The 71448-nt window shown below is 50.6% G+C and overlaps 1 protein-coding gene across 1 annotated transcript; it reads left to right on the forward strand.

Annotated features, from left to right (window-relative positions):
* Positions 1 to 5351: 5351 nt before the first annotated feature.
* LOC132213915 (protein Daple-like) lies at positions 5352 to 41548 on the forward strand. The gene is given in 21 exon segments (XM_059660795.1): positions 5352 to 5435; positions 6452 to 6592; positions 7035 to 7153; positions 7851 to 7932; positions 8246 to 8282; positions 8285 to 8394; positions 10072 to 10125; positions 13477 to 13617; positions 14262 to 14380; positions 16706 to 16844; positions 21530 to 21667; positions 23425 to 23649; positions 23695 to 23886; positions 24378 to 24619; positions 27496 to 27639; positions 30985 to 31096; positions 32504 to 32578; positions 34214 to 34359; positions 39090 to 39179; positions 40881 to 41119; positions 41469 to 41548. Coding segments are annotated over 21 exon segments (2709 nt in total).
* The last annotated feature ends 29900 nt before the right edge of the window (positions 41549 to 71448 follow it).

Consider the following 71448-nt stretch of genomic DNA (forward strand, 5'->3'; position numbering starts at 1 on the left):
AGAGTAGAGGATTCTGAGAATCAAATAAATGATTTGGAACATGAGGAAGCAAAAGGCACCTAATAAGAAGAACAAAAGGGAAAAGAATAAAAAGGTATGGAGATAATGTAAGGAGCCTCTGGGACAACTTCCAGTGTACCAACATTCCCATTATGGGGGTTCTAGAAGGAGAAGAAAGAGAGAGCAAGATCTTGAAAAATTATTTGAATAAATAATGACAGAAAACTTCCCCCACATGGTAAAAGAAATCGTCTTACAAGTTCAGGAAACACAGTAAGTCCCAAACAAGATGAATCCAAAGAGGTCCACATCATAATTAAAGTGGCAACTGTTAAAGAAAAACAGAGGGTTTTAAAAGCAGCAAGAGAAAAGCAATTAGTTACCTACAAGGGAGCACTCATATGACTGTCAGCTGATTTCTCAACAGAAACTTTGCAGGCCAGAAGGGAGTGGCAAGAAATAATGAAAGAGATGAATAGCAAGAACCTATAACCAAGATTACTCTACCCAGCAAAGCTATCATTTAAAATTGAACATCAGATAAACAGCTTCACAGACAAGAAGAAGCTAAAGGTATTCATCCCCACCAAGCCAGTATTACATGAAATGTTGAAGGGTATTCTTAAAGAAGAAGAGGCAGAAGAAAAAAGAAAAAATATGAACAACAAAATGGCAATAAATACATATCTATCAGCAACTGAATTTAAAAATCAAAATAAATGAACAAGAAATCTTACGAACAAAATAAACTGATGAATAAAATAGAATCAGAAGCATGAAAACAGAACAGACTGACAAATCTCAGAGGAAAGGAGTGAGAGGGGTATGGGAAGATATTCAGGAAAAATCTTATATGCATATATGCATTACCTAAGGACACAGACAATAGGGTGGTGAAGGTCTGGCGTGGGGTGGGATCTGGGTGGATGGGGGCCCTGGAGAGCAAAGGGGGGCATCTGTAATGCTCTCAGCAATAAAGATTTTCCTAAAAAAAAAAAGGGATATTTAGATGTGCCCCGACTGTAATCAAACTGAGACCTCCTGGTGTCATAGGTAGATGCTAATAAGTATATTAAAACTACTTAATTATGATATATACATATATAAATAAAAATAAAATATGGTCTGTGTTTCATTTATTTCTTTTTAGGTGCTACAATAAACAGTAATCACAATAGAATTTAGCTATATTATCCTAGTCTATTATATCATCCTATCTAATAAAAGGCTAATATGCAAATCGACCTAATGGCAGAAAGACCAAGCTATGATGCTGTGTCCCGCACTGACCACCAGGGGGCAAATGCTCAACACAGGAGCTGCCCTCTGGTGGTCAGTGGGCTACCACAGGGGGAGCAGCTCAGCCAGAAGCCTGGCTCACAGCTGGCGAGTGCAGGGGCAGTGGCAGTGGCAGGAGCCTGCCTTTGCAGCAAAGCTAAGGCTGTCCAGCTGCCCACAGGGAGCCCCAGACTGTGAGAGGGTGCAGGCCTGGCTCAGGCCTCTAGTAGTTCATAAAATATGACCTACAAAATTTCCTGTCTCCCACCAGAAACTTGCCTGTCATACCTTTTCGATTTGTTGTGTTTGTTCTGTGGCACTATTGAACACATGGCACCAGATACTGTCAGAGGCGGAGATTCAGGACATGACAAGGTATGTTCTGTTTTTGACACATCTTTATATATCGCTATAAACTGTATAATAAGAATCGTAGCTAATAACTTAGGTAGAGTTTTTAACAGAGTCCTCTTTCTGGTGTTGCCTTATCTTTACTTTTTCTCTCCTTTGCTTTGTATACATGAACACATTATGGTATCTAGGGTTGTGAGGGAAAAGATAATAGAAAAGTTAGGACATTCTGGATTTCCCTTTTTTCAAGGGTTACTGCTGAGGATCATCTTTTGTTTTATAGAGTAACACTTTGTTAAAGGAAACTTCAAAAGCAACTAATTCTTCATATAATAATTTTTACGTTATCTCCATGAAAAGAATCTGTATCTTGAGCAAAGTACCAGTGGTAACTCTATATAAAACCAAAATCATTCATTTTCTGTTGCATGGGGCCTGCTCTTTTAGGACTCAGCTGAGCCACAGCACAGGGCAGAGGAGTCACTGAATGCGCAGACTGTCCACTGCTCCTGTCTGAGTCGCGCGTGATGATTTTGGACAGCGCTTTTTGGCATTATTGATTTTTGTTAGAAAAATACACGGGACATATCGTTGGCTGTGTCACCTTAGGTTGATATTTGCTTTGTAAGAGGGCATTGAAAAAGGAATCTTTCCTATTTTTCATTTCCAGTTGTGCTTTTAACTTTGTAGACATACTGGAGACTTTGTTGATTATCTCTCCCACAGAAATAATCATTGGAACACTCCTTGGAGAAAGAAAATCCAAGATAGTCTCTGTTCTCCTAAGCCCTCTAAAGCAACAGTCACCAACCAGTGGCCCGCAGACCACTGGTGGTCCGTGAGGTCCAAAAGGTTGGCGACCGCTGCTCTAAAGAGCTCAATTTTTTCCTTCCCACTTTCTTTGTATTTGCAAAATGAAGGCTGGGAAGAGGCTTTCTAAGTAATTATGTTATAAAATCTAGGTCACATATTTTTATTTCATGAATGAAAAGGTACACACCTGTCCAGTTCTTTATCTTTTTAAAAAAGTATATATTTTATGGATATTGCAAAGAGGAAGGGAAAGGGACAGAGAGTTAGAAACATCGACGAGAGAAAAACATCAACCAGCTGCCTCCTGCACATCACCTACTGGGGATCGAGCCTGCGACCAAGATATATGCCCTTGACTGGAAACTAACCAGAGAGGGATCCTTTAGTCCGCAGGCCGACTTCCATCCACTGAGCCAAACCAGTTAGGGCTGTCCAGTTGTTAACACTTTTGCTTTATTAATAACTTTCTCCAAGTAAGGGATTCTGACTTTTTTGTTTCTCACCTCCCCTCTTCCTCATTCCCTTGCAAAATCCCACATGTACAGTCCACATATCTTAAGTGTAGAGGTGTTTGCTAATGTCTCATCGTATGTTTAAAGACTATTATTCAACTTTTCCCAACTAGGAATCTGATTGTAGAGCTGTATCTATTGATTTCCAATCCAACGGCAGAACGTTCTGAGGGTCTGACTCAGATGGCAGTAAAACTGCTTGTATAATAAAATAATTGAATTGTTGGTTTAGTTCGAGTCAAGGCATTCTCTGTAACTATTGGAAATTTTGATAGGAATTTATAACTATTAAAATTTGAAAATTACTTTCTAAGTTTTCTAAGATTTAATAGAACCATTTTCTTTTCATCCTAACCCTAGGATATGCTTATTGATTTTAGAGGGGAGGGGGAAGAGATAGAGAGACAGAGATGGAGAGAGAGAGAGAGAGAGAGAGAGAGAGAGAGAGAGAGGAGAGGGAAGAGATAGAGAGACAGAGACAGAGATGGAGAGAGAGAGAGAGAGAGAGAGAGAGAGAGAGAGAGAGAGAGAAAGAGAGAGAGAGAATCATTTAAGTAAGAGAGCAACATTGATCGGTTGCCTCCCATATACACCCTGACTGGGGATTGAACCCACAACCTAGGTATATGGCCTGACTAGAATCAAACCCACAACCTTTCAGTGTATGGAATGCTGCTCCAGCCAACTGAGCCATAGCAGCCAGGGCATGGAACCGGTTTTCAGGAAAGAAAACCTTATATTACTCCTAGAATTTCTGCATACCTGAGGTCCAAAGTTCAGCTAAGTCAGTGGGAGTTGATGGAACACCTGGAGGCCTTTGAGTTGATTGAATGAGCTATAATGTGTGCAACGTGCTCATCACTGTGCCTGGCTTGCACTCACTCTTGTGGTTTCAGTCTGCCTGACCCTGTTTTCTATGTCACTGTTACGTGTTTTCTTTAAAACAGTTCTTGTCCCATAAATTGTGCTGCATTTCTCTGAAACCTTGGCCCTGAAATTTGGAAGCAGAGAGTTTAAAATTTTAGTATCCAGTTAATATCTCATTGGCATAAGCTCATATAATCAACCGTTATTCAAATCCTGATTTGCATAATCATTAAAGAAATTTATCAAGAATCTCTAAGTTATATGTAATGTGCTGTGTTCTCAGTTCAGGTAACTACATTTATAAATTTGTTTCCCATTTCGGTCACATTTTGTTTTGCATTATTTTAAATCTCATCATGCTTCTCACAAATGAAGGCTATTAGACTTTTGGTAGGTTTTATAAGAGGAATTGATTTAGGTGAGTATGAAAAAATAACACCTGTAGGTGGGCTTTTTTTTTCATTTTTGTTCTTTGACTTTAGGGAATTTGTAATATTTATTGGAGCTGGGTAGTTACTAAAAATGCTAACTGGTACTTTGTCCCCCCTCTATCATAAGTCCAAAGATTTCATTTACTTAAAAAATTAAATTTGTTTTAAATCAAAATAAAATTTTTAGTTAACCAAAATAAAACGATTACTAGTTTAGAAAGTAATTAAAACACTTCTAGTTTATTGATTGACAACCTAGATGTTTAAATTTGTTCTGACATACCTGCATATCTGTTCTCTAAATGTCTTTCTTGCATGTGCTAGTTTAATGCTCCTTGCACAGAAAGCTATGCACAGGCTCTTTTTGTTAAAATATTTCCCAAATACGCAGCTTTATTTTGTTCATTTTTCTTTCCTCTAAATTACTTACTAGTTAATATTCTATCAAATCGTTTTGTAGGCAGCTAATTGGTGGGTTTAGGTGTTGTAATGTATGAACTACCAACTGGAGGGTCTCCGTTCACTGTGATGGGAAAGAGAACTCCCAAGCTGAGCTACTAGGTCAGACTTAACAAAATAAAACGAATGGTTACTTCAAAGGAACTGATAAAATTTCTGCAATTTGGCTGATGGAAAAAATAATTAAAAATGGAGATTGGCAAAATTATGTTGAAGTGGTTAATTTACATTTATAAGTACATAGGATGTAGACATAGACCTTTTATATTTCCTCATATTTTATGTGCCCAGAATGATTTTAAATTTCACAGGGAGTGTGTCATAATTTTTGTGTATTCCAAAGCACTTAGCATTGGCCGGGAGCTGCCACAGCCTCTGACCCAGCTGTGTTCCCTGCTAGAGCCCTTTGGAATATGGGTCCTAGAGCTGTTAGGAATACACGCTCAAGAGCCATTTAGAACTTGGGGAAAAGAGCCTTTTTCGAATGTGGAGCAAATAGCAGTTTAGAATGTGGTGCAAACAGCAGTTTAGAATGTGGGGTGATGAGCCATTTGGAATGTGGGGCGAGTAGCCGTTGGCACTGCTTGGCGCAGAGCTGGTGGGCTCAGAGACGGTGGGCCCAGAGCCTGTGTGCATAGCGATGGACGGTGGACACAGCCTCAGGATGGACGTTACTGTACGAGAGCTCATGGAGCTCTTTCTGCAGAGCACGCTGGTGGCGGGGGTGAGTGCACCTGCCTCCCTTCCCATTGCGGGTGCCCTGGCTCCTCTCCCGCCCCCCTGGGGTCTCCACAGACCCCACCCTCCTGGACACTAGCAGTCCTGGGACTCAGGGGTCTTCACAGGTTTCCAAACTGGGGGCGGGGGTCCTGGCCTGGGAACCTGAGGGGTTTCCTACTCTGGAGCCCATGCACCAGGTGCAGGACCCCCTGGCGCTTCCAGCCCTGGACTGAGATGAGTTCACTGCTCCTGCCAGCGGGCTAGGCTGCGGGTCCAGGCTCTAGATGGTTTCGCTCAGTGGTTTAGAGTGTTGGACTGCCGACCAAAGGGTCACAGGTTTGATTCCCTGTCAAGGGCATGTCCCTGGGTTGAAGGAGGTGATGTCGGCAGGTGGAGGAGAGGCTGCCCAGTGAGGATGAGGCCATGGGCCTGCGCTCACACCCGGCAGAAAGGGGAACCAGGTGGTCCTGTGTGGCCAGTGGGGATGAGATACAGGCTCTCCTGAGAAGTATTTCAGGTTATGAATGGTTTCCTTAAAATATAAGATTGTCATGGACCCAACCTTCTGACATAATCGCTCTGATATTTTGCCATCTTCGCGTTAGATTTTATTTGCAGAATAAGATGCCATCCCTCCTGACCCTCCCCTCCCAGGCTTACCCTCTTTGTGTGACACATGGGTGGTGTGCGACTGAAATCCCTGGGACAGTTGAGGGAGCTCCCACACTGGGAGGAGTGCTGTCCGGTGGGAAGTCAGTGTCCTCCTCGAGCTAGTGTGACAGCAGCAGTGGTGTGTGAGGAAAGAGCTGGGCTGCAGAGTGTGGCTGCACTTGCTGAGGAGCCTGCCCGCCCCCACAGGAACTTGGTGGCTGAGGGTTAATAATGTCAGTGAGGTGGGTCAGCTGTGGGAGAGTGGGCCTAGGTCCCAGGGGGCGTGGCCTTGGGAGGTGGGTGCTCTCGGGGACCCCAGCGCTGCTCCCTGCCCGACCTCTGCAGCACCTTACCCTTGTGTGCCCTCAGGTGACCCGCCACCAGGAGACCCTGTTTAACTTGCAGAGGTTGGAGGCCCCAGACATGGCCCTGGAGGAGCTGGAGTTTCTCTCCAGCAACATGACCTGTCGCCTCAGGAGGCTCTTAATTGAGCAAGACAGTTACAGGGAGGTGTGTTTGCGTTTGCGGGTGGCTCAACAGCCTGGGGGACAGTGGGGAGGGGCCTGGGTCTGGGGCCCTAGTTATGGTCGCGCTCCTCATCCTGACTTCCCCTCAAGCTTGCGCACTGTCTGTCCTCCTGGCCCATTTCCAAGGGGGCAGGGTGTGGGCACTTTCCCTGCAGGGCACAGTCCCCTGAGACAACTGTGTGAGCTCAGAGGTTGAGTTTGGGGAGCCTGCTCCATTCCCTTGGCCCTTCTTTCTCACTAAATATATCCTCACTTCTTAAAAACTCCCCACTTTCTCCTGCCTCCCTCCTGGCTTTGCAGTCTCGGCTGCCATCTTCTCTTTTACTTTCTTCCGTCTTTTGGTCATTCTTCACCACGTTCTAGTGCGGGCACTGTGCCGGGCACAGGAGCACGCCGGTGAGACCCCTCTGTCTGCCCTGCTGTAGCTGGTCGTGACCCTGACCCAGGAGTGGAACACCAGCAGCCGCCCCAGCGAGGACACGCAGCCCCTGGCCGTGGAGCTGGCGGACACCAAGGCCACGCTGCGCGGCGTCAGGCAGGAGCTGTGAGTCCCCCAGTGACCCGGTCTTTCTGCTCTTGTGCCCTGTGTCACCCGCGTTGCTCACACATGTGGTTCACTGCCATGTGGTGCAGCAAAAGGGGCAGCTCTCACAGTGCCCTGGGGTGACGGGGCTCTGCTGTGAGCTGGGTCCCTGTTGGGCCCTGGGCTAGCCCGCTCCCTCCCCTCCCCGGGCCTGCACAGCAGGGTTCTGCGGGGCCTGTAGGGTTCCGGCCAGTCCAGACCTGTCAGACTCAGAGCAGCAGCCTGCCGCTCAGCCTCGGGCCCAGTGTGGGTGCTCTTGGCTGGAGGGAGGATGTGTCTCTCCCATCCCGTCCGGTGGGCCTGCTCCCCCTTTCCTGCAGCTGGTGATGGCACCATGCCCACTTCCTGGGAAGCTGCCCCCTTCACCTCCCTGCCAGGGGGCCTCCCTGCCTGCCTGACTGTGGAGGGAGCAGTGGCTCTGGGGGCTCCTTCCCTGTCTGCACCTCAGAGGAAAGCTCAGGTCTGTGGTGTAGTCTGAGCGCTGCAGTGACAACTTAAAGCTCACCTTGGACTCCAGAGCGTTATTGCAGCCCCACGTGCAGAAGCCCTCCTCACTCCTAGAAGCCAGGACCCCCTCTTTCACCGCTGTGGTCTCCCAGGTGGTGGGCTTTCCGGGTGCTTCTGAGGAGCCCTCACCACGTGTTCTCATCGCCCGCAGGGAGGAGAAGACGAAGCAGCTGGCGGACGCCAGGCATCAGTTGTACCAGCTGGTGCTGGAGCTGCAGGAGGCCCGGCGCAATGTGAGCAGGAGGCCTATCCTGTGGGCCGGGGGTGAGGGGCTGGGACGCCCCAGTCACCGGGGCCCCAGGTCCAGGAACGTGACCTGGGACACCTCTCCCTCCTGCTCAAAGCAGCGCTGCCTGAGAGCCAGCTGTCCTGGGAGCTTCTGGGGGGTGACATGGTGCAGTGACAGCATGTGGGGCCCCCACACAGGGGCCTGCACATGGACCAGCTTGGCCGACCCTGGCTTCTCCTGGGGCTGCAGGGACTTGGGCCTTTCCCCAGCCCCGAGGGTGCTCTGAGCCAGGTCCCCTGCCTTTGCCCACCTCCCAGAACATGGAGTTGGCAGCCAGCGCCCAGGCTGCTCCTGCCCCCTCCCTGAGCTGGACTCCCTGAGGGAGAAGGTGAGGCGCGTGGAGAGGCTGGAGATGGAGGCGATGGGCCTCAGGCAGAAGGAGAAAGACATAGACTTCTATGCAGCCGCATGGAAGTGACCCCAGCAGGGTCAGGCAGCCCGCAGGCACTTGTTTCCTGGTAGAGGGGAGAGGGGCCATGATGCCTCCCCAGTTGGCCCTCTCCCTGCACCCCAGACTGTCTGCCAGTCCCCTGGGCTCCCTCTGGTAGTGGAAGGAATAGGATTGGGATTGTGGCTGAAAGGCCCTGATTCTTCTAGGACTTTCCCTTCTCCTCCTTCATGCTATAGTGATGACTTTCTATTCACTGATCTTTTTCTTTAAGACTCCTTGTAATCTCTATGGCTAAATCTTACCAGGACTGTTTCCTCATCTATAAAACAGAGATAACTGTACTAGTCTGTGAGGTTTATACAATGAAAGAGGCAAAATACCTGGTATTTGGGCAAGTCCCATATGAAGCTCTCCGTGGTGTAGCCTACTCAGATCCCGAGGTTATGGGCCTGTTCAGGGGAGGGTGTCAGGGCTGAGGGGGGATGGAGACCAAGACCCAGGCAGGGTTACTGATGCTCTGACCATGCACCCAGCTGCCTCATGTGAGCAGTGGGTTCAGGACCCTCTCTTCCAGTCTTGTTTGCTCCTCCCACCTACTCAGGGAATGGTTGTTCCCACAGGAATGTTGGTGGCTCACTGCTCTGCCCCCTGGGGAGAAGGCACCCTGGGTGCTGTGCCCAAGCAGCCCGGCCCAGGACGGGTGGGGGTGGGAGGCCAGCTCTCGGCTTTGTCCTGGAAATGGTCCCCTGGCCCTACTGGTGATGAAGGGCATCAATCTGCAGCACAGACAGGTGTGGGGCACGGGCACCCTCACTCACAGGTAGGAGGGTTGCGGAAGGTCATGTGCAAGCTTCCCCAGGCTGCCGCCTCCGCAGCCTCCTGCACACGGGGAACCTAAGGCAGGCCCACATCTCAGCCAACACTCTGCCCCGTGGATGGGGGTAGGTTTCAGGACTCAGCCTCTGTCTCCGTGTCTTTTCCGGGCCTGTCCAAGCAGCCTCGCTCAGTCATGCAGACGCAGTGACTGAAGGCCTGTGTGGCGCCAAGCCCTGCGCCAGGAGCAGGGGATCTAACACAAAGCGAGACTCACTCCTGGCACTGGGGAGCTTCTGGGCTTTTGCAGGGTTTCCTGTGGGAACCCCTGTTCCGTGTTCTCAAGGTGCGTGCCTCTGGATAACAGCAGCAACATTTTTAATATCCTATTTAATAAGAGCCTAATATGCAAATTGTCCCCTTGGATGGGAGTTCCACAGGGAGGCCAGGAGTCCGACTGCTTGCTATGACATGCGCTGACCACCGGGGGACGGCGTGGAACATTGCTGGCATTGGCAATGCGCTGCGACCTCTTGCTGGCTAACCTGGAGCGGGGGTGACAGGGATGGAGGTGCTGTAAGAATGCAAGCTCGTTCTCACTCCCCCTGCAACCCTCCCCCGGGACGCCAGGGCTCGCCCGCCAGGGAAGCCCCTGAGCTCAGGTGCTGGGTGCCCAGGAGGAGCCCACCCTGCACCCGCACAACCTCTTTAAGGTGAGCCAGGCCACAGCAGCTGGGACCACAGGGGCCTGTGGGGCTCCTGGTGGGTTCGAGCAGGAGCTGGTCTGCAAGGCCGGCCAGGAGAGAGCGTGCTGCCCGCCGTGCTTCTGGGGGACACCACTGGGTGGACCAGAGGCCTACACTGCTCTCCGGCCCACAGTGTCTGGCCTTGCTCACCACATCTCCGTATGGAGACTTGGGCACCATGACTCAGGTATGGGGGGGAGGGGGGTGCATAGAGGCCAGGGGCCCAGAGGTCAGCTGTGACCTGCCCTTCCACACCAGGCGCTCACACTTCGATCTCCGGCCAGGCCTAGGGACCAACCCAGCAGGAATTTCATGCACCAGGCCTCTAGTCAATTAATCATTTTGCTGTGAAACTAGTAATGCCTTACACTTTCCATTAGTAAATGAATTACAAGAGAAATAGAGAGGTCCATGGAGACCAGGCCACATAGAGGATGAGTCACACTGTTCTCCAAGGCCCGTGTGCCAGGGCCCAGGGAGCAGCGAAGACAGAGCTTGCGCCCACATGCTTACATCACAGTGGTGCCAACAGCCCTGCAGACTGTGCAGAGCCTCCAGTCAGCCCTGCTGGACCAGGTTTCCTGTGTGCAGCTCGAGCCCCTGAGGGCAGGGGCAGGGCCTGTCTGACTGCATGCCTGGGCCTGGCACACACAAGTCACTTGGTAGTGACCTCACAGGCCAAGTAAAAACACATCTCAGCATGAAAAGACTTGCAACCTGGGGAGAAGGACGGAGGAATCAGAGGTGTTGTCTCCTTCGGACGGTGACAGTGTCGGGTGTGATGGGCAGCAGAGCAGAGAGCCAAACACGACTGTCACGTGGACACCCACCACTCGGGGCCCTCCTATGGGTGTAGGGGGAGCCACAGACGGCCCGGGTGGCCGTCCAGTGTCGCCACTGAGAAACATAAAAGGGGAGGGTGTCAGTGCCACAACCTGAGGAGACAGGCCTGGGCGCCCCTAGGCACAGCTGGGAAGTGGGGGTGCACCAGGGGATCCTTGACTTCCGTCTGCAAACACTCATCCCACCTCTGCTGCCAGGGCCCGGGGTGGAGGACAGAGGCAGAGAGAGAGTGCCTGGAAGGTCCCGCTGGTCCCATGCTTTGTCCTTGGCTGAAATTCCCACTTCCAGAGCGCAGACGTGCGGGTGCCTTGAGGGTCCTGAGCAGCTGAGGGCCAGCTGGGCCTGTCTCTGCCCCTCAGAGAGGGATAGGCACTGAGCTTCCTGGGCAGGTCTTGCTCCCAGAGGCGGCGGAGGCTCCGCAGGGGAGTCCCAGCTCTCACTCCACTTGCTGGGTGTGGAGCAAGCCTTGTCCCCATCCATCACAGAAGAGGTGGTCGAGGCACCTCTGAGCCCCTCGTGCCCTGGCACCGGGTGGCGTCGATAGGAACACGTTTCTAGTGAGCTTATAACGTGACGTTCTGTCCACAGATGGGGCCCCTGGATCCGATCGTGCAGGGAGGGGCAGGGCGGGTGGTGGCAAGGCAGGTAGGAGCTGGGTTTAAGATCGGGCCCCGGGGCAGGTGGTCTCACACTCTCTGCCTCCTCCAGGCCCAGCCTTTGCCACTTTAGGACTTGGGCACAGCTTCTCGGGGTCTGGTCTCTCACTTCTGCGGTGGTGGGGTGTGCAAAGCAGGTTTAGATGTTTCTGCTGCCTGAACCATGGGGAAGGCTGACACCCCCAGAAAACTGAGGCCCATTGGAAGAATAGCTGTAAATCATTTCGTTCCATGCTGTACTCTGCTTCTGGACACTTGTCCATCCTGCCTTTCCCCAGGTCCTTCAGGGCCCAACTCACATGGCACCTCTGACTCCCCCTCATGGTATGATTCAGCTGACAAGTGTCTTTGAACACTTCTGGGGGCCCCATGCGAAGAGGAGTGGCATAGTCCTGCCCTGCAGGAATAGCCTTGTGGGGGGCGGGCTCACAGGCCAGTTCAGTGTTGCCTCATAGTGGGCATTCTGGGTGCCCAGCATCTGACTCAGTGGGTGGGATAGAGTGGAGTTGAAGTCCTCAGAGTGGGCAATTCCGGCTGGGTTTTGAAGGCTGAGTAGGAGTTGGTTGTAAGGATGACTGAGAGGCTGTGCTATGGGATCCTTCAGGGCCTGAGAATATGGAGAGACTGGTAAGTACTGGTGGGTAGACACAAGATGAGAATTCTGGGGGCAGTGGCCAAGAGGGGAGAGATGGGCCTCCTTCCTGTAGAAGCCCCTCCATGAGCTCTGGCTCACAGCTCTGATAGTGGTTGGGGCTCCTTACCCACGCGGGCTCCTTAAGGATAAGGTGCAAGGCTGCTGAGGGCAGTGAAGAAACAGGACTGGACCTCTCCTGCCTGAATATAAGCCCAGCTTAACCCCTGGCTGGCTTTGTGACTTGGGGTTCATTCCTTAATTGACCCAAGTCAGCCTCTTCGTGTGTAGGAAGGGACTGTCCCTGCCTCCCTCTGGGGGCTGTTGTGAAGAGTGAATGTGGCAGAGACAGAGAGCACCTAGTGCAGGGCCAGGAACAGGCAGGAAGGGGGCTGCGAGGTTAAGCCAGAGTCACTGACCAAACCCTTCCAGCTGCCAGGCTTTGACCAGAACCGTGTCCACTGGTGGTAGGTGCACGGTTTCCCCTCTACAGAGAATCCGGGGTTCTGGCCCGTGCGGGGAAATGAACACGTGATGGATAAGCAGGAGCTACTGGCCCGCTCCCAGGTGTTAGAACCCGTGAGTGGGGCAAGCCTTGGAAAACAGCCCGCCAAGAGAAATGGGCATGTCCCCGTGGATGCGTGCTTGCAGACTCTGAGTGCATTCAGGGGAGACTCAGTCGCCCTGAGACTGAGTGGCGCTGGGAGGGCTTGTGGGGGTGGGGCGGGACCAGAGATGAGGGGGATGAGCTGAACAGCTCCCCGGTGTGTGCTGGGCACTGGGACAGGAGTGAGAGCAGTGGACGCCTCCCATGAGGTTGCCTGTAGGGGCCCCACCATTGTGTTCCACCCCCAGCATGTGCCTGGCACACAGAGGCCATAGTACTGGTTTGCTTGTTGTGTCTTACAAACCCTCATTGCCGGGAAACTGCCCAGAGCTGTTGTTTCTCTAAGAGTAGGCGTGTGACATGTTCAGATAGGACCTGCTATTGAACAAAAGCTCCTCTGAATTTTGTTCCATGACCCAGATCAGTGGAGTGACTGAGAGAGGCCTAGACTCGGCCCTCAAAGCCAGGACAGACTCTCAGCCCCACCCCTTCCTTGTTTAAGAAAGTGGCTCAGCCACATCCCACACCTGTCAGCAGGTGCACGCATCCAACCATAGAGGCTGTACATGTCAGACACTCTCACAGTGTTCCCTTCCCGAATTTAAATAGTGTCTTGCTGCGGGGATTTTTCCATCTGGCCTGGCCTAATGGAGAAGGGCAGGGGCTCAAAAGTGGAGACAGAGCTTCCCGTGGCAGCAGGGTCATCCCTAGGTTGTTGGTTTGGGCCCAGTGACTGGAAGAGCTGTTGTCATGATCAGGGGCCTTAACCTGATGGCTCTCATGTGTGTTCTTGCTGACCAGGTGCCGACTGGAGACGATTATTTTTCCATGGACACTGAGAGCCATCTCCAGGACCATTGGATTTGGTATTGGATTGATAAGCTATTCGAGCGGGAGGAGGAGAATGTGCAGCTGAAATCGAGGCTGCACCACCTCCAATTGGTAGGACAAGCTGTGGTCACCACGTGTAGCAGAGATGGGGGCAGTTTTAGGTTCATGTTGTGCCCTTCTCTGATGTTCAGCTACTGGGTCGGTGCTGCTGCCAACACAGTGACGCTCTGAGGGCGGAGAGTCGCTTGCTAAGCTCAGTGGCTTGAGTGGGCAACACTGAAGCCTCCAACACAGAGAGGGCCTGATGCTGTGTTGCTTTCCTGTGAGGATGGAGGGGTTGGGCCTCTGTTGCAAAAAAGGGTCTCCCTGGCATTTATGATGTGGGTTGAGCTGTGATGTGCGAGTCCCTACGGCCTTTCCAAGGCATTAGGCCTGCTAAGGGGCCACAGAGCTGCCGTCACCATAGCACTTGCTCTAAAGCCCTGCGCTGTACGTCACTTTGTTTAGACACCCCTCAGAGATTTTGGGTGTCTTCATCCCCTAGGTCACTGGGTCAGCATACCTTCTAGTGGCTGTAAGTCTCACCGCTGGGCCATGTACTGGAGTCATTTCTGTGCCGCTGTGTTTTTGGAATTGAGCAGGGGCATGGAGGCCCTTCATCCTGAGGGAATGAGGACAGATGCACAGGGGCCCGGGCTTTTCCAGAGCGTGCCCCAGTCCACATCCTCACCCCCCACCCCCACTTCCTGCACTAGGCCCGGGACACAGACCAGAAATGCCTTGAGGAGCTGCAGGAAGAGATCATGGCCCTCAAGACTGCACAAGGGCAGAGTGTGGAGGAGTCCGCCCACCTGCACTGGGAGCTGGAGCAGCTGTCAGAGGGTAAGCAGCAGCCCCTGGTGGCTGAGAGCCAGCCTGGCTGTGGATCCTCTCTTACCCAGGGAGCTGAGCCCTTGGCTCTGAAACTCATGTGTCAGCCCTTCCTCTACCCAAGTAAATAGGGTTTTATTGAAGGGCCATTTGGAACTGTGTCATTGCAATTCTCCCCAAGAACATGAAGGGCCTGGCCACCTTGAGTCAGGCCGCGAAATGCGAAGGAAGTGCTGCCAGTTTTCTCAGCTCCCATTCAGCCAGTGCCAGGAGCTTCCAGGTGACAGCACGCTGATGCCCAGAGGGGTCTTCGATCTGTCCGGGGGAGGAGTGGAAGCTCGGGATGCAGGAGGCGTCCCCAGTGGTCACTCGCCTCCATGATAGTTGTACCCGGGGCATGGTTTCCTCCGTTGATTTCATCATCGGACAGATGGGTATGGTCTGCTCTCCGTCTTCCTGGGCTGGGGCTGCTCAGTGGCTGCTCTTCAGGGGACCCAGGCCTCTTCCACTCCCTCTGGTGTTGGCCCCCTCCCCGGCCCCCAGAGGAGGTGAGGGGGTGGCCAGGAAACGTGGGTGTGGTGGCCGGCAGTGCAGCAGGAGCCTCAGCACCCGGCAAACAACAAGCCAGTTCCTGTGTCCAATAATAGCACACGTGCACCTGAGAGTGCCGGTTAGGGTTTGCTTAGAGCTCTGCAGAGCCAGGAGGGCCTTAGGCTGGTTTGGGGAGGGGCTGCTTTTTCAATTCTGAGCAACATTCCTCAGCGTCATGGAAAGGCTGTTGAAAGCAGCTGGGTATTCCTTCTCTTCAAGGCGTCCCATCCACTCCAAACCTAAAATCAGTTCACTGAACTGCGAGTCTGTGTGAGAAGTTAGTTTTTTCCGTGGTTTGGTGTCTCCCCAGTCCTGGGAACACAGGCTCTGGGAGTTCAGGTTCCTGGGGAGCACACTGCCCCCTGGTGGGACACAGAAGTGGTGCCAGCTGGCAGGGCCTGGCTCAGACCAGATGTGCTTGTTAGAGACCAAGGTGGCTGATGGGGTTGGAAAGCCTCCCTGATCCAGATGCTCAGTGCAGCTTGTGAGGCCTTTCACTGACTGACTTCTTCTTCGTGTTCCCAACTCCTACTGCTCAGCTGGCAGCTCACGAACAAAGCGTGAACGTACTTTGTGTGGTTGGGGTGGTGGCTTCTTGAGTCAGAAAGGCCTGGTTTAAAGTCCTGGCTCCTATACGTGTTAGCCAGGTGACCTCTTCTGCACCTCAGTTTTCTTATCTGAAAAATGGGGGTAATGAAGCTGCCTCACAGGATTGCTATGGGTATCTTGTGAGAGGAGGCAGTGAAGCATTAGGCTGTGCCTGGCCCACGGGGCGTCAACAAAGGATCGCTGTTCTCCTCGCCCTTGTCTTATCCAAAGATACCCATTACTCTGCTTCTTGGGGTGCTCGTGAGCAGCCCTACTAGCAGTACAGTGTGATAAGGCTCCCAGAGCTGAGTGTGTGGCCTGGAGGGACAGGCGAGGGAACAACCCTGACCCCTCAGACAGTCATGCTTTCCTCCTGAACAAGCCCCGGGACTTTCCCAAAGTCACACACCTGCTGGCGGCAGGGAGGGGCCGCGAACTCCCATTCTTCTCAGGTCTGTGCTCCCTTTCTGTTCCGCATTGAAGCTGTTTAAAAGCAAAGGAGGACATTGCCTTTTTCTACCTTATGTTTTCATCTCACTTAGAATTTTAAAAGCAATTTGGATACATTGTCTCATTCTCTTTCAATGCAACTGTGAAAGTACAAAATGAAATCTCTGACTGAAGGACCTTACCCAGAGATGGCGAGTACTGGGCATATGCGCCCCATAGCCTCTTCCACCCACAGACATGCGGTCAATGATCGTGTCCCCGCTACACCCTCGGCCGAGCCACCTGGATTCCCACCACTCTGAGTCTGGCACAGAGAGCTCACTCTCTTTGCCATCTCCGTTAGTCTCTGAAATCCTTGGCTTGACGATCAGGTTAAAACGTGGCAGAAAGTGGTGCCAGCAATTCCACTGTCTTGAACGTTTGCATTGGCTTCTCTCTACCATCACCTGCTTTCTTCTTAAGCTCTGCTTGCTCCCCTAACAAACCCAGCTGAGCCAGCAGAGGGGCCATAACCGCCCGAGGAACCCTCAGGTGCAGACAGCAACAGCGCCCTGGGAAAAAGGAAGGGCACCCAGCTGACCATCCCAGACCCTCAAGCCTAGGGCTCAGGGTGATGGCCATCTCAGGGCCGGGGGCAGAGAGCAGAAGCTGAGGCCCCTGGAATATGGGCTCTGACTCCACTTTGCTCTTCAGCCTCCAGCTGCTTCCTGAAGCTGGACAAGGAGAAGCAGAGCCTCCAGGACACCATCCAGGGGCTGCGCGACGCCTCCCTGGCCATGCAGGAGACCAGCCTCCAGCGCCGGGAGCTGGAGGAGGAGAACCAGCAGTTCAGAAAGCAGGTACCCATGGGTGGTGTCCAGAACATACAGGCATGAATGTGGCCAGGGGGAGCACCCAGGTGTCGGTGAGCATGCACAGTTGGGGGACAGGCAAAGTCCAGTGCAGCCACTGTTATGGTAGGGGGACAGGAGGCCTCCTGGAGAGGTGTCACGAGGCAGCATGAAGAGTCCCTGCAGCAGTGAGACCGCACACGATGGACCTCTGTGTGCCTCGTTGCCCTCATCTGTGAAATGGGGTTAGCGATGCACCCACCAGTAGGTGTGGTGAGGATGGTGTGAGTTAGTGCAGGCAGAGGGTCCAGCCCGTGGTGAGTGCCTCATGGAAGGAGAGCAGCGCCCTGTTAGAAACCATCAGGCGGGCCCGGTAGAGAAGCCGCGATGGAAGACTCGCTCCCGTGTGGAGACCATGGATGGGCCGTTTCAGGGCTTGGCTGCTGGTGACAGGAGCGCAGTGCCCACTCTCTCCTTTCGGTCGAGGGGATGAGGAAGAGGAGATGGCTGGACTGCATTGCCTTTCTGGACAAACCAGGTCTTCCCAGTAGCACAGTAGAACAGACATCTGGGAGGACAGACAGGCTTACCAGCCAGGTTCATCCTACAGTTACCAGGACCCCATTCACATGGCAAGAAGGGCCCTGAGAGGCTAGTGACGGCCTCCCTGTGCTGGTCATTCTGGGTCAGAGGGCCTCAGTCCATGTAGCCAACACGGGTGACACAGCTGCGTCACGGGCTCTGAGCACACCTTGACGGGTGCCCGGATTCCGGGTGAGGAAGGCGCAAGGTCACTCTTGCTTGCTGACCACCTGGCAGGACTGGTGCTTTCAGGTGTCTGGGTGTCTGTCCCGACCGGCCCAGGGGTCCTGCCAGCGTCATTTGCTGAGGCTGCCCTGGCAATGGAAGGGACGTGGGCTGCAGACCGGAGACCTGGGTGCCGCTGGTCACAGCTCTGCTGGAACTTCATCTCTGGGTGAGGCTGGGACCGCCCCTCCTCCTGTGCAGTGGTTTCTCCAGGCCTCTCATGGGGCGTCCGAGGTTCCGTGACTCACGCTTCTCGTCCTTTGAGGCTCTGTGCGCCTCGCAGCAGAGCAGCGGCCAAGCAGCGTGTCCTCTCCCTGGGGGCCCGGAGGAAGGCCCTCCTCGTACCGCGTCACTCTGTGCAGCGCAGCTCAGGGAAAGCCACCAGACAGCCTGGGTTTTAGATTCATGTGGGCGGGCACAGTGAATGTCTCTGTAAATGGCAGCTCAACCTCTGCCGACATAGAAAGGCTTGACCTTTAGAAAGATGAGAACCTCCAACAGGGCGGGTCCTCAGGGGTGAGCTGCAGAGGCCTGCACTGTAGCCTCTGGCCCAGCTCCCGGCAGGGCTGAGAAATGATCTCTGATGCTTCTCCTGCCCTCGGCGTCCACTCCGGTCCCTCCTCAGCACACACAGGACAGGTGGTGGCTGCCGCCTCCCCACATGACTCCTTAGCCCTGTCTCTCGGGTCCCATCCCCACTTCCTCTCCTGATCAGTTCCCTGTAGGACCCCAGGGCAGTCCTGCCACAGCCCTCAGAGACCTGTCTTGGCTCTGAGCCCCTGGTGGGAGGGAGGGGCCACAGTTCCCAGACTAGCACTGTCCCTTGTTTGCTGCCAGGAGCCCTGCGAAGGCGGCCCTTCTGCTCTCCTCCTTGTCCTGCTCAGCCCGCTGGGGCCTGGCTGCATCATGGGTCCTCCCTAATGTTGGATCGATGGTGCATCTGGGCCATCAGCTAAAAACCACAGGGGACGTGGCCTGACATTGACCTCCCTGGAGCCAGGACAGGCCCATCTTGGACACGTCCAGACAACGTGGCCCTCTGGGAGGTGTCTGAGAAGAAGGGACCAGGGTCAGCCAGGACAGGCGGCTTGGAGTCCCAGGCCCCCGGTGCCAGCTCGGCTCTCCCACCACCCAGTGTCGCCCAGGATGTAGGCTCCCTTCGGTCTGTGTAAACCTTAGTTCCCGAAGTTCACATCCTTCCCTGTAACTCATGACCTTTCTGTGGACCTTAGAGAGGATGCGCCCCCCACCCTCACTTGGCACTGACATCCTCAGACTGCATTCCTCTTAGGAAGAGGGCAGCCCTTTGGGGCCTATCGTGGGAACACAAGCGCAGCACAGGGGCTGATGGCAGGCCCCTGGCACCCGCGTGCTCTGGGGACCTGGAGCCTCCACACAGGAGCCCGCGGCCCAAGCCTGGTGCTTTGAGGAAGACAGGAAACCATCTCAGCCCAGTGAGCTCTCAGAGTGGTTCTCAACCTTCCTAATGCCGCGACCCTTTAATACAGCTCCTCATGTTGTGGTGACCCCCAACCATAAAATCATGTTCATTGCTACTTCATAACTGTAGTTCTTCTACTGTTATGAATTGTAATGTAAATATCTGATATGCAGGATGTATTTTCATTGTGCGCGACCCACAGGTTGAGAACCGCTGCCCTAGGGGAAGGGAGGGCCTTCAGGGAGGTTGAGAACCGCTGCCCTAGGGGAAGGGAGGGCCTTCAGGGAAGGACAGGAGTGAGAGTTCCAGTTCCACGGCAAACAGAAGCAGAGAAAGATGGGGGTGTCCAGCGGGTGGGGAGTGCTGAGGGGGCATGGGGCAATCACAGCTTCAGACAAGAAGCAGCCATGCCAGATATGCAAAGGTTGGACGTAACATTCCTTTCACTGGGACAGATGGGGGGCAGCAGGGAGAAGGATTAACAGTAAGACAGGGAGGGGGGTGAACAAGGCAGGAGGTTGGGGGGCACACACCCCAGGCCCCGTCTGAGAGAGCAGGCCTGGGGTCGGCCCACTGCGGTGCATTCGGCTCTGCCGCATCCTCACTCTGGGGCTCTGGGCAGATCACTGGACTCCCTGGGCTGGTGTCCTTCTCTGAATGAGGGGGATTGACAGCTGTGCAGGGCCTTCCCCCTCAGGGCCAGCTCCAGAGCAGGCGCTGCCATCAGGGCAGATGCCTGCTTCCTGCTGAGCCCAGACCTGGTGCTAGGAAGTGAGGCAGCGATCAGGAAGGAGAAGAAAGGTGTTCTCACTTGTGAGAAAGACTCAGACACATAGCTCCTTGCAGCGCCTTTTGCTGTTGACCCTGGCTGGGTGGGGCTGCCCCGTCCTCGGGTCCCCATGTTGGGGCAGGGGGCTGGGTGTGCCCACAGGGTGCTGTGAGGGCACGGATATGAGCCCCACTGTGCCTGGCCCTCCCCCTCATGGGGAAGAAGCTCCCTGCCTGATACTTCCTAGGAGTCTGGAGACAGTGCCCAGACCTGTGAGATAAAGGCAGGGCGGCCTCGGCCCAGGAAAAGTAGGCAGAGCTGGCATTAGAGCAGTGATCCTTCCGGGAGTTTGTCAACCTGCCTGTACCAGGCCACCCCCAGCCCGGTGAATGGAGCCGGCTCTCGGTCCTGCTGCTCACTGGGTTGCAAGGTGTCTGAAGGTCCTGCCCCCAGAGGTTCTAGTCAGTGGCCTGAGGTCTCAGGTGTCTAAAAGCTCTGAGAGCCACCTGATCTGGATCATGGGGCTACTCTGTTTTAGCTTTAGAGCCATCATCCCAAACCAGCATCTGGGTCAAAAGTCAAATGCAGGCTCTTGGGCCCCAGCCCAGAATGACCATGTCAGAAGCTCTGAGGGTGGGAGGGGCCTGGCGCTCTCAGGAGGGGTCAGCTCTTGTTGTACCTGCCCCCTGCAAGGTGTGAGCTGAGCATGTCACCCTGACAGAAGCTGGCGCCAATGCCTGCTGCTTGCTGGCACTGTCAGTTAAGGACACCTGCTCACAGTCACATCGTTAGCAGGGAATGACCCTCTTCCCGTCCCCTGTGGTCATGAGTTTGTTGTCAGTGGGAAGGGACAGCAGCACGGGCCTCGCCTGGGAGTCGCACCTCAGGGCCCACCCTGAGTCTGAATCTGCATCCATCACGGTGTTCAGGTGTCAGGCACAGAGTGTGAGACGTGCGGGTCCAGGCAGTTCATGTTCAGGGAGTGGGCACTGGTGGTTCCCACAGAAGAGCTCCGTGTCAGGCCGCTGATTGGGCAGTCGTCCAGACAGGACGGAGCTGGTCTGGCCTGGGCAGCAGTGGGGTGTGGAGAGGGAGCCACATGGGGAATGAGGACAGGCCTTGGTGGTCCATTTACTTGGAGGGGAGAGGAGGGAGAGAGAGAGCAGAGGACCCCTCAGAGCATCTGGATGAATAGGAATGTCACCAACTGGGTGAAGTCCCTGTAGGACATCCAGTGGTGGCTGCTGGCCCCAGGAATGTGGCCTGACCCTCAGGACAGTATTGGACACGGCCTAAGACGGAAGCATTGAGAGTGAGCAGTGGAAAGCTGGGAGGGAAGCTGACCGATGGGTGTCCATGGCCTTTTTCTCTACCATGAGCTGGAAGTGTACACCATGGGCTGAGAGGTGATGGTCCAGGGTATGGGGAGCTCACTGCACAACTAGGCCTGACCTGGGCAGCGGCTCAGGGATGCCACCCAGGAGCCAGGCTTCTCCCTTCCTGCTCTGCAGCCTTGGCAGTGGCTGATGTACCTCCCCAGGAAGTGGGCAAGAAGGTTTCCCTTAAGAAAAGGCCTGATAAAGTGTTCCGTGGGGCTGACAGGTTTCGGGTTTGCTTTAAAACACAGTTCACTCCCTGAAATGGACTTTTGCATGGGCTGGGTCTTTGGCTCCGCAGATTGAAGACTGGCAAGTCCAGATGGAAAGAGAAAAGCAGACCAGCCGGGATCTGGCGACTCTCTGTGAGGAGCTGGTGGAGGAGAGAGAACAGCTGCTCCGTGACATTGAGACCCTGAAGGCTGAGGAAGCCCAGGAGGTAGGCCCTCCAGCGCCATGCCTCCCCTGGCGCCCCTGCCTGCAAGAGGGAGAGTCCAGGACCATAGGCTGTCCTGGGAATCCAGCAGTGATTCCCGGGTTACCAGTCTCTTCCCTCAGCTGCAGCTCACACCAGCAATTCCAGCCACAGCAGGGGCGCGGGGACAGATATTGCTTCCCAGGGACACTGGCAATCTTTTTGTTTTTTCAATCTATTTTTTATTTATTTCAGAGGGGAAGGGAGAAGGAGAGAGGGATAAAAACATCAATGATGAGAGAGAATCATTGATCGGCTGCCTCCTGCATGCCACCTACTGGGATTGAACCAGCAACCTGAACATGTGCCCTGACCGGTAATCAAACCGTGACCTCCTGGTTCATAGGTTGATGCTCAAGCATTGACCCACACTGGCTGGAGATCACTGGCCATCTTGTTTATGATTTTCATGACTTGGGGGAGGAGAGGGGAGGTGCTCCTGGCTGTGCTCCAGGCTGTGGTGGGAGAGGCCAGAATGCTGCTAAATGTCCTGCAGCTCATGGGACAGCCCGTAGGACAAAGATCCCCCTTCAAATGTCCAGCTTCACACTCAGAGCCCTGGATAACCTCCAGGGTTGACCTGCCTCATCCCACAGGAAGTCCTAGGGTAGGCAGCCCAGTGCTGGGGCAGCGGCTCAGGGACGCCACCCAGAAACCAGGCTTTTCTCTTCCTGCTCTGCCAGTCTTGGCAGTGGCTGTTGTATGCTCATGTTTCCTCTGGTCCCGCTGCTTCACAGTGAAGAGTAGTAAATCCAACTTCACCCTCAGCGATGTGGAGTTGGTGTGGCTGGAGACTGAGGGGCAGGAGGGTCCCCCAGGGGAGAAGGGTGTGCCCACTAATCCCGGCTCAGGGAAACCAGGTGTCAGCATTGGGGTCCCAGCTCCTGGGGAATTCCTACCCCCTCTTCCTTTCCTCTCCAAAGAAGTGGGCAGGAAGAATGTGGAGTGTGAAGAGACAGAGGGAAGGCCTCCCGGGATCCTCTGTGGACATCTCATTGGCCACACCTGACACATGACTAACCCTAACTGCAAGGGAGGCTGGGTATCAGGTACTTGAGTTCTTCAGCCTCTCTAGTATTGCAGAAAAGGGGCTTGGGGAGGTGCTGTGTAGACTTAAGAGGCATGCATCTACCCTCCCCCAATATGGCTTCCAGTCTAGGAGGTGGAACGACAGGTGACTTGAGACGTGTGCTATTGAGGGAATATACGTGGGTCCAGGGAGAGTCTTATTAGGTGGAGGACATTTAGAATCACGGTGCAGGGCTTCCCTGAGTAGCTGTCAATCACACTGAGCCCTGGAGGATGAGAAGGAGCCAGTGATGCTGGAGGCCGCGGGTGGAGGCAGGTGAGCATTCACAGCAGAGGGAAGATCATGTGCAATGTCTGCAGGGGAGAGTGGCGTGAGGGGCAGCCACAGAGGTGGGCGGTCAGCTCTCGAGCCACTGTGAACCAGGGTAAAAAGCACCAAGGAAATCACTTTCATTGTTTTAAGAGAAGATGTGGTTTTTGTTTCTAAGTCATTTGGCTTCTGTGAAAGTGTTTAGACTGGAACTGTCTGGGTGGGGATCTCCGTGCCTTCACCTTCTGTCCATATCAGGCCTTTGGGAAACGTTAAGACGTCCTTTGGGTCCATGATTAAATGGGCATTCCAGGCCTACACTTTAGGTCTCAAATTTGGACCGAAATCACGCCAGTGTCATTTCCATTGTGTTTTCCTGCAGTTCAAGGATCTTAAACAACTGGTGCGTTCACTGCGGGATAGTTCACAGACCAGCAGCAAGGCCCGCATGAAGGGCCAGAAGACTGAGAAAAAAGTGCTCCTCCAGACGGTGACGGACACCAAAAGGAAAGTGACCATGATGGAGTGGGAGCGGCGGCAGCTGTGCCGGGACCTGGAGCAGGTGAAGGCGCAGGCGGCGCAGGCACAGGAGCTGGAGCACAGGAAGGTGCGGGTGAAGGAGCACGTGGTGCGGACACAGAAGCTGGAGCAGGAGCTGCATCGCCTGCAGGAGGAGATCGAGAAGCTAGCCATGGAGGTCAGCGCCCTGACGACGGCCCCTCAGAAGGTCCACGCCCTCGAGTGGGAGAGCCCGGAACTGTTGCTGGAGAACCAGAGGCTGCAGACGTCTCTGGACACCCTGCAGCCCGAGGGCCTGGAGCAGGACAAGCAGCTGGACACCAGGGTAATTCTGGCCTCAGAATGAGTTAGGACGGATTCCTCCCGGTCAACTTTCTGGTGGTTTGAATGCGGTTGGATGGGTGTTGTGTAAATATCGGAGAAATGGGTTGGTAGTGCTGTTCAGGTTCTCTATATCCTTACTGATTTTCCATGCACTTTTCAAAGTGGCCAGAGAGGGTACCCAAGGAGCTTATCCAGAGAAAGGGCACAAATTGCCAAGAAAGGTCACATGTGCAGAGAGGGGCCCAGGACTAAGCTTAGGCCCATGGGGCAGTCTGTTTCTGCCGTGGGCCTTCCCAGAGCAGCTCCTTGAGTGCAGGGAGAACTGTCCTCAGCACGGCTGGGTGCTGCCTCTCCTGAGGGTGCTGCTATTTTGGTGTCAACACTTGACCTGCTCTTGGCCCCTCACTCCGTGTGGGGACGTGGGGATCCGGAGTCTGTGGTCCCCCTGGGCCTGCACCTGGTGAGGCATCATCCCCTTCTCCCTCCCAGCAGGTGGAAAATTCCACTCTGAGCTCCCAGAGCGCCTCGCTCACTGCGCTCACAGAGCAGAACACGCAGCTCCAGCACCAGCAGCTGGCGGCAGCCCACAAGGCCCTGCAGCAGGAACACGCGTGCCTGGGCGCGCTCCACGAGCGCCTGACTAGGGAGCACGAGGCCCTTCTGGACAAGTACCACCGCCAGAAGACACTGCTGAGTCGGACCCTGAAGCTGGAGAGCAAGGCTCTCAGTGACAGGTGGGTGCCTGTGGCTGGGGGTGACGGACAGGCTCCCCGGGCTCCTGTCCCCCCTTCACTCTGGCCGCTCATGTTTCCTCTGGTCCCGCTGCTTCACAGTGAAGAGTAGTAAATCCACCTTCACCCTCAGCGATGTGGAGTTGGTGTGGCTGGAGACTGAGGGGCAGGAGGGTCCCCCAGGGGAGAAGGGTGTGCCCACTAATCCTGGCTCAGGGAAACCAGGTGTCAGCATTGGGGTCCCAGCTCCTGGGGGATTCCTACCCCCTCTTCCTTTCCTCTCCAAACCAAGGACCAGGAGGAGAAGTCACCACAGCTGCCAATTTTCAGGGGCGTGCCTTATCTAGCTCCCCAGGCCTTTTCCCTGTCCAAGTCTCAAAGTCTGCACTTCTGATTTTCTTTTTTTACTTTTAATTTTGGAAAGTTTTGAATATATGGACGTGTACAGACTAGTATAGTGAAAACCCCGTGTTCCCCTCACCTGCAGCAGCATTATCAGTACTCTGCCATTCTCATGTCACCTTTACCTCTGACTCTCCATATACCTTTTTAAGGTAAAATTGATGTACCTTAAATGCATAAATCTTAACTTTGCACTTTTTCAAAATCAGGGCTTTGTGTGCATGTTGTCAGCCAACTTCGTCTGAGCTCCTGCCAGGCAGATCCCTGATTGCAATGGCCCCAGCAGGTGCACCGGGACCCAGAGCCTGGGGGAAGTGAGATGTACAGAGGACTCCAATGTGGTGGGGAGAGAGAGTGGGAGAGATGCGCTAAAGAGAGGCTCTCCCACACTTGGAGCAGCCCAGGAGGGAGCTGTCCACTTCCTGTGCTTGTGAGTTGTCCCTGCTGAGTTCTTCCCAGGCCTCTGCCTCAGCAAGATGCTAGGCAAAGGCTGGGGCTCCCTGGGAGCAGCTGAGGTGCAGGGATTTGGCATCACAGGGACCAGGAGGGCACTGAGCCTGCAGAGCCTGCGGAGGGCGCCTGCTGCTGCATGAACTTGGGGGAGATGACATACATTTACACACTCACCCAGTGCTTCCTGTGGACTCTCCCCAGAGCCTTCCACCCCTTTCTCCACCCAGATGCCCATCCTTCGGGGGTGCCGAGATGTCTGCTCCTATCAGACTCTCGTTTCTTCCAGCCAGAATGAGCATCTTCTGCCTCTTGGCATCTCCATCTCTGCCTCCTCCGCACCCATCCTGTGTTCACGAGATGCTTAGTAAGCACCCACTGGGCGCCTGGTGCTGTCTAACATGGTTTGAATGCACCCAGCTGACTACTGATGGGAGCCTCCTGTGGTGCCCACCCCTCACCAGGTGCTGCGGGCCCTCCCCTCAATGATAACCATGTGTATATATTCTTATGGCTGTTAACATGGGAAGGTTTGTACAGGTGGCATTTGACTGGTCTGAGGGAGGAGTTCATTGCTCTGCCTATGACTCCTTGCTTGGTGGACCTACTGTGTGATTCAGTGGTTTTTGCTGGTTGGACAGATAGCTGGAGGCCCTTGGTGTGTCTGCAGCAGGGCTGCAGGTTAGAGGTGGAGGTGCCTGGAACACAGGCCGGGGGCTCTGTATTCATTTCACCTGACACTTGACTGAGACACTCGCTCCTTCCTTCCCCTGGTGCACATGCACTGGGTGTCAAGCCTCGTACCCGGGATTCAGTGGGGAGAAGCACTCGCAGTTTCTGCCCTGCAGGAGGGTGGTTACTGATGGTTGCGATATGCTTGATCCTGTGCTTTTCCAAGACACAACAGGGAAGCAGGAGGTGGGGACCCTAATGGTCCATAGCCCTGTTTGTCAAACCTGGATGAGAAAGATCGCTGCCCTGAAAGCCCAGCAGAGCCATCACCCCCACCTTCCATTTCCCATGTCTGGGCAGCCTCCACTTGTGGCTAAAGGCCACAGGAAGGAATGTTTGTCTTCCAACAGCCGACCAAGCAGGTGTGTGTGTGTCTGAGTCCGCACAAGTCTTGGCTCCAGGCAGATGGTACAAGTACAGCTGATATGGGGTGGGCTTGGATGGAGGGCTGCAGGCAGGGGCTGAAACCCTGGAACTTGGGTGGACTCTGTCAGCCTGTATCTGGGTGTGGACACCTCAGGAAGGGGGTCTGGAAAGGGTTTTGCCTGCCTGGGGAAGATTGAATGGTGATGACTCAGTCTCCACCTAGGACCTGGGGAGGCCCCTGAGTCACCTGAACAGGGAAGGTTCCTGCAGGAGGAGGAACAGCCTGGGGCTGGTCAGGGGCTCCCTCTTGTGCTCTGCTGCCCTCCGGAGAGGCTGTGTGGGACCCTCTGCAGACTGAGACAGGAAGGAAATAAAAGCCCGAGCTGAGGGGGAGGCTGTGGGAGAGCAAGGGCAAGAGCTGGACTGGGGGTGCCTTGAGGAGCCATGAGGGTGTGCAGTTGCCCATGATGGCTGCTTGGGCCCCACCAGGCAAGACTCTGGCCCCCAAGCTGCCTGGATCAGAGCAAGAAGAGTCGTGCTCCTGAGCTGGGGCGGAGGGCTCACCCAGGGCCCATTGAGGGGGATCAGCTGTTATGGGCGGTGGAATTCTGCTGTGTTTGCAGTGGTTTCTTTGAGAAGGGCGTGGAGTTCATAAAACAGTGGTTTTGTTCCCAGTGGGATGAAGGAGGGAGGCTGCTTTGACAGGGACTGGAAGGGACCATGGAGACACGTCGGGTGGGAGGAGGGAGGACTTGCCTCCTGTGCTGGAGGAGACCCCCGGAGGTGGCCCAGTGACTGTCCCCTCTCTCTGTCCAGCCCTGTCCCACGCGGATCCCCCTCTCCCTCAGCTCTGCAGAGAGAAGCCGCTCACCCAGGCTTTGAGGTCTCCCTGGGTTTCCATTCCTAGCGGGTGTGTTTCCCTTCAACAGATACAAGGACCAGCTCCAACATAAGGCGGCGCTGGAGCAGCTGGGGACGCTCTTGACCACCGAGCGGGAGGCTCTGCAGCAGGAGCAGAGGACGAGCACCATGGCCGCCGAGGAGAACCAGAGGCTGCAGCGAGAGCTGGACAGGTAACCACCAGGCCCCCTGCAGCGCCTCTGCCAGGATGTCATTCAGACCCACTCACTCAGCACCCGCTGAGCTGAGCTCAAGTGAGACCCCTGGTGATGGTGCATTTTTACCAACCCTGCCCTGGAAGCAGCTGGTGGGAACAAGGTAAAGGGGTCTCCAGCTGGTGGCTGGAAGGAAGGACTCGGCAGCTGGGATGGGGCATTGTCTCGGTTTGGACAGTCTCCCCTCCCACAATTATGATGCTGATGACTGTCGGGCAGGGGTACCTGCATCCTCTCACACCAGCGATCCCATGAGGGAGGGGGCGTGGTCCTCAGCATTCACGCATTCCCATTTGTGAATTCACATCCTGGCTGAAATGCACTGGTGACCCCCAAATCAGTGCCCGTGGCCTGTCATGGACGTGCCCAGAGTGGGAGATACTGGAGTTGCCTGATGTGCACATTTGCAGCTGAGGTTCAACAAGGCCTTTGACCCCAGACTTGTTTCAGCTCTCACCTACCAGCGTCCTCTTCATGGGCCACTGAGTGCCATGGTGTTCTATTTTGTGTGCTTTGGAGGCGATTTCGCTGTTTGAAATGGCCCCCAAATGGAGTGTTGAAGCGTTGTCTAGTGTTCCCAAGTGCAAGGCTGCGCTGGGCCTCACGGGGAATATTCGAGTGGCACACAAGGGTCATTCGGGCCCAGGTATGGTGCTGTTGGCTCTGAGTGTATTACACGAGGCGTCTTTATGTCTTGATGAGCTGACAAAATGTGACCAGAGACTCCCAGGAACCGGTGGGAATAGTTTCAGTACTCACTAATTCAGGGTTCACGTGGTTGGGCAGAACATTATACTGTGAATCACAAGAGTTGACTGAGCTATTGTTATCCTTTAAAAAATCCACAGCAACAGAGGAGGAAACAGGCTCAGGGAGATTAAACAACTTGTTCAAGGTCAATGCTCCTAGTTAGTGACACAGGCAGGATTCGAATCCAAGTCTTGCCTCAACCCAGAGGCGTGACCATATGAACCCTTCCTTCCTACAGCCCTGAGTAAACTCAGCTGCCTGCAGTGGCCGGGCACGTCCAGCAGGTGGGGCAGGAGAGTCAGCAATAGACAGGCCCTGGTGGAGAATACAGCCCAGCTATAGAGGCTGTCAGCTGGGAGGCAGGCGGGGCTGCCAGGTCTTCCTTCTGTAGGTTTGTTGTTGTTGTTTGTTTTTGTTTGTTTTTTTGTTGTTTTTTTTCCCTGAGAAGAAGATATCTGAATGTTGATGGGTACCTTAAAAGATATCTGAATGTTGATGGGTACCTTAAAAGTTTGGAATGCTGATACAGTAATTATTTTTTTGTTTTGTTTGTGTTTTTTATTAAATCTGCTTTTGTGGGCAGGACAGAGGAATGGGAGGACCTGGAGACATATTTGAGGCCAGGGACCCTTAAACCTAACCCGCGAGTATTCACAGGACCACAATGGCGAATCTTTTTATCTTGTTCTGTTTCTTTTTTATGTTATTTTACTAGGGGCCCGGTGCACGAAATTCGTGCACTGGGTGTGTGTGTGGGGGGGAGTGTCCCTCAGCCCAGCCTTCCCCCTCTCACATACTGGGAGCCCTCAGGCGTTGACCCCCATCACCCCAATCGCAGGATTGGCCCCTTGCCCAGGCCTGACGCCTCTGACAGAGGCGTCAGGCCTGGGCAGGGGACCCTCATTTCCCCCCATCACTGGTTCTGCCCCCAGCCCAGGCCTGATGCCTCTGGCCCAGGCATCAGGCCTGGGCAGGGGACCCCCAGGCCCCTCCGATTTCTGGCTCTGCCCCTTGCCCAGGCCTGATGCCTCAGCCAGAGGCGTAGACCCCCATCACCCTCTGATCACCTGATGGGCCCCTTGCCCAGGCCTGACGCCTCCACCAGAGGTGTCAGGCTTGGACAGGGGACCCCCATCTCCCCCCGATCACTGGCTCTGTCCCCTGCCCAGGCCTGAGGCCTCTGGCCCAGGAATCATGCCTGGGCAGGGGACCCCCATCTCCCTCTGATCGCTTGCTCTAGCCCCCACCCAAGCCTGACGCCTCTGACCCAGGCTTCAGGCCTGGGCAAGGGGACCATCATATCCCCCCAATCCCTGGCTCAGCCCCCCGCCCAGGCCTGATGCCTCAGCCAGAGGAGTTGACCCTCATCACCCTCCAATCACCAATCACCGGATCGGCCCCTTGACCAGGCCTGAGGCGTCCGGCTCGGGCAGCGGGGACCCGCAGCTGCAGCAGCCCCGCGATCGTGGGCTCCGGTTTAGGCCCAGGCAAGGGACCCGTAGCTCCCGGGACTGCCAGCTTCGACCGTGCCCAGCTCCCATCGCTGGCTCCACCCCTACTTCCTGCTATCACTGGCCAGGGCGGCAAAGGCGCCTGATTCTCCGCCTTTGCCCTGCCCCCCAGCTCTTAGCTCCCCGCTGGGTTTCCGATCACTGTCAGTGGCAGGGGGCTTCTTCCTGCTTTCCCTTTCGCCTCCCTGCATTGTGCCTACATATGCAAATTAACCTCCATCTTGTTGGCAGTTAACTGCCAATCTTAGTTGGCAGTTAATTTGCATATAGCCCTGATTAGCCAATGAAAAGGGTATCGTCGTACGCCAATTACCATTTTTCTCTTTTATTAGTTTAGATTTTTTTTAGTTGTCTTTATTGGAGAGACATCAATTAATAAAATCATACACACTTTAAAATGAAATAAAATAGAATAAAATAAGTAAATGTTAAAAAAAAATTAAAAAGCTGTGTGGGCCAAACTTCACACACCTGTGTTCACATTGAGTCCATGAGCCTCTGGTCATATGATCTTTTTTGGTATAATCTACCCCAAGGAATCCCAGGTAATGATGATGATGATGATGATGATGATGATGATTTAAGTGGATATAGGTAACACTCCAGAATCTTCTATTTTATTTATCTCAGTAGTTGAAATTAGAAAGGGGCTTGGAATTGGGGAGAAGAGCTGGATATAGACATAGAGTCTTAGAGTAGTAATGTTCTGATTCAGTGTTTAAATGTTTGAATCAAAGAACCCTTTTTCCAAGTAGGCAGATGTGCCAAAGCCTCAGATAGAAAGGACTTTAACAGGGATGCTCTGTTGCCGTGGTGTCCGAGCCTGCCTGTCGTTCTACCCCAGCTGGCAGTGGGGTACCTGGGGTAGCCTCCTCGAACCCCAATGAACAGAGTTTGAAAACCGCTGATTTTGTTCAACCCTTCATTAACACATGAAAAAAACTGAGGCCCAGAGAGGTTGCAGTTTTGATTAAGGTTGCACAACTGGGACAGTGCCTGGGAGTGCGCCTCAGCCCTTGGCCTTGTGTCTCTCTACCCCTAGGGCCAATTCCCTGCACCAGCAGCTGAAAGGGGAGCAGGAGGAGCTGCAGACCCACACTAAGAAGCTGCAGACCTCCCTGAACGACACCCAGCTGCAGGTGAACCGCTGGCAGGCCCAGTGCAACTGCCTGAGGAAGGAGCAGGAAGAGCTGCTCACAGACAACAAGGAGCTGCAAACCTCCCTTCATGAAAGGCAGCTGGAGGTAAACCACTGGCAGGCCCGGTACGATGGGCTGAAGGGGGAGCAAGAGGAGATGCACACACTCACCAAGGAGCTGCAGACCCACGCCAGTGAGCTGCAAACCTCCCTTCATGAAAGGGAGCTGGAGGTAAACCACTGGCAGGCCCGGTACAATGGGCTGAAGGGGGAGCAAGAGGAGATGCACACACTCACCAAGGAGCTGCAGACCCACGCCAGTGAGCTGCAAACCTCCCTTCATGAAAGGGAGCTGGAGGTAAACCACTGGCAGGCCCAGTACAATGGGCTAAAGGGGGAGCAAGAGGAGATGCACACACTCACCAAGGAGCTGCAGACCCACGCCAGTGAGCTGCAAACCTCCCTTCATGAAAGGGAGCTGGAGGTAAACCACTGGCAGGCCCAGTACGAGAGGCTCAAGGGGGAGCAAGAGGAGATGCACACACTCACCAAGGAGCTGCAGACCCACGCCAGTGAGCTGCAAACCTCCCTTCATGAAAGGGAGCTGGAGGTAAACCACTGGCAGGCCCGGTACTATGGGCTGAAGGGGGAGCAAGAGGAGATGCACACACTCACCAAGGAGCTGCAGACCCACGCCAGTGAGCTGCAAACCTCCCTTCATGAAAGGGAGCTGGAGGTAAACCACTGGCAGGCCCGGTACGATGGGCTGAAGGGGGAGCAAGAGGAGATGCACACACTCACCAAGGAGCTGCAGACCCACGCCAGTGAGCTGCAAACCTCCCTTCATGAAAGGGAGCTGGAGGTAAACCACTGGCAGGCCCGGTACGATGGGCTGAAGGCGGAGCTAGAGGAGATGTATGCTCTCAACAAGGAGCTGCAGGCTGACGCCAATGAGCTGCTCACAGAATACAAGGAGCTGCTCACAGACAACAAGGAGCTGCAACTGTCCCTGAATGACACGCAGCGGGAAGTGAACAGCTGGCAGGCCCGGTACGAGGAGCTGAAGGGGCAGCAGGAGGAGCTGCAGACTCACAGCAAGAAGCTGCAAACCTCCCTGGACAACACGCAGCTGGAGGTGAACCACTGGCAGGCCCAGTACGAGGGGCTGAAGGCAGAGCAAGAGGAGCTGTACGCCCTCAACAAGGAGCTGTACACCCTCACCAAGGTGCTGTATGCCCTCACCAAGGAGCTGCTCACAGACAACAAGGAGCTGCAACTGTCCCTGCATGACACGCAGCAGGAAGTGAACAGCTGGCAGGGCCAGTATGAGGAGCTGAAGGGGGAGCAGGATGAGCTGCTCACAGACAACAAGAAGCTGCGAACCTCCCTGAACGACACGCAGCTGCAGGTGAACTGCTGGCAGAACCAGTGCAACTGGCTGAGGGAGGAGCTTCAGAGCACGGACATCTTGCTGACCGAGCTGGACAACCGCTGCCAGGTGAGGCCTGGGGCTGGAGGGCCTCAGGACCCTGGGTGGGCCTGTTTCCTGGGCTGACGCCTTGGGCTCAGCCAGGTGGGAATGGGTCCTCATTGGCATCTCTGCTCAAAGGGTGTGTGTGAATGTCACTCAGAGGCAGAGAGGAAGCCAGAGGCAGTTGACTGGGACGAACACCATGACTGGCAGGGGTGTGCTACAGAACACCTTTCACCTGATTTTTGCTTTTTGTCAGGGAGGTGCATGGAAGCATCCAAGTACCGTTTCATCTCCATCCTCTCGACTGAGCACTCTGCTCTCTGTGTCATCTCATTTAATTCTCACAATGATCTTGTGAGCTGGGGTTCCCATCCTTGTCCCTCTGAAGTAGCGGGTTGGAACCCCGTTTGTCTGAAGCCAAAGCTTGGGACTTTCCTGCTACACCAACCATGATGATATTCTAGAGCAGGAGCTGGCCAGCCTCAGCCCAAAATTCAGGTCCAGCTTCACGCCTGTTTGTGTACAGACAACTTTCTAGTAGCCATATTCAAAAAGTAAGAGGAATCAGGTGGGATTAATGTAGGGGTCTGTTTTATTTAACCCTTATATCTAAAATATCACATGTAACCCCAAAAGCTTATTAATGAGATTTTTTAAAATAATATGATTTTTTATTGATTTTTTGAGAGAAACATCCATCAGCTGCCTCCTGCATGCCCTCTACTGGGGAGTGGAGCCAGTAACCCAGGCATGTGCCTTGATCAGTGTGGGGCGCAGCTACAGTGTTTGGACAGGTTCAAGCCTTGGACTGATGAAAGGGCACAGTCCTCTCATTGCGACGTGCAATGCCCAGCTTGGAGGGCAGAGCCTTCCCAGCACAATTATAGCCAACAGCTACAGTGGTAAGCTTGAACCTGTGGTCCGAACACGTGGCCCCACATGCCTGAGTGATAGAGTTCATGTGCATGTAGTTGAGTAGGACTGAAACCCACGAGAATGTTGTCAACATCTTGATCACGCCCTTCCTTTGCCTCGTGGCATCTGCTATAAAATAAAGACACGGCTTGTGGGCGCTGGTGCTGGCGCTGTCTCTATGTCAGAGGAGCAGCATCCCACTGAGACCCAGCTTTCATTCTCTTGCTGTCTTTTCTTAATCCTTCACTGACCCCTCTCAGGGTCACTGAACCAGGCTGAGCTGGCCTGGCACATAAGGCAGCCTGGGGCTGAGTATGCCATGGCCGTGCCGGCTCACCACAACTCAGAAATTACACTGGTGATTTCTTAGTGAATGGGACACTCAACCTACTGAGAAACACACACACCGGGCAGCTTATTAATGAGATACTTTACATTATTTTTAATTGTTATTAAGTCCTCAGAACCTATTATATATTTTGCACTTATGGCTCAGCTCAGACTGGCTGCGTTTTCAGTGCTCAGCAGCCACACGTGGCCAGTGGCTGCCTGATTGGACGGTGCAGCGGCAGAAGGCTTGGCCATCCCCATGGCATTGGCCGTATTGGTCATGCCAGCTGACGTAGATCATACCAAAATGACCACCTTTGTGGACGTGGCCTTTTTCTCCTTTTGGATGTAGATTCCCAGCAGTGGAATCACGGGAGCGTGTGGTGTTTGAGACATTGTCCATCTGTGTTTTAGCTGGTCTCCCGCCTCAAGGGCAACTTGGAGGGAGAAAACCGTCACCTGCAGAGCCAAATCCAAAGGCTGAAAGAGCAGAACCAGAGGCTTTTCCAGGAGGACGTGGAGGACAAGGACCAGCACCAGGAGGAGCAGCAGCAGTATGTGTGAGGGGTGTGGGCTGACGGACGCCTGTCAACAGAGGGGCCGTGGCTTCCAGCTCCACGACTAGACCGCACCATTCTGGGCAGCAGAGAACCCCTGGGTGCACTGGTGTCCCAGGCAAGGGGACGGACCATCCTACCAGCACATCCTTCTCTCGTTTTCCCGGGAATGGTTCTAGATTTCTGCACATACGGGCGGTTTGCTTTGTTGGCTTTTCAGAGACACTGCCCCCTGACAGATGCTTCTTAATCTTCTTTTGGGATCAAGTTCACTTTGAAAAATACAACAGTGATGAAGAGAGGCTCCTAGGGAAGGACTTCAGATCACAGGCTGAGTCCTTTCTGCGTCGGTTTTTCTCTTAATGGGCTGCAGAGTGGGTTGTTGGTGCACAGTGGCTGTCCTCCCTCTGCGGACATTGTGTTTGACAACAGGCCTGGCCCTGCAAAGTGCACAGAACCAGTTACCTGGTCTCCATGAACCAGTAGGAGTGATGGGATGTGAGCAGAGCTATGTGCACACAGACGTTGAGGAGCACCATGGAGGTAGAAGGAAGCATAGTGGTAGGAGTTGGGGTTCTGCTGCTGACATGGATGTGGAGAAGGCTGGCCAGTGTGTGTGTGGGGGGATAGGGGCAAGAAGGTGGGGCAAGAAGGAAGGCTGGGGGAGGCAGTGCTCAGCTGTGGAAGGCTTCCATGCCTGGCTAATGAGTCGGATTCACTGGGAAGTGGGTGATTAAGGGATGCTGGTGTACAGGGCCTAGGAAGCTGCCAGAAATGAGGGCAGGAGGAAGAGCCTTGGTGCTGGAAACCTTGTGGTTTGGAAGTCAAGTCATCTGAGATGCATCTTGTGGGTCCAGGGTGGTCTTCACCCCTCGGGGCTGTGCTGCTGGGACTGTCCTTCCTTGCGATCGGGAATGGCTGGCCAGTGTGGGACAGAGGGACATGGCCACAGTGGCCACTGGGGCACTGTCCCAGCTCCCCAGGGTGACGATTCTGCTCACTGTTCTCCCAGATTCGTCTGCTCATCTACAGGGGGCTCAACACCTACCAAGGATGGTTGACATGGAAAACCTCACTGTACTTTTGGGGTAGAAGTGAGAGTTTGTACCCTGAAGTGGGCTCTCTATAACGCAGCTGCTAAAAATTACCAGCAGAGCTTGGGCAGGTGCAAACTAGAAGAGTAGGGACCTGGTACCCTGGGGGATGATCTGGTGATGGGTTTGCATTAGAAAGTGTCTGTAGGAGGTCAGAGAGTGGGCAGGCTTCCTGAGCCTGCTCCAAGCGGAGTCTTCCCCAGCCCTGGGATAGCTAGGCCATGAGTTTGTGGGGCTAGGGGACGGCTGTGGGAACAGAATAACACAGACTAGAAGAACAGAGTCCGAAATGAGGGCGCTGGGAGCAGAGCAGGTTCGTGGCCAGGGACCCAGTGGTTTGCAAGCGATCACTTCTCGCGGGTGCTCACTTTGCGGTGAACTCGCGGGAAAGCCCTTGGATTAGGGGGCCTGGGCACCTTCTTGACTGAAGGAGCCTGAGCAGCTGCCTGGATGCCGAGGACTCATTTTCAAGCAGGGAAAGCTGGGGTCTGAGATGTCAAGGCCACATGGGTGAGGAGAGGCAGGAACTGGACAGGCGCCGGCGGCCCAGTGGGGGGCGCTGTATAGCAAGCACTGCGTGCATGGCTCCTGGACCAGTGATGGCGTACCTTTAGAGCTCGGCGTGTCAGCATTTTGAAAAACCCTAACTTTACTCTGGTGCTGTGTCACATGTAGAAATTTTTTTTTAATTTAAATCTTTATTGTTCAGATTATTACATTTGTTCCTCTTTTTTCCCCCCCATAACTCCCCTCCTCCCAGTTCCCACCCCACCCTCCGCCCTCACTCCCCACCCACTGTCCTCATCCATAGGTGCACGATTTGTGTCCAGTCTCTTCCCGCATCTCCCACACCACTTTCCCCCCCAAGAATAGTCAGTCCATTCCCTTTCTATGTCCCTGATTCTATTATAATCACCAGTTCATTCTGTTCATCAGATTATTTATTCACTTGATTCTTAGATTCACTTGTTGATAGATGCATATTTGTTGTTCATAATTTTTATCTTTTCCTTTTTCTTCCTCTTCCTCTTCTTAAAGGATACCTTTCAGCATTTCATATAATCCTGGTTTGGTGGTGATGAACTCCTTTAGCTTTTCCTTATCTGTGAAGCTCTTTATCTGACCTTCAATTCTGAATGATAGCTTTGCTGGATAAAGTAATCTTGGTTGTAGGTTCTTGGTATTCATCACTTTGAATATTTCTTGCCACTCCCTTCTGGCCTGCAAAGTTTCTGTTGAGAAATCAGCTGACAGTCGTATGGGTATTCCCTTGTAGGTAACTGAGTTTCTTTCTCTTGCTGTTTTTAAGATTCTCTCTTTATCTTTTGCTCTTGGCATTTTAATTATGATGTGTCTTGGTGTGGTCCTCTTTGGATTCCTTTTGTTTGGGGTTCTCCGCGCTTCTTGGACCTGTAAGTCTATTTCTTTCACCAGGTAGGGGAAGTTTTCTGTCATTATTTCTTCAAATAGGTTTTCAATATCTTGCTACCTCTCATCTTCTGGAACCCCTATAATTCTGATGTTGGTACGCTTGAAGCTGTCCCAGAGGCTCCTTACACTATCCTCGCATTTTTGGATTCTTTTTTCATTTTGCTTTTCCGGTTGGGTGTTTTTTGCTTCCTCTCATTTCAAATCATTGACTTGATTCTTGCGCTCCTCTGGTCTGCTGTCGGGACTCTGTATAATATTCGTTATTTCAGTCCGTGTATGCTTAATTTCTAGTTGGTTCCCCAATATAACATCGAGGGTCTCATTAGTTTTCTTGTAGATCTCATTAAGTTTATCGGCGGCTTCTAAACAGTTCTTGAGAGACCTTAAAAGTGTGGTTCTGAACTCTATATCTTCCATTGACAATTTTGTCCTGTTTCTTTGTCTCCGCATTTTGTTATGCTTCCTTGGTGCACCCCCTAGTGGTCTTTGTTCACAGTCTTATAGTTAAACCTTGATTGTTGTAGCTAATACCAGGGAGAGTTTGACCTCCAGGCCAAGTGGCTATGAGAATCAGCTGTGTCAGCTGTGAGAGAACTTCTGTCCTCTAGGGAGGTGCTAATCTAGCCTTTGCCTGAGGCTATCTGGCAAATGCCTCTGTGCAGGGCTTGGGCAGGGCGGGTCGCACAGGATCAACAGGGTGGGCCGGAGAGAGCAATTATGGGGGCTCTCAGTCCTGTCCCCAGGGGCTCTGCCTCTCTGAGTCCCAGCACCCGCTGCAAAGCTGGGAGAGAAAGCTGCACTCGCTCTGACTGAAGCCAGACAGTCCCGCTTCTCCCGTTTGAGTCTGGGTCCCTAAAGACTCGCCTGTATCTGGAGCTCAGAGTCTGCGACTCCCTCCCTATTGAAAACGCCAACCGCGCCCTCCACCACCAGCGGGCTCCACGCACTCCGCACCTCAGAATTTGACTTCAGCACTGCGCCTCCTCTGAGTGTCCGTATGCGTTTCTCTTTCCTCCTAGTTGTAGGACTTCCACTCAGCCAGCGTTCCTGTGGTTCTGGGTGATGTCGGTTCCGTCTTTTAGTTTCACTTTTGAAGTAGTTGTTCAAAGCAGCAAACTCCGGCATTAACCTATGCCGCCATCTTGGTTCTCCAACATGTAGAAATTTTTTGATATTTACAACCATAGTAAAACAAAGACTTATATTGTTGATATTTATTTCATATATTTGAATGCCATTTAACAAAGAAAAATCAACCAAAAAATGAGTTCGCATGTCACCTCTGACACGCGTGTCATAGGTTCGCCATCACTGTCCTAGACAGACAACAGGAAAGCATGCCATGCCCTCTGCTTCAGGAAGGCCAGGCTCCCTCTCCCAGGAGCAGGGGTGCCCTCTGGCAGCACAAGGTTTAAGAGGTGTCTCTCTGGTCCTTTCTGTGTTTTTAAAAATGTGAACTGACTTCCCACGTTTAGGAATTAAGAGATTGTGCTTCAGAGCCGGGGCTTCTGGATCCTTCGGGAAAAGCTGTCAGAAGCTCCGCCACATGGAGAGCGGCGCTTCGTTTGCAGGCCCCGCGTTAGGTCCCAGGTGGCACCAAGCGCTCAGCCTCGCCGTAGCTCCCACTCCTCCCTCAGGTCCTCCCAGGCCGCTTTGCTCCTGATCTTATCTGTTTGGCTCCCAAAAGGCTTTGAGTTTGTTTCACTAGAAGTGTTAGCAGAAGCCCAACATTGGAGTGGGCCCTGGTCGGAGGTCTGACTTTGCTAAACTGACCTTTTTAATCTGATGTGCGTCTAAGTCACCGAGGGCAGACCCCTCCCCACCACTAAAGGTATCGTTGGGCTGCACCCGCAGGAGCTAGCCTAGCCCTGCGTCTGACCCGAGTGCCCAACGTCCTGAGCTGACATGGCAGGAACCCTCGGGGTTTCCCAGCTTGAGTGTCAGATGGTTCGGAGTCTCTCTCCTGAGGTGACGTCCAGCCTGACCCTCGGTGTTCAGCCGTCTCCTTGACGTGTTAGGCTCCTGGTCCCACGTCACATGCTTCCATCCCCGTATTCCCAGCTCAGGGGTCATGGTGGTCATGAGCACCGTGATGTCTGAGTCCCAGAAACACACTGGCTCCTTCTGGGCCAGGTCCCAGACAGGGTGATGCGTCAATTTATGTGTTTTATTTTAAAAAACAGACTGTTTTTCTCTCTCCTCTGTTAGAGACAAATTCAATGCCTTACAGAGACAAAATGAAAAACTGGAAGTAAAAAGCATGGCTCAGCACAAGTTCCATGATCCAGCGCCAAAGAAGTGAGTTGATTTAAGCGTCAGTAGCTTACACCCAGGACAGAAAGCTTGCTTTTTCACGAGTGGGGGAAGCTGTAGCAACTTGAGCAGCGGCCAGTTTGTTGGGCCCGTACCTTCCGCTGTATGGCAGGTCCCTGTGTGCAGGTCCATCCCAGCATGGAAAGAATTTAGAGTTTCTTTCAGTCCCGCCCTCAGTTCTCAGGGTTATCCTATGAGGGATGGTGAATGCTGCTGGCCAGGAGCCTGTTTAAGGGCAGAATCGGTGCTTTTAGAGCCACTAAAGCAGGCATATCAGCTTTTGCCTCAAGATTGCCGGACCTAGAAAATCATGCTTCTGTTTTGGGAAGGAAGCTTGGGGCGGATACCTGGACCAGCACCCCTGTCTTCAAGCACAGGAACCTTTTGTTCTGCCCTCCATTCCTCTGGGTTCACTGGACCCCCCCAGGGCAGGTTCACAAACACATTCCCTTCCCCAGAGAGCAGCAGCCCGGTGGTGGGCCAATTTGACCCCCAGGACTGCCAGCCTCCGTCCAGCAGGGCTTCCCCCTGGGCCCGGGCCTGAGCCCAGGAGCAGGGCCTTCCCATTGTCCTGTCCCAGCCCAGGCTTGAGGTCAAATCACCATGAGTCCCGCATGGCCTCTCTGTAAAAATCACAAAATTTCAGAACCTCCGCCTGACCCTTCTGTCGACAGGGAAATTGAGGCACCGATGAGGAAATGGAGTGGCTTGTGTAAGCACAGTGCTGTTTCATGGCAGAGCCAGGACCAGAACCCAGCTGTGGTCCTTGTTACATTAGAATGCTTCATTTCCTGTTAGCTGCAGTGAATTACCTTTTACATTCACTATTTTCATTTATTTAGTTATTTTTCCAATCCTCACCCGAGGATATATTTCCCATTGAGATTTAGAGAGAGTAGGGGTGGGAGGAAGGGAAAGGGGAAATGAGAGAGGGAGACAGGGTAGGAGGGAGGGAGGGAGAGAGAGAGAGATAGAGAGAGAGAGAAGGAGAGAGAGAGAGACATCTATGTGAGAGAGACACATCAATTGGTGTCCATCTTCATACACCTTGACCGGGGCCTGGGATCAAACCTGCAACCCAGGTATGTGCCCTTGTTGGGGGATCAAACCCACCACCCATCAGTGCTCAGGCCGACGCTCAACCACCAGGCAACACCACCCAGGGCTCACTGTTTTTAATTCAAACGGCCCACTCTCCTACCCTCTTCCCCTCACCCAGATTCCTCAATGACGAGAATGGGCAGAGTATGCCAGCCAATTTCATGTATTATTACACCTAGCAGAAAATGAGGAGGTCCCTGACTCTTTCTGAAAATGGCGTTTTGGTGGAATTTTGCCAACCAGCATGATTAGGTCAGCACGGCACCACTTCCTGCACTTGGCACAGTAATCAAGAGCTGAGAGCTGGGTGTGAAGTTCTGTTTTCCCGAGGGGCTAGTGTGGGTTCCTGCCATTTGAAGGCCTCCACCACCCCTGGGTCTGTGCAGATTAACTGCACATTGTGTGCCACCTCCTGAGCCTCAGGTGGGATGAGCATGGTGATGGAAACAAGCACCCTCATTCTGAACCAAATTAAGCGCCACCTTCTCAGGCTGGTGATGGAAATCCCAGCTTGAGTAGGGCACCCAGACACCTGCTGGAGGGGCAGTGAGGCTTGGTTGTGTCCTAAAAACCTACTTCTTACAGGAAAAAGCACTGGATTGGAGCAAAATTCTTACTCAAACTCATCAAACTAAAGAAAGGGGGATCCAGAGAAAGACCAAAGTCAACCCCACAGAGGCCTCCCTGGCCGCTGGGGTCCTCAGACCAGGCCTCGCCCAGTACTTCTCAGCCTCTTCAATCGCAGCTGGAACCCCTCGAGGCCACCCCATGCTGCTCAAAGGTGACAGAAGAGCAAGACACCTGCAGGGGGCCCAGGGGAAAAGGTAGGAAGGGCTTACCTGGCTGCAGGCGGGAAGTGAAGGGGGGAGGATCTCAGGTCTCCCTCAGGGATGGGAGAACCAAGGAGACTGCGTGCTAGGTGTGTACATGCGTGTGTGTGTGTGTGTGTGTGTGTGTGTGTGTGTGTGTGTGTGTGTAGGAGCCTGAAGGGGGCATGCTACACACACCACATCTGTCTCCTTTGGTATGTGAACACCCAAGTAGGAAATATAAACCCCCGTCAGTGTGGCTGCATGTTCTCCCAGAACAATTCAGGTCCTTCAGCATGAGGAGCCTCACAAATCATGGACACTGTGGTAGGGACTCGAATATCCAGAACTGATCTCCACACAGTTCCTGCAGAGATAGCTCCACAGCGGATGTTTCCTCCAGGCCACTTCTGTAGGGAGATCCCCGGTGCATTTAACACGTGATGGACAGCTGCAAGGTCTTCAGCGAGGCCTCCTGTGGCTCTGATCTTCCTGTCACTGTGACAAGCGGGTCCAGTTTTCTTCTCTGACTTGATCTGGCCTTGAGTCCTGCCACCACGGTGTGCACTGTACCTCATCATTCAGGGTTGTCATGTGGAATTTCCAGAGCTTTTGAAGTGGATTCCTACTTGCATGTGCTGTATGTATTTCATCGAATCTAAGAGGCTGTCTGACAAGGGTGCTCACATAAGAAGAAGATAAATGGGTTGTGGCAGTGACGATTTTGTCACAGTTGCCACCTGGTCGACAGTGACTGTGAGACAGGCTCGAAGCTGCATCCTGATTTCAGAGATGTTAAGGTTTGGGAGAGGGGGAAAGTGCATCTTACTTGCCTTAAACATGGCTTAGTTTTCAATTTACTTTTAAATACCATGTTCTACATGACTTACCTATAAACCTGCCAAACGTGCACCCTGAGCATTTAAATTTTATGAAGGACACCAGGACTTCCTGAAGACCAACCCAGGCCTGAGACTCATGCCCTTTCAGGGGCAGCTGTGACAGCACCAGGGCCCCTGACAAGCCGCCTCTTGAGTGTGACCTGTGCACACACCTTTCTGGGTGACATTCACCACTTCGGGACCTGGTGTGTCCCTCGAAACTCATAAAACACAATGTGTACATGCATCCATACTAGTGTTTGGGGACTAATGCTTGCATTCCAAGTCTTTACAGGAGGTGAATTAGGTAAAATCCTCACATGCAGGGAAATGATAACAAACTTATTAACATTTATCTAGAGGTATCTGTTGCCTCTGGTTTTCATACAGGATACATATTTTTTTTCACACTCACACCTCCCCTTGTGTTATTGTCTAAGTTGAGTTAATTAATGATAATCAGCCGAATTGACTTAGCAACCCTTTCAGAGAAAAGATGCTTGACTGCCCAGGCTGGTTTTTCTCAGTGGTTAGAGCATCATCTCTCATATCACAGAGTCCAGGGTTCAATTCTGTTCAAGGGCAAGTACCTGGGTTTCAAGCTCATTGCCTGGCCCGGTCAAGGTGTGTGGGTGGCACCCAATCAATGTGTCTCTCTCACAAAGATGTTTTTCTCTCTGACTCTGTGCCTCCCTTCCACTCTCTGAAAAAAATATCCTCAGGTGAGGATTAACAAAACAAAAAAATAGGAGAAGTAAGATGGCTGTTGACAGGACTGCAGGCTTCTAGATAGTGTGAGAGTGAGAGAACGTAAGGAGAGTGCATGGAGTATCAGTATTTGTGAGTGAGGGACAGCTATACTCCAAGGGACTGTTGGGACTGGCGGACTGGCCGCCCATGATTGGGCAGACTCTACAGCAGCTGAAATCTCTTCTGGAGTGGCCAGCTCTGCTGTAGAGACCAAGCCATCTTGTAGGGGAGATGGCTGTGATTAGAGACGGACTGTGATCAGAACCCCAGTCTTACCTTCAACTGGGGAGATCTCGGATGCTTCCTGGGACTTTAAAACCAAGAATTCCAGGGACCAGTTATCTCAGCTGCGAATCTAGGAATGCCAGAACTCCAACCTCCCCGACCACGGGCACCTGGCACGTTTTCTCTGAGGGAGACAAATGTGTGAACTCATGGACAAGCCCTGTGCCTTGTCACAGAGCAGAAGGAACAGCTGAATCAAAGAGCACTCACCTGGAACTGGCAAAGTAAACACAGCTGGCATTGCCTGAAGAAAGTCAGTGCAGGAGACAGAGAGCTACATAACCAGAAGCACTGAGAGGAGAGATCATGGGGAGACAAAGAAACAGCCCGCATACAAAAGAAAGGCGGACTAACCAGAAAAGGAAGGAAATGAAATGAAGGCAAGCAGTATGACAGAGAAAGAATTCAGAGAAGTGGTCATAAGGTCACTTAAAAGGATGGAAGACACATTCAACAGTATGTGTAGGAACCAAGAAGAAATGAAGAAGAAGCAAGAAGAAATGAAAAAATGACATCGCTGCAATAAAGAACTCAATAGAAAGCATCAACAGTACACTAGAAGAAGCGGAGGACCACATCAGTGTGCTAGAAGACAAGATAGGAAAAATACCCAAGCAGAGCAGCATCTATACAAGAAACTTAAAAAACAGGATGAGAGCCTAAGGGAACTTTGGGACAACACAAAAAGAAACAACATTCGCATAATAGGGGTGCCAGGAGAAAAGGAAACTGAACAAGGAATAGAAAATCTGTTTGAAGAAATAATAACAGAAAACTTCCCTGATATCAGTAAGAAAAAGCTCACACAGTCCCAAACAAGATGAACCCCAAAAGATTGATAACAAGACACATTATAATTAAATTGGCAAACACCAACTACAAAGTAAGAATCTTAAAGGCTGCCAGAGAGAGACAGAAAGTTACCTACAAAGGATCTGCCATCAGACTATTGACTAATTTCCCAACAGAAACACATCGGCCAGAAGGGAATGGAATGAAATATACAAAGTCATGCAAAGAAAGGGTCTGAATCCAAGAATACTGTATCCAGCAAGGCTATCAATTAAAATTGAGGGTGAAATCAGGATCTTTACAGACAAAAAAAGGACTAAGGGTGTTTATTACCCCCAAACCAACAATGCAAGAAATGCTAAAGGGTGTGCTATAAAAAGAAGAAATAGGAAGGGAAGAAGGAACACAGGCATAAAGAATAAAAATGGTGACAAACAAGTACCTTTAAATGTAAATGGATCAAATGCCCCAAACAAAAGACATAGGGTAGCTGAGTGGATAAGAAAACATGACCCATATATCTCCTGTCTACAGGAAACTCATCTTAGAACAAAGAACTCACACAGACTGATGGTGAAAGGTTGGAAAAGGTTTTTTCTGACGAATGGAAATGAAAAAAAAAAAAAGCTGGGGTAGCAATACTTATATCAGACAAATTAGATCTCAAAGTGAAGGCCATAACAAGAGATAAGGAAGGCCACTTCATAATACTGAAGGGAGCAATTCAACAAGAAGATATAACTCTCGTAATCATAGAGGCTCTCAATAGAGGAGCACCCAAATACATAACAAAACTTCTGGAGGATATCAAGGGAGAGATTGACAGGAATACAGTCATAGTAGGGGACTTTAGTACCCCACTAACACCACTGGACAAATCCCCTAAACAAAAAGTCAGCAAAGAATCAGCAATCCTAAATGACTCACTAGATCAGATGGAATTGACATCTTCAGAACATTACACCCCAAAGCCACAGAATATACATTCTTCTCATGTGCACATGGGTCATTTTCAAAGATAGACCACATATTGGGGCACAGGTAAAGTTTTTTTTCAAATTCAAGAAGATAGAATTCATATCAAGCATCTTCTCAGATCACAATGGCAAAAAAGTAGAAATCAACTCAATAAAAACCATTAAAAAATCAAAACCTGGAGGCTAAATAGAATGCTTTTTAGTAATGATTGGGTTACCAAAGAGATCAAAGAAGAAGTAAAAAGCATCATGGCAACAAATGACAATGAAAACACAACATCCAAAATCTATAGGACACAGTGAAAGCAGTCTTGAGGGGGACGTTCATAGCTTTGCAGGCCTATCTCAAAAAAACAAGAAAAAATGGTAATAAATTATCTAACCCTACAACTCAAAGAATTAGATGGAGAGCAACAAGAAAATCCCAGTGTAAGCAGAAAGAAGCTAATAATAAAGATCAGCATGGAGATAAGTGACATAGAGACCAAAAAAAAACAATAATAAAGTTCAACAAAACCAAAAGCTAGTTCTTTGAAAGGATAAACAAGAATGATGAACTTCTAGCTGGGCTCACCAAGAAGATAAGAGAGAGAGCCCAAATAAAATTAGAAATGAAAGAAATGAAGTAACAACCAATCCCACAGAAATACAAATGATTATGAAAAAGTACTTTGAACAACTCTATTCCAACAAAGTGGACTACCTAGATGAAATAGACATATTCTTTGAAAAATACAAGCTCCCAAAACTCAATCAAGAAGAATCAAAAAACCTGAATAGGCCAATGACTCCCGAATAAATTGAAGCAGTGAGCAAAAATCTTCCAGCAAACAAAAGCCCTGGTCAAGATGGCTTTACAGGGGTGTTCTACCAAGCATTCAAAGAACTTCAACCTGTCTTCCACAGACTATTTCAAAAAATTCAAGAGGAAGGCACACTTCCAAGCTCTTCCTATGAAGCAAGCATTACCCTAATTCCAAAACCTGATAAAGACACCACAAAAAAGAGAACTACAGGCCAATATCCTTGATGAACATAGATGCAAAAATCCTCAACAAAATTCTAGCAAATCGAATTGAGCATTACATTATAAAGATCATACACCATGACGAAGTTGGATTTATTCCGAGGATGCAAGGATGGTACAATATCCACAAATAAATAAATGTGATACCTCATATAAACAAACTGAGAGACAAAAATCACATAATTATATCAATCAATGCAGAAAAAGCATTTGCGAAAATCCAACACCCTTTCTTGATAAAAGCTCTCAGCAAAGTGGGAATAAAGGGACCATACCTCAACATAATAAAAGCCTTAAATGACAAACCTGCAGCCAACATCAAACTCAATGGGCAAAAACTAAACTCATTTCCCCTACAAATGGGAAGAAGACAGGGATGCCCACTCTCACCACTCCTGTTTGAAATAGTACTGGAAGTGCTAGCCATAGTGATCAGACAAGAAAAGGAAATAAAAGGCATCCAATTGGAAAAGAAGAAGTAAAACTGTCCTTATTAGCAGATGACATCTTACTATATATAAAAAACCCCAAAGACTCCATTAAAAAACTACTGGACCTAATAAGTGAAGTTGATAAAGTAGCAGGATATAAAGTTAACACCCAGAAATCTATGGCCTTTTTATACACTAATAATGAACTCACAGAAAGAGAAGCGAAAAAAAAAAAAAAACAATCCCATTTACCATTTCACAAAAAAAAAAAAAAATTAAGATACTTAGGAATAAACTTACCTGAGGACATAAAAGACCTGTACTCAGAAAACAACACAACATTGAAAAAAAGAGATAGAGGAAGATATGAACAAATGGAAGAATATACCATGTTCATGGGTTGGTAGAATCAACATCATTAAAATGCCCCTACTACCCAAAGCAATCTATAAATTCAATGCAATCACCATTAAAATACCAATGGCACACTTCAGAGATCTAGAACAAACTCTCCAAAAATTCATCTTGAATAAAAAAAGACCCCAAATAGCTGCAGCGATCTTGAGAGAGAACAATGTAGGAGGGATCACAATACCAGATAGCAAGCTATACTACAAATCCACTGTTCTCAAAACTGCCTGGTACTGGCACCAGAACAAACATAAAGACCAGTGGAACAGAACAGAGAACCCAGAAATCAACACAAGCCAGCATGCTCAATTAATGTTTGACAAAGGAGGCAAGAGCATACAATGGAGACAAGAGAATCCCTTCAATAAATGGTGTTGGGAAAACTGGACAGATACTTGCAAAAAAATGAAAATAGACCACCAACTTCCACCATACACAAAAGTAAACTCAAAATGGATAAAGGACTTTAAGATAGGAAACCATAAAAATCTTAGAAGAAGCAATAGGCAGCAAAATAGCAGACATTTGTGGTAGCAATATCTTTACCGATACAGCACCTAGGGCAATAGAAACTAAAGAGAAAATAAACAAATGGGACTACATCAAAATAAAAAGCTTCTGCATAGCAAACACACACACACACACACACACACACACACACACACACACACACAAAACTATCAATAGAACAACATGAAAGCCCACTGCATGGGAGAAAGTATTTGCCAATGTTATCACCGATAATGGTTTAATCTCCAACATCTACAGGGAACTCATACAGCTTAACAAAAGGAAGATAAACAATCCAATAAAAAGTGGACAAAGTACCTGAATAGACACTTTTCAGAAGGGGACATTCAGAAACCAAGAGACATATGAAAACATGCTCCAAGTCACTAATCATCAGAGAGATGCAAATTCAAACGACAATGAGGTATCATCTCACACCTGTCAGAATGGCTATCATCAACAGTTCAACAAAGGACAAATGCTGGCGAGGATGTGGAGAAAAAGGAACACTCGTGCACTGCTGGTGGGAATGCAGACTGGTGCAGCCACTGTGGATAACAGTATGGAGTTTCCTCAAAACGTTAAAAAGGGAACTCCCATTTGACCCAGTGATCCCACTTCTAGGAATATATCCCAAGAAACCAAAACCACCAACCAGAAAGGATACATGTACCCCTATGTTCATAGCAGCACAATTTACCATAGCTAAGATTTAGAAACAGCCTAAATTCCCATCAGCAGATGAATGGATTAGAAAACTGTGGTACATCTGCACAATGGAATACTATGCTGCTGTAAAAAAAAAAAAAAAAAAAAAAAAAAGAGGAGTTCTTACCATTTGCAACAGTGTGGATGGACCTGGAGAGCATTATGCTAAGTGAAATAAGCCAGTCAATGAAAGAAAAATATCACATGATCTCACTCATTTATGGATAATAAAGAGCATTATAAACTGGTGAACGAAAATAGATACAGAGGCAGAGCAGCATGGAACAGACTGTCAAACTACAGCAGGAAGGCTGGGGAGGGTTGGTGGGGGAGGTAAGGGATCAACGGAAGGACTTGTATGCATGCATATAAGCATAAACAATGGACTCAAGATGCTGGGGGGTAGGGTAGGCCAGGGGAAGGTCAATGGGGAAAAAAGGAAACATGTAGTACTCTTTGTAATACTTTAAGCCAGTGGTCGGCAAACTGCGGATCTGCGGGCCGCAGCTCACGAGCCACATGTTGCTCTTTGGCCCCTTGGGTGTGGCTCTTACACAAAATACCGGCTCTTTCACAAAATAACCGACTTCTGTGCATGGGCCACAAAGTCTCAATCGCACTGTATGTGCATGCCCGCACGTGGTGTTTTGTGGAGGAGGCACACTCGGGGGCTGGAGGGGAAGGGCAGGGAGCTGCATGTGGCTCGAGAGCCTCGGTTTGCCGACCATGGCTTTAAGCAATAAAATAAATTTTTTTTTAAAAAAAGATAAAGAAACAACTGTTTGGATCCATGAATGAGCAGGTCAGTGGTAGATATTAGTAACGGCAGCCATGTAATGGGGGCTCTTTCTGAGCTCAGCACCCTTTAGCTAGTTTCACACTTTACATCTCTCCTTTAGTTCCAACTGCCATGTGAGGCAGGTACGATTCCTATCCCCTTTCCAGGGCTGGGAAAGTGAGGCTTGACAAGGTTAAGCACTTGCCCAGAGAATAAGGGATGGTGCTGGCATCTGAACCTGTGCCTGACAGATTACAGAGCCTGAACTCTTAAACACTGTGAGCACTGCCTGCAGTTGAGGCTGCTTTGGTCCCTGAAGGTGCTGACCAAGCCTGGGGCACCAGCATTGCATAGTGCAGTGATGGCGAAACCATGACACGCGAACTCATTTTTTTGGTTGATTTTTCTGTGTTAAATGGCATTTAAATATATAAAATAAATATCAAAAATATAAGTCTTTGTTTTACTATGGTTGCAAATATCAAAAAAATTTCTATATGTGACACGGCACCAGAGTTAAGTTAGGGTTTTTCAAAATGCTGACAGGCAGAGCCCAAAAGGTTCACCATCACTGGTAGTGGGTTCCTTCTCCTGTGGTGTGAGCTGTGGCCACCAGGTGGTGCTGTGGAGAGAGAAATAATGGTGGACCTGCTATGAACTTGAATCTTAAGTCAGAAATCAGATAAGTCAGTTACGCTCATGTACATGACATGTTCAGGAAGTTAGGCCAATTGTCTGCTCTGATGAGACTCCATAATTTAAAGGTCATGAAGTGTAGGTTTGCAGTAGAAGATGCATAGGGATCTAAATGGGAATAATTCTTGACGTTGACAGTATTTTGGTCTGAAAAAGATGAATTTCAAACTCATCCTTCCATAAGAGGCTGTTTGAGATGCACAAGGACTATTAGTGAGCAGTTCAGGTGGCCTGTCCCATTGCAGCAGCCTGAAGCACACCAGGAAGTGTCCCAAGGTGTTCGAAAATGAGCAGGAATTAGTTGTGTGAGAGCCAAGTTGCCAGGGATCTTGTCACTAGGGTGGAGGACTAAGGAAAACTGGGTCCTAAACCAATAAACATTCTTATTTAATAATTTAACACGTTGAAATTGAAAAATAGTCTAAGGCATTGGCTCCTAGAGCAATATTGAATCCTCCTCACGTGCTAAGTAAAGTCTGGGCACAAGGATGCCACTAAATTAATTAAGTGGGGTCAAAGCGTAATGGTTCATCAAGTCCTGATTCTGATTGTGCTGTGGGTATTGTTTCCAACTCTCCTGGGCAGGACAGGACTCTGATTTCCCAAGAACATTTAGCTAACACAGTCATTTGTTATTCATTTCATTTATTTGCTGTTTTGTTTTGTTTTTCCTTCCTCTCTTGGGTTATCGGGGGATCACAATTTAGCAACTCGGCACATAAAGAGTCGCTTTTGCAGAAGCGGAAGTGAGGACAAGGCCAAGTCTTCATCAGCCCGGCTGGCTTTCTGTAAACGCCTGAGGTTCTGGACCTCCTCTGACATCAAACCTGCTTCTCACTAGCCCCTCCATTTCGCAGACAGTGGGGATTTCAGATCCATCAGTGTCTTCACAATGTACCTGCCTTCATGTCTGAAATTCAAAAAACAAACAGAAAAACAGTAGCTAAAGGCCAGATGACCCATAGTGGACCCCTCCTCCTGACCCAAATTCCAAGCCAAGCTTAAAGTAGCCAACCTGGATTCTGACTTTAAAGGAAACCAGTTGTCTCAGACTCTGGACCTGACTCCAGCGCAGCGCAGTGTTAGGGGAGGTTTGGGGTATCCATGGCCAGGGTGTCTGTGCTAAGTGAGGCCCCGGGCCCAGTGCCGCCCCCTCTCTCGCACCTGCAGGCTTGTAGACCATGCCCCTGTGCAGTGCAGAACTCATCAGCGGTCGCTATGCTTCCGAAACTGCGCACCTCCTGTCAAGTGAGATTTTTCAGACTCATTTTTGGGCCGCTAACTTTAAATCTGCTGCCCTTGTCTCCACCTTCTGAGTCAGAGCACAGAATCTTGGCTTTTGCAGAGCAGTCCATTTTTAGATGTGTTCTGTGTTTTGAAGAATTTACTGCTCCACTCAGCATCTCAAATAATCGGATCGATGTTGCTCAGCCGGGGTTCAGCCCAAAGTGACGTTTTAGGACTGTGCTGAGGTCCTCTGACGTCTTGGATGCTACTGTGAGGACAGCAGTGGACAAACAGGACATCAGCTCAAAGTCACCGTCAGCTGGGAGCGCTGGTCCACAGAAGCCTTTAGCTACTGCATTGTTTTCTGTCTTCAGCCATCCTCATACCATCTCCATGATTTTGCAAAGTCTATTTCACCTGAGTGATACTTACATACTTCCCCTTGAATCGACTTGCAGTTTCCACTTTATTTTAAAAGATTGTTATCCGTACCGTAAATGGAAAACCACTATCATATAAACACAAGGTCACCGTAAAAGTAAACGGGTGATTCTCACACTGCTCCTGTCAGTTGATGTGGCACTGACTTTGTCACATGCATCCCTCTGATTCCTGGGCTGCTGTGTGCTGGTCCCCTGCCTGCCTGCCCAGCATGCTGTTGGAAACGCGCACTCTCTGCCCTGGCTGCTGTCTGGCGCATCCGCCTCCTGGCTACTGCTCACTCTGACTTCACGCAGTGGACGCCTGTCAGATTCACCCACCAGACTTGAATCTTGCTTCTCATCAAGGTTATCTTTCAGAATCCAAATCTCCCCTTGGTTTCAATTGCAAGGCTTGGGTGCTTAAAACTTCCCCGTGAGTCCAGACACTGGGTGGCTGAAGGGCAAGGGCAGCAGGTCCTCGGAGAGTGGAGAGCCCAGAATCCCCACAGTGGGCATGGCTCCGGGACCATAGCCCTCCGGCTGCCTGGAACAGGACACTGTGCAAAACAGCCTTGTCCTGATGCTCTGAGGAACTCCAACCACATTCGTTTTTCATTTGTATTTGGAGAGCCATCCCCTTTCCTACTACGAGGTAGTCCAAGGTCTTTTAGGTTTGTTTTTGCTCCCAATGTTGCTGTTTTCATTGGGGTTTTATTTAACTTGGACAAGAGTATATGTTCACAGTAGAAAACTCAGAGATTGCAAAACATACAAGGTAAAACTCATTCTTGCAATCAGTCACCATGAGAGATGAAAACTTCTTAAACAGATGATTATTAGGGTGGCAGTGAACTTCTTTCTCAAATCAGAAGGGAAGCCCGTTTGCAGGGTGCACATCCCGGACCTTGAGGGCCTGGCCCCAGGTCGGGAGTGGTCCTGAGCAGCCACAGGCCAGGTCTACTCACTAGTGATCAGGGATTGAGGGACACGGCAGGGGGGCCAGTAGTGAATGTGTTGGACTTTTACCAACATTTTTTTGAGCTTCCTGAGCTCACCCTTTATTTCCTCCCGGCTGCTGGGGATTCACACTGTGAGCCATGGTTAGAGCCAGGGCCGGCATCCTGGGGCCTCCAACTCAGGCTGCCGCCAGGGCCCCCCCTTAGACCACAGACAGTGAGGCACACAGCCCCGCTTTTGTCCCTGGGCTCCCTGGCCCTGCTGCCTCTGCTTTTAGGCCTCAGGTGATCACCCCAACTTGGCATGGGATTTTGCAGCCTCATTTCTCACTGTCCTTCTCTGCCCCAGGCCCTGGGGACCCAATACCAAAGGGAGTGGCCCCACACAGAGGCAGCCTTGACCGCACTCGAGGAGATGCCTCTGCTGACCCAGCCACCAAGCCCCGGCCATCAGAGCTGGGCTCCGGGGCCTGTTCATCCTCAGCCATCACTACAGCTCCTTCCAGCTCCACCTCCACCTCCCGGCACCCAGGCCGCACCCACGGTGAGTCACGGGTTGCTCCAGAACCAAGAGGGATGAGCATCTCGGCCTGAGGTCCTTCCCAAAGACCCCGGCTCACAGGGGCAGGAGGCGCCTCCCAGACTGAGAGGTGATCAGCAGGTGGGTGACGCTGTGGACAGGTTTGGCATCCCACAGTCACAGGTTCAGAACTCAGCTCCGCCTACAGCTGTGCGACTTTGGGAGGGTAACTCAGCCATCTGGACGGCTGGGCCTGAGCCCTGGGACCCACACCACTGCTCAGAAATTGGTAGCAACAAGTGGCTCCTGAACAGAGGTGAACCAGTGTTTGGGCTAACTTCAGGCAACATTGGAGGTTTATTCTCCGGGAGGAGACTTGACAGGGTCCCTGCCCTGGAGGCCAGTCCATGGCGAGGAGGGCAGGTGTCCTAGACTGAAAAACAAGGGGATTCAGGGAGGATTGACAGGTTGGATGCCTCCCAGATGCCAGTAGCCTTGCGTGCTCGCACCTTACATGGGAAATTATGGTCCTCTTCAAGGCATCTGATTAGCGGGAGACTCTCCCAGCAGGGTAGTCGGGTCATATGTTCCAGGGGGAGCCCATGAGAGGTCAGGGTTCCCGGACACCTGAGGAGCGTCTGCAACACCAGAGACAAACCAATGTGAGAGCAACAGGGTCATCAGGCATTGGGCAGAGACAAAAGCTTTAAAATGCTCATCATGACAGCAGAGTAAACCACTTTGCACGGTGCAACCAGGGCAGGATGCTATGAAAAGGAGCATCTGGGGATGAGCACTGGGAAATTTAAAATGTGCAACAGATGGGAGAAATACAGCTTAAAACTTAAAAAGACATTCTGCTTATGACCTAGAGATGACAGCATCTGAGGACAGCAGAAGAGCTGGAAATGACCGCCCCGGAGGTGTTAGAAACTGACAAGAAGAGAAGGGGTTATGATTTTTCATCATCTTACCTCCCACTGGACCCTGGGAGCTATGACAAGCATAACTGTAATTTGACAAGCCCAGCAAAGACAGACAGGGCCCCGGCTCTCAACGCTCCCTGGCTCAGCTTCAGGACCTGGCCCCTGGTTTACAAATCAGGAGCACCCCTGGGAGAAGGTGAGGTGAGTGAGCACAGGGCAGGAGGCAGTCCCTCTGTGCTCCTGGACAGACACTGAAACGGCAGCCAGTGACTGTTGGGTGTCAGGGTGCTGTGCCCTGTGCAGCTGGGACGGGCTCGCTCTGTGTTCCTTGTGGCCACTCAGCAGTCGGCCCAGTCTCCCAGGCTCTGCAGAGCAGAAGCCCTGCCTGGGCTCCAGCAGGAGCCGGGAGCACCCCCTCCCCTGGGCCTGCCAGCAGGCTGTGTGGCTCTAGGCCCGGCCCTCCAGACGAACCCTCTGGCTGCCTCAGCCTGGATCCCCCCTGAGCCAGAGCCCAGGCCTGTTCAGATGCCTGCGGAGCCTGCCCCAGGGCCCCCCATACTGCACGCCCAGCACTGCCCACGGTGATTCCCGGCAGCCCAGTGCTCACGCTCAGGGGGACCTAGAACTGTCTGCAAAATGGAGACCCTGGTGTCCCTTTGGAGGGAACCCAGGGCTGCTGTCAGAGAGCAGCTGGCAGGCCTGAGGCACAGGGCATCCTAGTCCTTCTCAGGGAAGAGCAGTGGCTGGTGGCCCATGGATTCCTGATGTTGCTGATGAGGAGCTGCTGGTGCAGGCTCATTCTCTAGGGAACCCGCCTCCTCCCTCAGGTGGTGGTTCTTTCCTTTACCTTCCTCCAACACCCCCCCCCCCGCCCCCCGCCGGAGAGCCCAGGCCCCTGGGAGGGGATTGCTCTCAGGGCCCTGCTTTGGGTGCAGCTGGCCCTGGAGGTGGAGGTGCTCCCAGGATACTAAGTATCAGCTGCCTTTGCTGCATGGCCCTTAGGCCAGGACACTTCTGTCCTTTGGAGTCCCAGTCATTGCGCAGGCGGAAGAGTGATTTAAATTTAAGTCAGAGAGAGTCCTGAGTGTGAGGCTGTCCCAGCAGGAGAAATGGGGAGATATAGGACATGCAGGGCACGTACTCCCTAAGGGCAGGGTCCACCCATCCCTCCCTCCTCCAGGAGCTGGACACGACCACGACTCAGGGCTGGGCCAGAGTCAGAGGTGGCCGTCTGGCAAAAGGCCCAGGTTCCCCGTGGATGTTCCAGGTCCGCTGACTCACCAGATTTATGTTCTCCACGGGCTAGAATTCAGATGACAGCCCCTGTGAGCAGTCCCTGGAGCTCCAGTTCCCCACCACAGGCAGCACGGGGAGTGGGCGGTGCGTGGTGCCCTTCAGCCTGTGTTCTCAGACCTGTTTCCATCAGCAGTACTTTTCCTTCAAGCTAAGGCCTGTGTGCAAGTCCCACACACAAAGGAGGTGAAAGTGGAGGTGTTATGCTGAAGCGGGAATGGGGACCCGCAGTTCCTCAACACCCCTTCCCTGTCTCCCCGAGGGGCCTAAGCATGCAGCTCCTGCTTCCATCCCTCCGTGATGGGGAGTCACTCTTCTGGAGGCTTGGACTGCCCTTTCCTGAAGGAAGGCCTAGTGGCCCAGGCAGACAGCACTGATTGCAGGAAGGTCTCACTTTCCTCACCTGGATTGGAGTTGCCCAGAGCAGCTCCCAGTGGTAAATTTCATCTTAGAAACTGGTGGAAACTCTTGCCATCTCATGGAGGCAGAAGGGAATCAGGGAATGAGACCAGCCTTCTCGACCATTAACAGTCGCTTCGGGTCTTTATAATTTCCAAAGAACAAAATCCTAGGAGGGTGGGGAGCTAAATTTTTAATTAAAACAAAAACTGAGAGCATTTACATTGGCTTCGGCTTCTGAAGTATCAACAATAAGTGCAGGAGGAGCCCTATCTCCCACCCTCCCATTGCCTAGAAAGCTCCATGGTGCTGGCATGGGCTCCTGCAACTTATGGGCAGAGACAGGCTCTGTGGGGGGCAGTGTGACACTGCGGAGCCCACCCTCTTCACACTGGGTGGAGGGTAACACGACAGGAGGAGTCGGCCACTGTTCTTGGAAGTGTCACCGAGGGGCCAGATTTATGTTGAATCCGCTGAGGAAAGGGATTGTCTTCCTAAGTGTTCTGATTCCTCGAGCTTCTCTCATCAAGAGACAGAGGCAAAGGGGTGGGCAGAGCAGGACTGGAATGGACGGAGGCTTTGGGAGCCGCTGATCTGTATCACAGTTGCCTTTCAATGACACATCCTTTTCCAAGAGGAAGGTGGGTTTTTTTGTTCAAGTTTTTCCTTCTGAAAGAGGGGGCTCATTCTGCTTCTGTGCTCTTCACGGAAACCAAGTACTTGTTGACTCACCCCCAAACCCCGCTGCTAAGAGGCTTTTTCTGGTGCCTGCTATTTGGGGAGCGTGCCAGGGCTGGGGACCTGGGAGCCCTGTGCCCCAGTGAGTCCAGAGCAGACTGCTTGGTGGGGCAGGAAGCAGATCCGCTCCTAGTGTGTCCCTGGTTATCAGTGCAGTTCAGCTCAACACCAGCTGAGTGCAGGGACGACGAGCACACAGTCCCTGTCCCCAGCTATGACTGTGCAGTAGGACCAGTCTGATGATACCGGAGGGGGGGGGGAGGGGCTGCGCCGTGGGACTGCGTGTGCTGGAGGCGTGGACCAGGAGGGGAGGTCTGCAGGCCTGGAAGGGACCACCTGCCCTGACCGGGAGGTGCCGCCCTCCCTGCAGCAGGTGCTCCCCCTGTGATCCTAGGGAGGCAGGGAGGACTGCCCTAGGCACGCTTAGGCGGGCACACACCACAGACAGGAGGGCAGCTGCCCCACACTTGTCACAGGGGAGGTCTGATTCTTTTCCCTTCGGAGCAGATGTCAATTTGAAACAAAAAAGAGAAGGAGCTGAAGGACAGCAAACAGCCATGGAAAGCCAGCACGTTCTTTCCTCCTGAGACCCCAGTACCCGCCCCTCGGACCACAGAGGGGAAGCGGGCCCTGGAGCAGGCACAGGCTACATTGTGCACACGTGGCGCACACACTCTGCCCTGTGCTGCCTCCCGCCCTCACCAGGTGCCACTGTCCTGGTCTAGGCAGGGTGTTTCCATGTGTTCTAGAAAGCTCCATGTGTAGTAAGGGTGGGCTCCACACCCCTCCAACCCTTCCCTTTCCCAGAGCCGCCCTGTTTGGCCTGTACCGGAGTTCTGCGTGAAATTTCCTTTGTTAACAAAATTGTTTGAGCCCAGCCCCAGACCTCACAGACACAGAAACACAGGCTGTCATCCCGTACAGCTCATGCCCACTGTGCACGGGGCCAGGCACTCAGGGGAGGCAGGACCCCTCCTGAGGCGTCTCCAGAATCCGAGCTGTGCTCCTGGGGGTGCTCCCCTGAGCTGTGACAGAATCGCTCTGTTATGTCCTTGTTGTTAGACTGGAGGGCTTAGTGTGGGCTAGACTGGGTCATCAGCCCTTTCAGTTAAGAATTGTCCTTTCTGAGAGATTCAACAAGATGGCGGCGATATAGGCAGAGGGGTCCCAGGTCGTCTCCTGGAGCAAATGGAGTGAGCAGCTGAAACTAATAACACCCAAGCCAGATTGCTGAAACTACTCAGCTGGTGAGACGGTTTGCAGCCGGGAAGGGCAGAGCTCCCCTGGAAAGGTAAAAAACCAGGGATCTGGGCAGGAAAGTTTGCCAGACCTCTGAGCCCAGAGGGTTAGAGGGAGACCGCGTGGCAGATAGCAACGTCCCTTGGGACAGGCACAGCCCCTGACTGGGGAAAGGAGATCCGCAGGATTCCTGGCGCCGCCGGGGGATTTGAGAGCTGGGTTCTGTGATCACGGAGGACTGAGCCTACAGGGGAGCAGCCTGAAGAGCTGACCAGAGCATGCAGTGCCAGTAATAGAAGAGCTTGTAGAAAGTCAGCCTTCCCTGTTTCCGCGGCTGGCGTTTACTTGTTTATTTTCACTGAATCCTGTTCGTAAGACATTCCAGATACAGACACTCACCTGTGCTGAAGAGAGGGAGAAGGTGGAGACGAGTGCAATCTGGGGAGAGACTGAGGAGAGAGGGGGGGCCGGGAGAGGTGGCAGCGGATTGAGTTCTGAGACACCCCTGGGCCCAGGATCAGGGCAGCCATCCTTTCCAGAGGGTGGGACTCCCCTACCTAGCCCCCAGGCAAGGAGCACAACCACACCCAGATTCCACCCTGAACGAGATCAAGGATTAAAATAATCTGATCAGTCCCTGGGAGTTAACAGGGTCTGGACTATAGAGGGATTTTCAATCCCAGCAACAACACAGAGTGGTGCCTGGTACATGGTGCCTTGTTGTGTTGTATTTTGTGCCTTTAAATCAATGCAGCAGATCCAAACAACAGCAGCCTCCTGAGCACCACACCCTCTGTCTGAGGAACAGCAGCTGTACCTGAAACCTACCCCCACCAGCCAGAAGAACTACCACAGCTGTGAACAGCACCCACCAGAGGAGCTGCTGCCAACTGAGAAGCAGCTGCTACCGCAACCGCCTGAAGAGCAACCACAGACCAAGGAGTCACTGCCACCCAGGGAGCAGCCACTGAATGACTCAACTTCTAGATATGTCAGTGAGATCAAACATGGGTAGACAAAGAAACCCCCAAAGGAAAGAAAAAGAGGTCTCGCCAGAAAAGCAGCTAAGTGATACAGAGGCATGCAACATGACCGAAAAAGAATTCAGAATAAGGGTCCTAGAGTTCATAAACTGGACGGAGGAAAAAATCAATAACATATGCAAGAAGCTAGAAGAAACAGATGAAAAAATCAACAGCTTAAGTAAGACCCAAGAAGAAATGAAGAGCGATATAGCTGCAATAAAAAACACCATTGAAAGTATCAACAGTAGACTAGGAGAAGCGGAGGACCGAATTAGTGAATTAGAAGACAAGGAAGCAAAACACACCCAAACTGTACTGCAATTGGAGAAAAAAATTAAAAGACAGGAGGAGAGCCTAAGGGAGCTCTGGGACAACATAAAACGAAACAACATACGAATAATAGGGGTGCCAGAACAACAGAAAGAGGAACAAGGATTAGAAAACCTACTCGAAGAAATAATATCAGAAAACTTCCCTAAGGTGGGGAAGAAAAAAGTCACACAAACCCAGAGAGTCCCAAACAAGGTGAACGCAAAAAGACCCACACCAAAACACATCATAATTACCATGGCAAATGTTTAGGACAAAGAAAGAATCTTACAAGCTGCAAGAGAGAGACGGAAAGTTACATACAAGGGATCTCCCATTAGATTATCAAATGACTTCTCAACAGAAACACATCAGGCCAGAAAAGAATGGACTGAAATTTACAAAGTGATGCAAAGCAAAGGACTGAATCCAAGAATACTCTATCCAGCAAGGCTATCATTCAAAATTGAAGGGGAAATGAGAAGTTTCACAGACAAAAAAAGGCTAAGGGAGTTTATCACCACCAAGCCAGCAATGCAAGAAATGCTAAAGGGACTGGTGTAAAAAAAGAAATAAAAAGCTCAGAAAGAAAACAGCCACACTAAAAAAGAAATGGCTACAAACAAGTACCTTTCAATAATAACTTTAAATGTAAACGGACTAAATGCTCCAACCAAAAGACATCGAGTGGCTGAATGGATACAAAAACATGACCGATACATCTGCTGTCTACAAAAGACACACCTCATTAGAAGGGACTCACACGGACTGAAAGTAAGGGTTGAAAAAATGTCTTTCAGGCAAATGGAAAGGAAAAGAAAGCTGGGGTAGCAATACTTATATCAGACAAAATTGACCTCAAAGTGAAGGCCATAACAAAAGATAAGGAAGGCCAATTCATCATACTAAAGGGATCAATACAACAAGAAGATACAACTCTGGTAAACATATATGCACCCAATGCAGGAGCACCCAAATTCATAAAAAAAACTCCTGGAAGATATCAAAGGAGAGATCGACAACAATACAATTATAGTAGGGGACTTAAATACACCACTGACATCACTGGATAAGTCCGCTAGACAAACAATCAGCAAAGAAACAGGAATCCTAAATGACTCACTAGATCAGATGGACTTAATAGACATCTTCAGAACACTTCACCCCAAAGCCACAGAATATACATTCCACTCTGATGCTCATGGGACATATTCAAACATAGAGCACATATTGGGTCACAAGCAACGTCTCCCCAAATTCAAGAAGATTGAAATCATAAAAAGCATCTTCTCAGATCATGATGGCATAATATTAGAAATAAACTACAATAAAAACAACCCCAAATACTCAAACACTTGGAAGCTGAATAGCATGTTATTAAATATTGATTGGGTTACCAATGAGATCAAAGAAGAAATCAAAAATATCCTGGAAACTAATGACAATGAAAACACAACAACCAAAACCTATGGGACACAATGAAAGCAGTCCTGAGAGGGAAGTTTATAGCTCTACAGGCCTATCTCAAAAAACAAGAAAAAATGGTAGTAAATCATCTAACTCTACAACTCAAAGAATTAGAAAGACAGCAACAAGAAAACCCCAGAGTGAGCAGAAGGAAGGAGATAATAAAGATTAGAGCAGAAATAAATGACATAGAGACCAAAAAAACAATACAGAAAATCAATGAAACCAAGAGCTGGTTCTTTGAAAGGATCAACAAGATTGACAAACCTCTAGCCAGACTCACCAAGAAGCAAAGAGAGAGGACCCAAATAAACAAAATCAGAAACGATAGAGGCGAAATAACAACAGACCCCACAGAAATACAAATGGTTGTTAAAAAATACTATGGACAGCTCTACTCCAACAAACTAGACAACATGGAGGAAATGCACAAATTCCTAGAAAAATACAACATTCCAAAACTCAATCAGGAAGAATCCAGAAATCTCAATAGGCCAATAACTATGGAAGAAATTGAAGTAGTCATCAAAAATCTTCCATCAAACAAAAGCCCAGGACCAGACGGCTTCACAGGGAGTTTTACCAAACATTCAAGGAAGAACTAAAACCTATCCTCCTCAGACTACTACAAAAAATTCAAAAGGAAGGAACACTTCCAAGCTCATTCTATGAAGCCAGCATCACCCTAATACCAAAACCAGGTAAAGACAACACAATGAAAGAGAATTACAGGCCAATATCTCTCATGAACATAGATGCCAAAATCCTCAACAAAATCTTAGCAAATCGGATCCAGCAGTATATCAGAAAGATCATACACCATGACCAAGTAGGATTTACCCCAGGGATGCAAGGATGGTACAATATCCGCAAATCAATAAACGTGATACATCACATAAACAAACTGAAAGAAAAAAACCACATGGTCATATCAATTGATGCAGAAAAAGCATTTGACAATATCCAACACCCATTTTTGATAAAAACTCTCAGCACAGTGGGAATTGAAGGATCATACCTCAACATAATAAAAGCCATATATGACAAACCCACAGCCAACATCATACTCAATGGACAAAAACTAACAGCATTTCCCCTAAGAACAAGAACAAGACAGGGATGCCCACTCTCACCACTCCTGTTCAACATAGTACTGGAAGTATTAGCCATCACAATTAGGCAAGAAGAAGAAATAAAAGGCATCCAAATTGGAAAAGAGGAAGTAAAACTGTCCTTATTTGCAGACGACATGATATTATACATACAAAACCCTAGAGACTCCATCAAAAAGCTACTAGACTTAATACATGAATTTGGCAATGTAGCAGGATACAAAATTAACCCCAAGAAATATGAGGCATTTCTATACACCAATAGTGAACTTTCAGAAAGAGAGATTATAAAAACAATCCCGTTTACCATCGCACCAAAAAAAATTAAGCTACCTAGGAATAAACTTAACTAAAGAGGTAAAAGACCTCTACTCAGAAAACTACAGGACGTTGAAAAAAGATATAGAGGAAGACATAAACAGATGGAAGAACATACCGTGTTCATGGATTGGTAGAATCAACATCATTAAAATGTCCATACTACCCAAAGCAATCTATAAATTCAACGCACTTCCCATTAAAATACCAACGGCATACTTCATAGATCTAGATCGAACTCTCCAAAAATTCACCTGGAACAAAGAAAGACCCTGAATAGCTGCAGCAATCCTGAAAAAGAACAAGTAGGTGGGATTTCAATACCAGACATCAAGATGTATTACAAAGCCACTGTTCTCAAAACTGCCTGGTACTGGCACAAGAACAGGCATATAGATCAATGGAATAGAATAGAGAGCCCAGAAATCGGCCCGAACCAATATGCTCAATTAATATTTGACAAAAGATGCAAGAACATACAATGGAGCCAAGATGGTTTCTTCAATAAATGGTGTTGGGAAAATTGGACAGATATATGCAAGAAAATGAAACTAGACCACCAACTTACAGCATACACAAAAATAAACTCAAAATGGATAAAGGACTTAAATGTACGACAGGAAACCATAAAAATTCTAGAAGAATCCAAAGGCAACAAAATCTCAGACATATGCCGAAGCAATTTCTTCACTGATACAGCTCCTAGGGCACTTGAAACTAAAGAGAAAATGAACAAATGGGACTACATCAAAACAAAGAGCTTCTGCACAGCAAAAGAAACCATCAACAAAACAACAAGAAAACCCACTGCGTGGGAAAACATATTTGCCAATGTCATACCTGATAAGGGCCTAATCTCCAAAATTTATAGGGAACTCATACAACTTAACAAAAGGAAGATAATCCAATCAAAAAATGGGCAAAGGACCTAAATAGACACCTTTCAAAAGAGGACATTCAGAATGCCAAGAGACATATGAAAACATGCTCAAAGTCACTAATCATCCGAGAGATGGAAATCAAAACAACAATGAGGTAGCATCTCACACCTGTCAGACTGGCTATCATCAACAAATCAACAAAGGACAAGTGCTGGAGAGGATGTGGAGAAAAAGGAACACTCGTGCACTGCTGGTGGGAATGCAGACTGGTGCAGCCACTATGGAAGACAGTATGGAGTTTCCTCAAAAAACTAAAAATGGAACTCCCATTTGACCCTGTGATCCCACTTCTAGGAATATATCCCAAGAAACCAGAAACACCAATCAGAAAGGGTATATGCACCCATATGTTCATAGCAGCACAATTCACCATAGCTAGGATCTGGAAACAGCCTAAGTGCCCATCAGTAGATGAATGGATCAGAAAACAGTGGTACATCTACACGATGGAATACTATGCTGCTATAAAAAAGAAGGAACTCTTACCATTTGCAACGGCATGGATGGAACTGGAGAGCATTATGCTAAGTGAAATAAGCCAGTCAGTGAAGGAAAAATACCACATGATCTCACTCAGTCATGGATAATAGAGAACATTATAAACTTTTGAACAATAATAGATACAGAGGCAGAGCAGCCTTAAACAGATTGTCAAACTGCAGCGGGAAGGCCGGGGAGGGTTGGGGGGCAGGAGGGAGGGGGGTAAGAGATCAACCAAAGGACTTGTATGCATGCATATAAGCATAACCAATGGAATAAGACACTGGGGGGTAGGGGAGGCCAGGGGATTGTCAAGGGCGGGGGGAAAAAAAGGGACACATATGTAATACCCTTTGTAATACTGTAAGCAATAAATAAATAAATAAATAAATAAATAAATGAATTGTCCTTTCCTCTCAGGGTATCGATCAGGCATCTTGGAGAGCCCTAGTGATCCGTCCAGTGACAGCTCACCTCGTGGCCTGAAGGGTAAGTCGGCTTTCCTTCTGGGCACTTTCCAGTGCCCTTGGATCTGGGCTCTGGGCTTTATGTTATTTGTGTGATTTACAGAAGACAATTCGCAAGTTCTTCACAGCATGATGGGTTTGCCTCCATAGGGCACATCATGCAGTTTCAGGCTCAGACCTGAGAGTTTTCACGGATTTGGATCCAGATCCCTTCTCCTCACTGACCAGCTCTGGGCACCTGGGCGAGCCACCCATCCTCCAAGTGTGGGTTCCTGCAGCTTCCAGATGGGGACAGGGCTGGGAGTTCCGGTCCATCGTGGTCAGAGGACACGGGTGAGTGTGATTCCTTTACAGCGTTTAAGTTTGTTAATGGTGCAGAAGATGGTCTGTCTACGCTGTCCCAAGGGCTAAGGAGAGTGGTGCCTCACAGCTGTTGCTAATTTCAGCTTTAGCAGGAGCTCTGTGCTTCCCTCCCACGTTATTTTGTTTTTAAACCCCACTGTGAACTTCTAGAGAATCCCAGCATGTCCTTGACATCCCAGTGCCAGCCTGGGAGAAGTGTGCTCTGGGTTCCCCAGCGGGGCTCCCTGTGTTCCGTGAGCCGGAGGCAGCACAGAGCCCACTGGAGGTAGGTGAGCGAGAGTGAGAGACTGACATGTGTCCCTCTGTGTCCCCTCGCCCTGACACCAGGTTCCTCCGACTCGGCCGGCTCCACCACAAACCCAAGAGCAGTGAGGACCTGATGCCCAGCAGGGACACAGCACTTTGCCCCGCCCCGCGATGCCAGCACCCCAGGCCACACTACCCTCAGCCTCCAGGAGTACCTGCCACCCAGGATGGGCCTCTCCACCAGGAGGCATCCAGTAGAGGGGTGGGGCCCAGCCCCAGGCCTTGGGGCAGCCCTGGGTCCCCCAGAGCAGAGGATGGTCACCCTGGAGGAGTTCCTGGAGGAGCCTGACCGCGCTCCCCCTATGCTGTGTGAGGCCTGGGAGTGCTCTTTCCTCTCTCCCCTCAGATGGACCTGGACCAGAGGGGAGACCTGGACAGCAAAGTCACAGAGAGGGATGGGGTGGGGCTGGCGCCACCTGGCTGCAGAGCTGGCTTGGATGGGGAACATAACCACTAGCCAGAAAGTGACTGTGCTGGCAGCCCACCCAGACCTGGGAGGCTGTTCTCTCCATCTGTGCAGGGAGCGGGCAGAAAGGCCAGCATGGAGGGCCTGAGCCATGCAGTCTGTGTGCAGTTACTCTATGCTGCCGCTGGGCAGGAGGCGGTCCTAGACCATCTGTCAATAAACGGGAAGGCTGTGCTCCAATGACACTTTTGTTATGGACACTGTCCTTTGAATTCTATAGAGTTTTTACAAAAGTCTGTTCTTTAAAAATATTTTGTTTTAATCATTAAAAAATGTAAAGACTGCTTAGCTCACAGGCCATACAAAAACAAGTGGCAAGTCCTAGCCGGCTTGGATCAGTGGTTAGAGCATCAGCCTGTGGACGGTAGGGTATCAAGTTCGATTCCAGTCAAGGGCATGTCCCTCAGTTGCAAGCTTGATCCACCAGTCTTGGTCAGGGCATGTGCAGGAGGCAGCCAGTCATTGTGTCTCTCTCACATTGATGTTTCTCTCTCTCTGCCCCTCCCTTAACCCCTTCCACTGTCTATAAAAATCAATGAAAGAAATATCCTTGGGTCAGGATTAACACAAACAAAAGAAGGGTGGCGAGCTGGAGTCGGCCTGCACCACCAGTTTGCTGAGCGCTGCTCTGCAGCTCTGACCCCTGGTCGTCAGCGGATTTAGGAAACCCTCGAGTCTCCATGTAGCTTTCCTGAACCTGCACATGCACCTGTTACTGAGCTGTTGCCTCTATGCACAGATGAAGGTCACTGCCTGACAGTTGAGACCCTTGGAGGACTTTAGTAATTGTCTCCCTCCCCTTAAGCATACACAGTGGAACTCTCTCCGGCCACATAGTGAATTCTCTGGCCTGCATTAGTGGAGCCTGGTGACACGGAATACAGACTATTTGTTCAGTAGATATGTACTGAGCGTGTACTCTGTGTTAGGCAGCACGCATGATGCCTGCTCCCCCCAAAAAACAAAGTAAACCAGGTGCCTAGTCAGGTGGGCAGTCCTGAAGGCAATATGTACATGGTCTCTGCCTCCCATCATTTCTGTTTCTGTCTACAGAGCACTGTGCGCCGGGGCTGGAGAGAAACCAAAGCCCTGCCCTCAAGTCCATGGTCTGATGCGTGCTTCTCAGACTGCGGCCTGCCTCACGCTCACCTGGGCTGCCTTGACACAGGACGGACCCTGGGTTTCTGGCTCAGGGGCCGGGGGTGGGGCTCCCTGAGAATCTGCATCACCACCAAGTGCCCAGAGGTCACCTGGTCCTTTTCAGCCTCAGTGAGACCAAATCAGCCTCGCTGTAGGAGCTGGTTGTGGAAGCTGATACTCCCTCCTGAGAGCCATCTCGCTCCCACTTCCCAGCGTGCTCACCCCACTAACCTGACACCCCTGAGCAGGCCTGAAGAAGTGGAATTCACAACCGTGCCCCTGCCTCCGCTCCCTGAGTCTTGGTGCTGGGTGAGGGTGTCACAGATGGGTCCTCTGGGTGGCCAGGGAGGGTGCACTCATGAAGATGGGTGTCAAAGATGTAGAACTGTGCAGAGAGGGGCCGGGTGGTGTGAAAGACGGCTGCAGAGCCGGGCAGCTGTGGGTTCAACCCCCATCTGCCACTCTCTAGATGTGAGACCTGCTGGACTGTGGCCTCACTGTTGAAGGTTACCTTAATACAACCTTGCAAGATTGCTCTGATAATTGAATGAGTGGGGGGGGGGATGGTGTTTTTGTTTTGTTCTTTTGTAATTGCACCTATAGTTTCTAGCATGGTGCCTGGCACATGGGAAGCAGGTGATACACGGTACCTATTGTATTAGTGACCGCAGGTCTTCCTGGACAAACTCCCAGGGTATATGACTCCTAACTGGCATGTGAAACAGCAGGCTGTGTCTCTGGCCAGTTGAGCATCCAGATGTCTTCATGGGCCAGGGAGTTGGTAGGTGGAGGTGTCTCCTAGGATGCTGAGCTATCCCGCAGACTGATTCTGCCTGACACAGTCTGGTGGCCTGGGTATTAACCCTGACTCACCTTTCACATGCCCTCCTTCTCTCTCCTCTTCTCCTGGTGGCCTCCACCTAGGAGATACCTGTTACAGAAGACCGGAGAAGAACCAAGCAATGCTGAGAGAGATGGAGTTACATTTTTTATTATGCGTGGGCCCAGAGAAAAATGTCTCTAGAATTCAGGGCCCGCACGTAATAATAAATGTAACTCCATCTCTCTAAGCATTGCTTGGTTCTTCTCCGGTCTTCTGTAACATTATTGGTTCCCTGACCAAGAAAACCAACCCATGCTTGGCCTTTTGGCCTCCGCTGATTGGACTAGGTTGGGAACCCAGGGGTGTCGGACAGGCCTCTGAGAGGCATGCACACTGCTGATCTTAGCAGAATTAAACCTGGGGACTCTGAGCACTCCCGCACCTCAGCCCAGGACCTGGCCTGCATCTGGAGAGAGTGGACAGACACCTCTGGACCTGTCGACAGAATTGGTAAGGTAGGGGCCCCTATCAGTCAGGCCCACTCCAAGTGAGTGGAAGGGGGAGCTTGATCACCTCCCCGGAAGCCATTAATTGCCTACAGCTTCCTTAGGCAATTAATCAGGAATCAGATGGACTATTTAAACTCTGAGTAAATATCTGGTAAAGTAAAAAAACTCGGATTGTCTGGTGTATAAATATAAGTGTGAAAGCCTGTGTAAAATAGAAAGCTACTTTGATTTATTCTACATTTCTGTTGATTCGTCTGGCTAAACGTTTGATTTATTAAAGGATGAACCCATGATAATCTGCAAAAGTCTTAAGCAGTGCTGCTGAGTTATTTTTCTCAGAGACGTTTGCTCTCTATCACAGAGGGAATCAGCCCACTTAGCTAATAAAAATTTCTGTCTAGTGGTTGCTCTTCCCTGAGTTGTGAATTTGCTGTATTAAATAGGAATTTTTGAAGTTCTGGGGTAAATTTAAAGGCTTAAACAAAGGCCAGCTAGGTTCCAAGATTGCTTGGTTTTGAGATTGCTTGTAAGAAAAGCAAGAGAGAAGTGTTTTCAAGTTAACTATTTGCAACAAAGTAGTAAACTTCAAAAAACAAAAACTTGTTATTTATGGCTTTTCTTATCTCTTTTGGTGGACAGAGACTTCCAGGGGCAGGGCTTACAGCTCCGCAGGGCAGAGAGATTTAAGGGCCCTGCCCCTGCCTGTGACATCATAGTCCAACATGAGCCACCTGAGGCGGAACTAAGTCTGAAGTTATTATTAACTGTCTATGGACCCCATTAACCTTGTTTGTGTGTCTTGTGCAGTCTGTTGTCTTCGTGGTTGTGTTTTTTGTTTGACTTGCTGTTTTCAGTTACTTATTAGGCTCCTCATAGAGGACATAACCTGGTCTTTCCCTTCCTCCTTCATCCTGATTCTGACAACATCTGTAACTGGATTAAAGATCTTTTCTTTCAGGAGACCCTCCAGGCTTTCAGTTGCAAGATCTCCCTACACAACCTTATCCTCATCTGCTATCTTTCCAGGCTGACTAAAAGTCATTTTTCTCCACAGGGTGGACCCCAGCCTCCAGGAGGGAGGACTACTACAGTGGTAGTCTGTGGTTTTCTCCACAACTCCCACTGTTTCTATTTCCCCCCTCTGTAGGAATTGTCTTCCTCTGACTCACAATAGGAGAGGGAGACAAGCAACGGGCCCTGGGCTGGGGGACCAGGGGGGTGTCGGCTGTTAATTATGAAGCAGGGAAAGGTAGGTTTTTGTTGATTTTTACTGGCTGCAGACCACTCTGCTGGTGTAGCGGTCTGGTCCATAGCCTACTAGGTGTCTTATCAGAACTTCACTAGATTCAAGGTCGCAAGTTTTCTGCAAGTACAATTAATCTTTCTCTGTCCCAGTTTATTCTTTTTAACCGAATACTAAATTAGACCGATACAATATACTTTAAGTTCATAAATATTAATCTAAAAATGCTGACTAGGATGATGACACATTTGTAATTCCTTAACTAATAAAGAATTTAAAGAATTAAAAAAATAAATAAAATAAATAAATAAAAATGCTGACAATTCACTTTTGGTAATCATTAAAGGATTGACATTTCTAAAAATAAAGAATTCTAATACATTAAACACACACACACACACACACACACACACACACACACACACACTAAATTCCCAAGAGCCAAGTGGAGGAGAAATGGAGCTGAAGTCCGCAGCTGCCCTGGTGATTTAGAACTGGTTGCTAGGCAGACTCAGCCCCAGAAAGCCAGGTGAAAGAAGAGGGGGTAGGGGCTGGATTCGTGAGCTGCCTTCAGAAAAGTGGAGGACAGCAGACATTTACCTGATATTAGAGCTGCCCCACTGCCGCCTAGTGAGTAATGAGTGTTTTGCAACAAGCAATACAAGACTTAGGCCTTTGGATTGCTGGCTACAGCAGTTAAACCAGAAGCCAGTGACTGTTACTAGCCTTCCTGCAGCCCCAGGAATAGAGCAGTGAGCTCAGGATCTGTGAAAGCAGCAGATAGAGCTAGTGAAAGCTCCCTGTTTGCAAATGTACTGAAAGGGTTCAGTACCTGTTGCTGCTGGAAGAAGAGGGGCTGATATCCCCTTACAGTGCACTCCCTTGGGAGAGGCCTGTTTGCTGCTATGCCACAAAGGGGACTGGTAGGAAGACAAGGGGCCTAATACCCAAGTCACTGCCACAGGAGTGTTTTGCAATATGCAAAGCTGTTTCTAACTTCAACTCTGGCTGTTTTGGACTGGCAGCTTAAAGTCAAAGGGCAAAGGAAAGACACTCTCCCTGGACTGTGGAGCCTTCAGGACTTTGAGATTCTCCAAGAGAGGAGGAGTCTGACCGAGGGACTGGCTGAGACCCCATTGGGTTAGGAGAACCGGAGTTTGCATATTGAACTTATAAACTACAGTTTTCTAGACAGAGGTCCAAGCCCAGTTGTATAGTGGTTAAGCTGCCTGTGTATAGCAAAACAACTCAGAATACATTTTAGGGAAATTGAAAAGACTGTGTTTGTGGCTAGAAAAAAAAGGAACTGGCCACCATACACATCCCTGACAGTAGCCTCCAGAAAACTGTATAATAGACTTCGATAATGCCTGCGTCTTCATGGACATGACTCCAGAGAGACAAGGACAGTTTTGCTTTGTGTGAGAAGGTCAAAAATAGAAGGTCGCCTCCCTAAGATGTTTGTATAGCTCTACCATGTGTCATGTTTAGTAGCAAAAGATTTAGCTGTCAGAAGTGTCCGCAGTGCCAATGTTATACTTCATTATGGGTATTTAAGACAAGGGGCATAGCCAAAGTGGTACTCAACCAAAGTCTCAGCCCCTAGAAAAGGCCAGTAACCTATTTGTCCAAAAGACTTGACCCCTTTACATTTGGGTGACCTACTTGCCTCTGGGCAGTAGCAGCCACAGCTATGCTTATCAAAAAAGCAAATAAGTTAACCAGAGGGCAGAAACTAATGGCCCACATGCAGTCAAGGCTTTACTCCAGAACACACTGGAGCGCTAGATGTCAAACGCTCGAGTCACCCAGTTTCAGGTGCTCCAGCGGGCAAAAGAAAAATCAGTAACAATTTATAATGATAGCAGGTACTCATTTGCAATGGCTCATGTACATAATGCTATTTACAAGGAAAGGAGACTCCACAGAAGCAAGAGGGAACTGGGCCACAGACAAAGCGGCCTGGGAGGCTGCCCTAAAACCACTGGGGCCTCTACAGATTCTAGTGACTCTTTCAGACGCTGACCTTCCAAATCTAGAAAAGCCGAAATCCATAACCAATCTTTTCTCGAGTTCTTGCAGGCATTACAGTCCATCCAGAAAGCAGTCCAGAAGCACGTTCAAGACGCTCTGCCCGTACCAAATTCTGATCTGGTCCATCCCTTCCAACCTGGTGACTCCGTTTAGATAAAGAAATCTGCCACCCAAGGACTGACTCCTACATGAAAAGGACCACCCCCACGGCAATCAAGGTCGACGGGATCCTGAAGTGTCTTCATCACACCCAGCTTAAGACAGCCATGGAAAATAGAGAGTCCAGGACTCTTCGGACCCTCTAGAGATTATTCCTGGCCCTCATTCCAGGCCCTTATAAGCAAGCCCACTGACTTTTTTGGCAGAGAATTAATTCTATTAAGCTTATAGTCCTCAGGTGTCAATATAACTCCCTCCCCAACAATGACCCAAAAGAGTCAATGATTTGACTCCTGTATAGAAAACCAGTGGGGAATGAAGTATCCATCTTCCCCAGACAAAGTTTTCAGTGCTGGTACCAGGCCAAGCCTTTGGTTGAGATCTCAAAGACCCAGCACATAGGGGCTTTCATAGAACTCACAAAGGGGACCAGAAAACCCCATATTTGGGAGACTAAGAGGGTAAAAAGATACAAATACAGGAAACTTTCTGAGTGACTTCGCCCAGAATTCTAGAGTCATTTTTCTCTGGGCCTGCGTGCAATAATAAATGTAACTCCATCTCTCTAAGCATTGCTTGGTTTTTCTACACTCTTCTGTAACACCTGCACTGATTGAAAGATTTAACTGTTAATACTATAATTACAAGACACATTTCAGTATTGGATATTAAGAACAAGGTCAAGTTCCACTCAGAGCATGGTCTAGACTCTAGAATGACAAAAACAACCACTCAGAGAGGTAGGCCAAGTTCTCATTCATTATTACTCTGCTTCTTTTTTAAATTGTAACTTTAAAAAAATATATGTTTTTATTGATTTTAGAGAGAGAGGAGGGGAGAGGAAGAGAGAGATAGAGAGAGAGAAACATTGATGGATGTGCAAGCCCTCCCCCTACTGGGGATGGAGTCTGCAACCCGGGCATGCGCCCTGACCGAAATCAAATTGGTGACATTTTGGTACACAGGATCACGTTCAACCAACTGAGCCACACCGGCCAGGGCTTCCTACTTCTGGACAATCTGCCACAGTGAGCATGTCCTGCTGGACAGTCAGGGTGTGTCCCAGTCATGTCCCGTGCTGTGTGCCCCCTCTACCCGTCCACTGTGCACCTCTGTAGAAAGGCCCTTTCCTGACGTCTTCACAGGGCACATCTCCAATCCTTCAAATCCCATTTCAAATGCCCCTTGTATTACAAGCTACCTCACACATCTTCAC

This window comes from Myotis daubentonii, chromosome 12, assembly GCF_963259705.1.
Source record: "Myotis daubentonii chromosome 12, mMyoDau2.1, whole genome shotgun sequence".
Lineage (NCBI taxonomy): Eukaryota > Metazoa > Chordata > Mammalia > Chiroptera > Vespertilionidae > Myotis > Myotis daubentonii.